Source organism: Protopterus annectens, chromosome 4.part1, assembly GCF_019279795.1.
Source record: "Protopterus annectens isolate FY-2018-M chromosome 4.part1, PAN1.0, whole genome shotgun sequence".
NCBI lineage: Eukaryota > Metazoa > Chordata > Ceratodontiformes > Protopteridae > Protopterus > Protopterus annectens.
Window position 1 is genome coordinate 856,885,286 of NC_056734.1, and position 72,089 is coordinate 856,957,374.

Genomic DNA, 72,089 nt, shown 5'->3' on the forward strand with positions numbered 1-72,089 from the left:
TCATTGGTGTACACACTAAGGGGAATTTTAACCAACAAAATGTTAGGGATGCTGTCACTTTGATACATCAGTATGTGGTACAGGCTAAGGGGGGTGAGCAGGATAATGCTGACAACTGTCCCAGACTGAGAAGGAGGAGAAGAATGTTCAGACGGAGGGTAACCTACCAGAGGCTACATGATCTGGAGATAGTAGAGCACTACAGAGTGGACAGGGACATACTTCAGCAACTCATCAAGCTGTGCCGGCCTCACCTCAGACCCAGAGCCAGCAGAGGGGAACCCATCTCAGTGGATACCAAGGTATGTGTAGCCCTAAGAATGCCAGCTACAGGTACTTTCCAAAGACCTACTGGGGACATAATGGGACTCTTACAGACATCTGCATCCAGGGTACTCCACCAGTTCCTGGATGCTTAGCTACCACATACCAGTGAGCACATTTACTTCCCCGGCACCCCTGAGGAGAGTACCAGCAATATGCACCTCTTCCACCATGTATCAGATTACCTGGAGGTACTGGGTGCCATAGACTGCATGCACATCCACATCAAAGCACCAAATGGTGAACAGAGTAGGGTCTACGTAAACCACAATGGCTTCCACTCCATCAACTGCCAGGTTGTGTGTAATGTTCAGGGCATGATATTTAATGTGTGTGCTGGCAGACGTGGAAACTATCACAACTCCCACATCTGGCATTCCTCACAGCTGTACCAGGGATTTGCCAGGGTTGACATCCTGAATGGCCATCTGGTGGGGGATGTTGGCTATGCACTTGAGCTGTGGATGATGACACCCATCAGAAATGCACACACATGCACTCAAGAATGCCATAATGAGGCACACACACAAACCAGGATCATTATAGAGCATGTGTTTGGGATGCTCACATCATGGTTCCTCTGCATTGACATATCTGGTAGACTCCTGTAGTACTCTCCAGCTACATGTGCACACATGTTCATAGTATGTGCCATGCTACATAATATGATCCTGCGGTAACAGCTGAGGCAGGAACAACATGGGGAAGGGCCACACAGCCCCCACTATTGCTTAGGTCCCCACAGGCACAGACGGACTCGGAGGAACCCCCTGTGCCGGTGCCTGTTGGCAGACGGAGATGTGCCCAGTATGCCCTGGCCTTGGCAAAGAGACAATGCATAGCACACACACTGACATTGTAGGGACACAGGGACCAACACCTCTCACTGACTCACACACACAGTAAAACTGATGCCATACATATCACACTACCTGTACCTTACCATGTATAGGCAGTGTACTGCATGCATCAGACATAGGCAGCCCTCAAGCACTGTCCTCACAACTGCTGCAGGAACAAGGTAAGTCAGTCTTCTTAACAATAAATGAATGGAGTAGCATGTTCTGGTAGCATATCTATGGTATCGCTGCATGCAAGCAAGAGAATGGGGTGGCCTACTGGGATAGCAGCAGATAACTGACAGCTGTGTAGGACACCAGGAAATGTTTCCCAATACTGGCTTCCCCACACTATGCAGTAGTACTCAAAATGACAAAAACCACTGCAGTATATGTGGGGGGCCAACTAACTGGGGAGTCATAGGTCACAGGCATGGATGTCAGTGTGGGGGTCCCATATCCACCCGTCAGCTTCACCCAGCAAGTCAGCCATAGAAAACCATAAAGAAATGTCTGGCAAAGACCCACAAATGACAGCTATGATGAAATGCCCCCTAAAGACTTACACGGTGATAATAGACCAGCTGTTGCAGTTACAGTAAGGATCTGAATGGTAAAAAGTCTGAAACTCAAATGAATGCCATTACAATCTGACCTATGGTCTTTAGTGATATGCCTGTAGTTTCCAAGACAGGGCACAATGCTATGTTAAATGAAACCAAAATGTAAAGCAAATATCAGCACAGTCTGTCCAAATGTGTTCAGTTGATGGGTCTATATTAAAAGACTGAAGACGCATTCTTTTGAATGTATCTTGATCAAACTTAAAAGGTTGAAAACGCAAAATATCAAAGTGGCTGTTAAGCGAATTCTTTTCCTGGGAAAGAATTTGCTTGGCCACTTCTGTACTTTGACATTTTTGGCACTGTAGTGCAGTCTCGGAGTTGGTATATTTAAGTAGGATGGTGTGGGGGGGTGAAGTCCCCACTTAATGTAATGTTTGAAATTGATTTTTATTTTATTTTTTTTTTGTTGGAACAGTGATTTTCTTCCCTTGGAAAAAAATAGATGTTCTGACACTTCGACATTGTAAGCTTTCACTTACATAGGGTCACTCAATCACCATTTGCTTTTTTAAGTGTTTGGTGATTTAATATAGACTCCAGTTGACAGGTGTACCCCCACCCATATCCCCATAAAAATGCAGTAACATGTATGTTTGTAGGGAAATAGCAGCAGAGCACACATTGCTAGGACTGTCCCAATCAACATGATAACTTGTTGCATGTCCACAATACACAGGGGTAAATGAGCTATGTATATGTGTGGTTAATACTGTCAGGATGTGGCCAGCACGTACTCCCGGCTGTCGTGTCATAGTGGCCTAGGTACAGTACTGTAGTTGACAGGGGCATGTTCCAAGAACTGCAGTGCCAACTATGCTGCATGTCAGCTACACCTACGGTAGGAGTTGTGCACACTGTACAGACATCAATATCTGTTATTACAGGAAAGCTGGACAGATCATGAACAGGGGGCTACACATATGGACAGTACACAGCTTGGAATAACCTACACAGTGCCTACCATACCTCTCAACTGTACAGACCTATTGCAGAATGTCCAGAGGTTTGCATCATATTTGTGGTCTGTATATCCTGAAATAGTGGTTCTCTGGCAATTCAGTGCAAACCACATAAGACTAAGGTCAGAAAATAATGACAGATTGTAGTGTCAGACATCATACCCTATAGAAAAATGCATGCTAATGCAAAACCTGTTATTGAATCACCTTTCAAGGTTAGTAAGGCCAATACTTAATGCTCCCTATATTTAGGCCTCTGTCCCCAAATTACTTATGGCTTTGTCCACATGTTTGGCTCTCAGAAGTTGAGAGGTATGATGCCTAGTGGGACAGCAGGTACCTGAAGGTCAGTGTACTGCCAGTTTATAAAAGGATGCCACCTTTCTGTGTCAGCACTGATGACATGTCACTGGCCAACAACCATACCTCTGGAATGACACCAGTTGTGACAGAAGAAGCACAAGTATGCCTTGTATATCTTTTCTGCTTATCCTAACATTGCATTTGCCTTTCAACTATTTGCAAAACAAGAAAGGGTCATGTCAAAACAGTAATGGCAGACAGTGTGGAAGCAGACGTCATACCCATAAAAGCAGAAAAGCAATTACCAAACCGGTCTCTGAACTGTCTATGTTTGGCAGAACATTATTAACACCCTGTCCCCATATGTGGGCCTTTATCTGACTGTCATATTTGGGCCTGTCCAGATGTCAGTGTGTGACGGTATGATAGCTAGGCCCACATGTAGCCTCATAACAATATTAACATATCGTAACACAAACCATCTAAGGACTACAGCAAATGGAGTGGTGCAATGATGGACAACCCGCTAAATAGGTAGACTCAGAGGTGTGACATCTACAACCTTGTGTGTGATGCAATGGCATTTACTACGCTCACATCAGAATTACAGGTATATAAGAGCAACCACTGTGGCCAAAGCCTGTTACTGGACTACAGAAGGACAAAGAGACACACATAAGGGGAACCACTGGCCAGACAAATGGAGAATGTACACACCAGAACAAATTGTGCAGTAACATAGGTGCCGTGCAGTGTATGGAGTTAGTAAACATCATCTGCAAATACACAACACACACTCATGTAAGTGGGGGTCTGCAACAAAACAAAAAACATGAACAATGGATGCCTCAGTGTCAAAATCACAGGAGAACTCCACAAACATACACACCATAGACCATGTAGACTCCACACACCATGGTCTTGCAAACACTAAGGCCTTACCCCAAACCCCAAACACCTACAATATACAGATATGTTAACAGCACTGTCCTTCTACCCTGTTCCATACAGACTCTGCTGAGGTGACCCCTGTCTGACATACAAAGCAATCCAGACCCTGCCTTGATGGGACTGTTGCACATCTGGAACTGAAGGCTCACTCCATCAACCTGTAGGCACAGTATCAACCTGGGCTGTAATATCAGTACAGCTTGTTGGTGCGACAGATATGCATATCACACACTTCCCCATCTATGGAATACACTCCCTGTCAACAGGAAACCAAGTGCCTCAATACCCCTAGTGATGTGCTCCCTGTATAAGTGCAAGGGAAACACAAAATATAGTCCTGTGAATCCACCTGTGTCCCTGCTGGACAGGGGCTCTGTGTGGTGACATGTTGTAACATGGGCTACACTCTCATCTGCATGGGTTATAACGGCTTCAGAGTCAATACCCTACTAATGTCATAGCAACCTATGAACTTATACACAACTGTCTGTCAGTGGTTCACCACATTACTCTGTACTCCTCTGCCACTGACATACCAGGAAGTCACAGTGCTATGTAGAATATACTACACATATAATGGATATTTCTGCCCAGCAAAATGCACTCTGCACCCATACCTCTCAACCTCTAACAACAAGACATCTGGATAAGGTCATAAATAAAAGTGGGACAAAGGCTGAATGATAAGCATGGGTTGTAAAGATTGCCCTTACATACAGAGAAAGTTGTTACAATAATGAGTTTTGCAGTAGCAGGAATTGTCTGAACATTATGAAGTCTGAAACACTAATGTCTGTCATTATTTTTGTAATGTCACATCACCTGCCTTTGTGTGTGTGTGTGTGTGTGTGTGTGTGTGTGTGTGTGTGTGTGTGTGTGTGTGTGTGTGTGTTTGTGTCTGTAGTTTATGTATTAGGAGGCTGTTCCCACTCAGTACACTTCCCATTGCCCTACTTCACAATTCTGCTGCTGTCATTCACATTAGAACTACCATTGGACACCTGACAGCCCTATAAGCTTTGTAGCACATGTGATAACTGTGTAAAACTGTAGTACAAATAACTAGATATGCAGGGGGTTCTAGTCTCAGGTCTGGCAAAATTGTAAGTGTATATGTTTGTATGACAAAGTATTTTGAGGACTTTCCCACCCACATCACTTCCCAGTGCCCTACTTTAAGAATATCAAACAAAAGCTGCATAGACTGTCTCATAACTTGTGTAACAAGACACAAAATAAAAACAAAAACACAAGGAGAAGTGGAGCCACTATGTCCTTCTGGAAAAACTTTAATACCTCTGGCTAAGCGCTTTCAACCAAATAGATAAGCCTTCATCACAACAAAAAATTAGGTTAATGTTACCATAATATAGGGTAATGAAAAAAATCTAAGCCAATAAAATCTTGATTCTAATTAACCAAATTCAGAAAAGAAAGAAAAAAAGAAAAAAACACACAAGCAATAAGTAAAAACATTAGTGAATGGTACACAAGGAAAACACATTTTTACAAACATTCAAACCATAAAATACTATTTGCATTTAGTGTCTATGTCAAATAAATGAACGCTTTAAATGTCGATCGTCATATGGTCGAGACCATATGATCGACATTTCAAGTGCTCGAAGGTTGACTTTAATGGCGCCGTATGGGGCAGAATGGGAGAATTTCTCTTTTCTGCACTGAAGTGCGTTCTCGGAGTTGGTATAATTAAGTAGGGAGTGTGGGGGGTGCAGGTGTGCTTGTCCCCCTGCTCGCACTGTTAAGATATGTTTTTCTTGCTTTCTTTTTTTTCAATTATATATTCAAACTTTCAAATATCGACCATATGATCTCGAACATATGGTATTCGACATTTTGACAGTTCGAATATATAGCATAGACCCTGCATTTATTGTAATAAGTTTTTCTTCTTAAAACTGCTTTGTAATTAATTCCATTATTAACACCTGGTGCCCTACAAGCATCCAAAAGAATTTGCCATTTAAACTCCATATAATCAAGTTCCCCATCCCTATCTCCATTAAAATCTTGGGGAACAAGGTCAATAACTCCAAAATAAAATTTAATGCTATTCTTATTACCTACACATGTTAAAGTGTGCTTGTAAAGGGCGTTGTCCAAATTATTCTTTTTAATAGCATAATAATGCTCATAAATTCTGTTTTTTAACTGTCTGTTAGTCTTTCCAATATAAAAAGAAGAACAGACCGAACATTTTGTCATGTATACCACAGAAGTGGATTTACAATTGAATGTGCCTGGAACCTGCCACACCCTTTCATGGGTGCAAACTTCAAAGAATGGTCCCTCTGAAATATATTTACAAAAATTACAACTTTTACACTTAAAAGTACCTCCACCTTTCTTGACCTTTGTGTTATGTCCACTTTCTAACATTTCTTTGAAATTTCTTGCTCTTTTGTTGACAAAAAGGGGTGCTTCACCTAAAATTGTCTTTAAATATCTATTTGATACTAAAATTCTCCAATTATTAAACACTATGTCCTTTATTTCATTGCTGTCTAGAGTAAAAGTTAACAGCATAGAGGTGACCCAGTCCTTACCATCTTGGATGTTCTTTCTTATTTCCTCCTTATTATTAATCATACTTAAAACATCATTAACAACTTTAAGGGGATGTCTTCTAATTGTAAACCTAAGATGTAATTCTTCCACCAAAGAATCTAGCTTTGTCTGATCACTCATAAGCCGTTTTAATCTTATTAACTGCCCTTTAATAATGTTGTATTTAACATAGGTGAGATGCATACAAGAATAATACAAAAGACCATTACTGGCTACATTTTTATAACTGATAACTGAACCTAAAACATCCTCCCCTTCTTCTTTTAAAACCTCTAAGTCTAAAAAACAAACTTTGGAGGTATCCCAACTACCAGTGAATTGCAAAAAGGAGGTACTTTTCTTCATGTCTTCTAAAAATTTGGAGAGCTCTGATTCTGTTCTTTCCATACAAAAATGAAATCATCAATAAAGCAGTAATAGGTTACAGTCTTGTTCCTATCAGTAAACTTGGACATAATGTTAGTGTCCCAATACACCATAACTAAGTTGGTGTAATTGGGAGCCATTCTTGCACCCATTGCCACACCCTTGGTTTGTAAAAAATATTGATTTTCAAACATAAAAAAATTGTATGAAAGAATGTTGTCAAAACATTCCAACATGAACCTACATTCTTCTAATTCATACTCCCCACTGTTAATGAACAAGTTGCCCACCCATTCTAAACTCACTTCATGGGGAATGCAAGTGTATTATGTCACATCTACTGTAACTAAAAATGTCTAGTTTCCACTTTCATGTTTTTGATTTTACTTAAAAAAATCAAAGGAATCCCTAATAAAAAACGTTGTTTTCTGCACAAACTTGAGGAAAGTTCTGTCAATGAATTTGGAACAAGCCTCTAACTTGGATGTCGGTGAAGAAACTATGGGCCTGTAGGGGGGAGAATGTTCATCTTTATGTATCTTTGGGATATCAAAAAGATATCCTATTCTAGGTCTGTCCACTGTAAAAAAACTCAAACATAGTTTTAGAAATCACCCCTTCTGCAAAAACATCTTGAAGCCATAAATCTGTTCTCTTATAAGCCTTGAAAATATCTACTTTGGGCACTTTTTTGTATGCAGATTCATCTGCTAACAGATCATGCATACCCTTCACATAATCTTCCATATTAACTATAACCATAGTCTCCCCTTTATCTGCATGCATAAGCCTGATAGAACAATCATTACTAATGGAGTTAAAAATCCTTTATTCATGTGTGGTCATGTTAAAGAATTTCCTTTTACTTTTTTGTTTAATAAAGCTCTAATTTCCACCTTACACAAATCTTCAAAAGCTTTGAGCATTGGGTGCAGAGGTAGATTAAACATACTAGGTACAACAAAATCACCTTTTGGTTTGCCCTCTTGATTTCCCATAAATAACTTTAAATTCAATTTACGAGTGTAGGCTTTTGAGTCAATAACAGTGTCTACACATTTGAAGTACCATTGGACACCTGTCAGCCCTATAAGCTTTGTAGCACATATAATAACTGTGTAACACTGTAGTCCAAAGAGCTAGATATATAGGGGTTCTAATCCCAGTCTTGACAATTGTAAGTGTGTGTGTGTGTTTCTTTGTAGGTGAAACAGTTTTAGGCCATTCCCAACCACTACACTTCCCAGTGCCCTACTTTAGCAGTCCTGTTGATGTCATTACCCTCAGAAATACCTTTGGACAACCCTCAGCCATATAAGCTCCATGTTACATGCAATAACTATGTAACAGTATAGTACAAATAACTAGATATGCAGGGGGTTCTATTCTCAGGTCTGGCAAAATTGTAAGTGTATATGTTTGTAGGATGAAGCATTTTGAGGACTTTCCCACCCACATCACTTCACAGTGCCCTACTTTAAGAATGTGCTTGTCAGAACTTTCCAACAATAGAGAATACAGGTGGTGGGGTGATCATTATGAAACAATTTTATTATGCATTCAAGATTTTTGAAAAGTTAAATGATGAGACAACTTACAAAAGAGCTTCTATCAATGAGGTAAATAGAGCTTACCTCAAGATTGATTTAATGCTGCTGGATGCTTTGAATCAAGGCTCTTTGAATTTAGGTGAATACAAATATCTTAAGATAGAATTTCCTATTATTCCTGGATTTTTTGAATACCTAAGATACACAAGAAAACATATTGATCCTCCATTTAGGCCAATAGTTGCGGCCCAAGGATCAAAGACAGAGCCACTTGCTTTTGTTGACCACCATTCCAAACCTGTATTGCAGACTATTACACACATTCTTAGAGATTCTTGGCATTGTCTAGAACAATTGAGAACTCTTGAAATGCATCAAGAATACATTTTTGTAACTGTGGATGTTATAAACCTCTTCTCAGTGATACCACATGATGTAGGTTTGGAATTCCATGAGCATAGTCTAGTGCAAAGTGATAAACTGGAGCAAACCAAAATTAATTTGTTAATGGACATGTTAGAAACAGTGCTGGTCAACAATTTCTTACACTTTGATGGATAATACTTTAGACAAAAATTGGGGGGGTGGCAATGGAAGCAATATGTGCCTCAGTATTTGCCAACTTAGTATTGGCAGATTGGGAAGAAAAATAAGTCTTCCCCTCAGCTTTCATGAACAATATCACAGCTTACTATAGATTTTTGGATGACATCCTAATTCTTTGGAAAGATAGGCAGGAAGATGTGAAGGTATTCATGGATTTTCTCAATGGGTCAAAAAACTTTTTAAAGTTTACGTACAAGGTGCATGACAAAGAAATTGATTATCTGGATATAAAGTTAACTAAAGATCCAAACACTGGGGCACTATTCTCCACTATTTATAGAAAGGAGACATATGCCAATATGCTCCTGCATTACAACAGCTGCCACCCCTTCCATCAAAATAGAAGTGTGCCAAATGGTCAGACTGTCCAGATTAGTAAGCAATGAAGACAGGTTTAAAGAAGAAATGCATATACTTGTAGGAATGTTCAAAGAAAGAAGTTATCTACTGCAGTTACTATTATTGGTTAAGAGAGAAGTTATGAGAAACAGAAATTCCAGGTTTTTCCCTATTTTGATGGGAGAAATAAACAGTGGAACAGCTAAAGATTGTGGGGTACCTAAAATGATGACATGGTTATTCCTTACCATTATGATGCCCACAAGTTAGCAATGACACTACGCAATGTGTGGAATACTGTCTTTGATCAAGCATTAAAAGAAAAGTTGAGATCATCCCCTAGGGTGGTATTTAGTCGAGGAAGAAATATTAGAAAGGGCAAAAGAACCACACATTAAGACCTATGTGTCAAAAATGTGTAAATGTGGCTTTTGTAGTACATATACATATATTAATGATGGACCCTATGTAGAAGGGTTTATATCATAAGTTCAAAGTTTGAAAACTTCGAATCTCATATGATCGACATCATATGAGTGAAGTTTTCAAATATTGAACGTTTCAACGGAGATCGCCATAGGGAATATTTCCTTTCACTTCAATGTAGTGCGATCTCGGAGTTGGTATATTTAAGTAGTGGGGGAGGGGGCTGCAGGGGGGTTTGCCCCCCTGCATAGAGCATTCAGGTAGGTGTTTTTGTTTTTAGTTTGTTTATATTTTAAGTTCGATGTTTGAAAACTTCGCTCATATGGAGTTGAGCATATGAAAGTTAAAGTTTTTAGACTTCTAACTTATAATATAGACCCCATAGAAAAAGTGACATACAGCAGAAGTTTGCAATTTCCAGGAAGATGTAACTGCAAAATGAGAAATGTGGTATACATTGCAATGTGTATTTCATGTCCAGCATTTTATGTAGGGAAAACCATGAGAACCCTACATGAAAGAATTTTAGAGAATACTAAGGACATTAGAAAATGTAAAATAAGTAGTGCCCTTTATATGCACAGTAGAGAATGCACCAACTTTAACAAGTTTATATTTTTTATAATTGATAAAGTGGTGAAAAACCATAGAGGGGGTGATAGTGACTTAGAACTTCTGACAAAAGAAACAGAATGGCAACTGATTAAATGCTAAAGAAAAAACAGGTATAAATGATATCCTGTCCATTATTAACATTTTAAAAAGAAGAGCTAACCAGATATAGGCTTTACTCAAACAGTTTTACCATGACAAACAGCTTGTGCTATTTATCATACTGTTATATTAGTTAAATTGAATTGTGTATAAACAACAAAACAATATTTTAGGAAATAATTATGGAGGTGCTGATTCTAAATAATTTCTATGTAGTGTCTGTTTTGCATTTTGTATTTTAAATATGATGTTATGTGAAAAAAATTAACTAATTTTAACTGGAAAACAGAAGGTTAACACTGGCAATCAAGGAAGTTATGTCATAATTATGTCACCACCTACATTTTTAAACAGGGTGCCTTGCACTACTACATTTGACTCTGAAGATGCCTTTTAGCAGTAATGCTAGGGAAAAGCACTTAGTCAACTGTGTATATGTTTGTTTCAACTAAAAGTGTGAATTCAGTAGAATAAAATACCATCTTTTCATTTTGAGCTTTGGGCTGCAGCTTTATTTTATCTGTAAGTGTATATGTTTGTAGGACGAAGTTTTTTGAGGACTTTCCCACCCACACCACTTCCCAGTGCCCCACGTTAGCAGCCCTGCTGATGTCATTGCCCTTAGAAATACCTTTGGACAGACCTCAGACCTATAAGCTCTGTGGCATGTGAAATAACTAAGTAACAGTATAGTACAGAAAACTAGATAGGCAGGGGCTCTACACTCAGTTGTGGCAAGTGTGTGTGTGTGTGTGTGTGTGTGTGTGTGTGTGTGTGTGTGTGTGTGTGTGTGTGTGCGTGTGTGTGTGTGTGTGTGAGAGTGTGTGTGTGTGTGTGTGTGTGTGTGTGTGTGTGTGTGTGTGTGTGTGTGTGTGTGTGTGTGTGTGTGTGTGTGTGTGTGTGTGTGTGTGTGTGTGAAGGTATTTGGAAGTGTGTGTGTTTGTAGCATAAATCAATTTGATGCCCTTCCCACCCAGTACATTTCCCATTGCCATACTTTATAAGGGCTCTTGATGTGATTCACCTTAGGCATACTTTGTGACAGTGTTAAATCCTGGTGCATGTGATAGTTACATAACACTGTAGTACACATAACTAGATAGGTAGGGGTTCTAAACTTTATACTGCGTGTGTGTTTTGTTCATAGATTCATAGGTTCATACTAGGCTAACTGCCCTTGCGAGCCATTTTAAGCCTAGCCAATCATCCCTTATAAGACCCTAACACTGCACCTTGTGTTTGTAAGGTAAACACCTTAACCATTAGGCCACCCTCCCAACAGTGTGTGTGTGTGTGTGTGTGTGTGTGTGTGTGTGTGTGTGTGTGTGTGTGTGTGTGTGTGTGTGTGTGTGTGTGTGTGTGTGAGAGAGAGAGAGAGAGAGAGAGAGAGAATCACATCATCCTTGTGTGTGTGTGTGTGTGTGTGTGTGTGTGTGTGTGTGTGTGTGTGTGTGTGTGTGTGTGTGTGTGTGTGTGTGTGTGAGAATCATATCCTCTGGGTGTGTGGGTTATACAATTTTGAGGCATGTATCACCCAGTACACATCCCATTGCCCTACTTTACAAGGCCTGCTGATGCCATTCACCATAGATGTACCTGTATACACTTGTCAGCCCTCTAAGTTCTGTGGCATGTGCAATAACTGCATAATACTATAGTGGAAATAATTAGGTAGGGTTTCTAATCTCAGTACTGACAACTATAGTAGTGTGTGTGAAGCATATCCCCTCTGGCTGTTGTGTGTGTAGGTTATACTATTTTAAGGCCTGTTGACTCCCTACCCATGACATTACTTTAAAGACCCTGTTAATGGCATATGCCTCACATGCACCATGTAACACTATACAGCCCATAGCAGTCATCTGTACAGATGTACATGGAATATCCACATGTTTGTAACCTATATGTGGTCTGTGCCCCCTAACAATGAGAATTCCTGTGATATCATTGCCAAATATGTCATAGTTACTGTAGTGACACACATGCCAGCTTCAGACATTGTACCTGACTGACACATCATGCTGATAAAAAGTCTGTCACTCTATCATTTGTGCAGGCTTGTAGGAGCAGTACACAATACCAATCACTATCGTTGGTGGGTTATCCAACCATCCATGAAGGCATTCACAAGTTTACCTGTTGTAAGAGGTTGTGTGTTATGTCCCAGGCATACAATTTTTGTGGAGAATGTCATGTGTACATAGCACTATAGTACATGCAAGTAGATACATATGGGTACTAATATGCCTATTGGCAACTGTGTATGTGTGTCCATATGCTCAGCCCCTGTGGCTGTATTTAGTGTGTGTATGTGATGGCTATACCATTCTGTGTGCCTCTTTCACCCTGTGAACTCCTCCATTGCCAACCTAGTGTCAGCCCATACAGATGTCATCCAACGTACAAGCACAGTTACACAGCTTCCAACACCAAGCCACTGTGGTGCATGCAATGGTTGTATCACTGTGTATTGTACATTAATAGATGGGTAGGTCATTTACTCTGAGGAGAGTCACCTCCATGTGCATGTGCGTTTCAATGCATGTCCCCATGCAGCAGTGTGTGTGTGTGTGTGTGTGTGTGTGTGTGTGTGTGTGTGTGTGTGTGTGTGTGTGTGTGTGTGTGTGTGTGTGTGTTAGATGGATCTAACATGTTAAGGGCCTCTGAACCCACCATTGGTAATCCTAACAGCCCCTGCAATTGTAATTCTCTTGAATAGTAGTAGTAGACACTGCCACACTACAATGCCACTGTGCTATTTGTGTCATGTATCTAGAGCTATCATTCATAAGACTATGCAGGCAGGGGCTGTGCTCAGCCCTTTGTCAACTGCCTCATGTATAGGACTGCGAATCTGTGTGTACTACCAGCATGAGAAGCCAGACATGCATATGAGATAGCAGATACACATGCTGGTGATTGTCAGGTTAGACTTACACAGGCTGACCTGTGTCACTAATACATACCCCAAACCTTCCATACACAGTACCAGGTACACTCTGCATGATGGTTGTGTGGATGGGACAGAAATGGCAGGGGTAACAGGTGCTGATAGCTGAATCTGTTGTGGTTAAAGTAATGCCTATGCTTGTGAGGGACCTAGTGGCAGTACACAAGTAACCTCCTCTGTATTTGTGAGCCTGCTGTCCTCCAGAGCACCCATGTGACATGTTTGAAGGCTAGGTGGCTGTGTCAAGGGCATGTATGCAAGGTCACACTGTCTGCCACAATTGCCCTTCAGACACTGTTGCATGTAAACACACCTGGTAAACATGTACATATACAGCTGTACCTTGGCTCCACTCCACCTTACTCATCATTGATACTGTCAGGAGGGCCACAGCCTGCAGACACACAGACACCTGGAACACAAACAGAATACAGTACGTGACACAACAGTCAGCTGTACTTACAGCAATAATGCATCATGCCTAACAAGGTACATACACCTCAATGTGTATCCGTAACTATTGCCAGCAGACAGCACCTTACACAGCATTACATTGCTACACTGTACTGTAGTCACCCTGTGCATCAGACCCATATGAGCATGTCCCTGCATTGATGGTATGGATAACAGGGTTGTGACACAAATATCATCACATGTACAGGGTGTGGCTTGGCCATATGGCTGACATTATGTGTGTGTGTGTGTGTGTGTGTGTGTGTGTGTGTGTGTGTGTGTGTGTGTGTGTGTGTGTGTGTGTGTGTGTGTGTGTGTGTGTGTGTGTGTGTGCATGTGTCTGGAGGGGTGGTGTTCAAGGGGGCCATGCAGAGGAGCTGTGCATGTCTGTTGTTGACCGGCTTATAATAGGGATGTGTGAGTGTTTGCACACCATCAAGCCATATGGATGCCCGACACAGGGCTATGTTGGACAGCCATGGATTGTACATGGCAGGATGTACGGTTCAATGTCCCCCGTCGGTGATGCAGGAACTGGTTCTGCAAGGACTCTCATTGGCACCAACAGGCTCAAGGACAGATGCAGTACTACTCCCTGATGGTGACTTTTGTCTGTTGGATCCACGTCCCTGATGGGACTGGCCAGGACAATGTGCCTATGGCCTGCTCTGGTGTGGTGTGGACAGCACCTTCCCTTTGGTAGTGCTGGTGATACTGCCACTATGGGACTGTGAATGTGCATGGCCACGTGGGCTCTCAGCTGATCATGTTGCTGACCTATGTCCACCTGGCCGATGACCTACTCCCACCACATGCTCAAGCAAAGACATTGTCTCACCCTACTGTCTATCCACGACATTGGACAAATGATGTATGGCATCACAAATGCAGTGAATGTCATCATGCATGTCAGGAAGCGCTGCAGTCATGATCCTGAGCATCTGTTTTGTGTTGCAGTCAGTACACACCTGTGCCTTCATGATGGACCATAACATGCGTCTGGTGACATCTGCTGTGGAACTTGTGACAAGGGCTTGATAGGCAGCAGTGCTCCGTTGAGAAGCCCTGTCCATCTGCCTGTGTGTAACCTCACCTGCTCTTTGGCTATGGCTGGTGTCTAAACTCACACTTGCAGTCAATACACTAGCCTATTCCATGCCATCACCCTCCAACTGTCCATTATCTGTGGCTGCTGGGGACTGGGTATGTGTGGGCATAATGACTGTGTGTGGAGACATGGTGGGTAAAAGTGGGATACCAAATAATGGGACTGATTCAGGCTCAAATAACCCCATTTGTGCCTCACTATGACCACCATCATCATGGGAGTCCACTAAGATGCTGACATCAGGTTGTGAGGGGGAGAGACACCATCCCCCATGTTCACCTGTGAGGGGAAGACAACAAATGTAAAATAATACCCTGCAGTATTATGTTTGCTGATAAACACACACACACACACACACACACACACACACACACACACACACACACACACACACACACACACACACACACACACACACACACACACACACTCCTGGTAAGGTCTGGCACAGCCTTGGCACCTATGGGCCCTTCAGGCCAGACCTTACAGTAGTTCTGCCTGCCACAATCCATCTGGATGACAAATCCTACTGTGTGATGGGCCTAGCAGAATGGTAATTGTTACCAAGGCTAAGGCTATTGGAGTGAGCTATACAATGTCACCAAGTGCATATGAAAGTACTCTAAGAGCTGACTTACTGGTATACAGGCCACACGCAATGACAAGGTGTAACTATATGTGATGATAACTGATGAAGGAATAAGAGTATACACAATCACTGCAGTACCTACACAGTTCAGACTCACAGGGATTCATTTCAGACAATATTGCAAGGCAGTCTGCAATACATTCAGGAAACGTGACGTACTAGGTGCATGGCCTCATAAGATAATACCAGGCTATTGGCCCTGATGCCCTCATAAGCCAAGCTCAGACATTTGCCCATGTCCCTACAAAGCCAGCACCTGTTTCCCCTGTCCAGCTGGGACACACATGGGATTCCAGTGGTATCTTATATGTTTCCCATGCAGTCATCCAGCTTCTTCTTCAAGAAGACTTTACACATACTTTGCTAGACATGGAGAGATAGTGTACTTTACAAACAGTGTATTTTGTGGGACACTACACTATCCCGCCAACAAGTACTATACATGTGACAGACCAGATGAGGGCCTTGAATGCTTATTGCGTGAGTGGGGTTTGTCTTACAGATATGCAGAAATGCCATAAAGGCTGATTTGAAAATGGCCTTCTATGCCAGACACAGGTCGCCTATGATCAGTCTGTATGAGACTGCATACAGGGACAGGACTTTCAGCCTATCTGTATATGATAGGTGTTGCAGACCCTGGATTTGCCTGGTCAGGAACCTTTGTGGTCTCTGCAACTGCTGTATTTACTTGCAAAGTACATGTCAAAGGAGCCATTGTACTTGGTAATGCATCTGATAAGGGTGGAGTACAGGGATGTTGTAGCCTCCTGGTTCCTGGATGGCATACCCATATTTGTGATGTCGGCCATGTAGACAGCCATCCATAGAATGATGCCCACAGGGTGGGAAACTGTCAGGTTGCTACCAACTTGGTGTACAACTCACCTCACACCTGATTGCATGCTCTGTACATTATTACTGTCATAATTAGTGTGGATGATAACTACCACAGCAGGGAAGATGATGCATCTCCTGGCATTAAGTTTGAGGCAATGCTTCTTGCACCAGTCATTAATTTGGATGAGGGCCTTTTGGAGGATGCTCACATCAGTACGGGAATGTAAGACAGAGGCCAGCTTGCAAGCATGTGTAAACCTGGTCAGCCACAGACCACAGCTTTTACCTTGTACATCTAAAACGTATATCTCAAACAGTAGAGGCCCCCAGACCGATCATTGGAGTACACCCGATCTTGAAGAGTCTACTACTAGAGGTGGCCTCCACTACTTTGACTGAGTGGGTACTATCATTGAGCCAGTTAGCTACCCATCTGTTAACATACAGGTTAATGCCTAGCTGTGTAGGCTTATGTATCCTGACCACCTGGGGATTATTGTGACAGAATTAGGCTAGGTGAAGGTAGGCATTGTTCACCATTTTCCCCTCATCCTTCTGTTTATTGACCACTCTAGAGAAGTCGATCAGGTTTGATAGACCTGATCTCCCACTGACAATGCCACACTGTGTGGACTCAATCATTTTGAGGTTGCTGATGTCCCTGTTCATAATTTCCTTCCTTCCTTCCATACCCTTGCATATCAGGCTAGTCAGACTGATGTGCATATGATTGGCTGGGTCAGTAGATTGCTTTGCCTTTGTGTATAGGGATGACAGTGGCTGTCCTCTGTGTGCAGATGGGGTAACACTGGTGCTCAGGCTTTGGTTGACTACAATGTGTAATGCAGCTGAGAGCTCATGCTTGATTTCATGTAGGATGCAGCCAGGGATGGTATCAGGCCTATGGAGACTTCTGTGTGTTGCCTTTGAGAGAGCATTAGAGACCTGCTTCCTGATGATGAGGGGAGGGGGGGCAGGTGCTGTGCATGCACATGTGTACTGATGTGGGGACAGGGCGGAGATGTTTACACTTCACCTGTCTGCAGAAGGTTGGCTATATCTATGCCATATGTGTATGTGGTGTTATTAACCACCACAACAGAGCAGATTTGGGGGTTGCATCTGGCATTGCAGACATATGTGTGCAAGGCCTAGTGACTGACCTTGGTAGATGTGCCCAATTTATACACAAAGATACCCTTAGGGTAATTCACCTGTGACCTTATCTGCTTGTTCCGACCAAGGTGAAATTGCTTCCAATTAGGCACCTGCTCCATCTTGGCCCTGTCCAGCAATTATTTATTGCTGCTGTCCACCGCAGACATTTACCCTACCTTGAGGAAGATGATGTTGTCCTGTCAGGTACTGGTGAGTCCATACAGCTATGTAGGTGCTCACATAGTATGGTGGTGTGGGCTTGGATACTAGTGCTAGTTCCAATTAATAGGACAGTGGCTGTAAAGCTACTTCTACCTGATCTGAGGAGATTTATAGTCATTTTTGTAAAGTTTATTTTGTTTGACTCTGACAAGGGGGGTGTGGGAGCAGGGGAGATGGTGACCTGAACAGGGATGGCTATGTGGTCAGATCTTACCAAGGAGAATGACACCTTAAGGAGTGCTACAGTGGCTACTCATGTTGGTTAGGACTAGGTACAGGATATTTCCAACTGTCGTAGGAGTGTTGACCAGCTGATCCACTGCATTGCCATTGACAAAGTCAAGGAATCTCTGTGCATTCATGTTCAGGTAGCATAGGTCATGCTTACTACGGTTGGGTAGTTAAAGTCACCCAGGAGCAGGGTAGATGTCTGAATCTCTACAGATTCCAGCAAGTCCAGATAGGTGTGGTGGGTGTCCAGAGTCATGGCTGGAGGTCTGTAGCTAGCTATGATTTGAGTAGGTGTTTTGTCAACAGTTAAATGGACTCAGGATGTCTCCCATGCGTCATACTGTTTGGGCAGCCTGGAGGTGTGTATGTGTATCTTTGCAACCCTCCATTTGGGGTCTAAATGTGTGATGGGATGAGTAACCTGTCAGGGTTAGTGTGCTCTCCATAGCTGCAAAGCAGGTGTCAGTGACTGCACAAATGTCAGCATCATACAGGGCAAGGTAAGCTTGCATTGACATGGGTTTCATGCTAAGACACCTAGCTCCTGTTAGAGCAAGACATCTTCACAAAGGCACACATCACTGGTGGGCAAAGGCCAGAAAATAGTGAGATTTTTTACATCTAGCTGTAACACACTTAGTTGCTCACAAAGATGGTCTCGCAATCACAGGACTACTCCACAGGATATGACATTTGACATACAAATGTATGCTATTATGTTATGACTTCAGTCTTTAATAGGTTGCCAGTGATTTGCCAGACAATACACAACTGTATGAGGCTTTGACTACAAATATAAGGCAAACATGTGGTTAGTCTGCAAAACTCTGGACAGTTGACAGGTATGTGCTCAGTATATCACTTACAGTTCAACACACACTTCTGTGCCTGTTGTTTACTATGCACATACCCTATATAAGTCTCTTACATTTGTAAGACAAGTATATGTATCATAGTAGCATTTACAGGTGACATATGGATATTTACAACATCCCAGGTAGCTGGCCTAACAGTGTCACAGTCAGTGTTGGACAACAGACACTCCAGTAGTAGTCATACATGAGATGACCTTTGCCGGGGTGACTCAGTAGCAAGAGCTGTGATCTATGTCAATGCAGACAAGGCCAGCAGGAATGGCCATAGGTGCCAGACAGCAGCATATGAGTGCATCAGGGTTTGTTGTGACCTAGTGTTTTCACATTATTGCATCCCCCTTCTGCATTCTATTACAAGCTTTTGTGATTGACATACCTATTATAGTGCTGGAGGGTTACCTCAGAATTATGCAAATGTTTATGTTTGTGTACTCGCAGTCTGTCCTTGTGTAGATGTGGTCAGACCTGTGTTGCATAGGCAGCAGCTTGCCTTTTGTAGGTGATGCTCATGAGCAGGTGATGGCCTGTGCACCAATTGCTGTCTCCCACTTGCGCCATAGCATCATCACACTAGGCTATGGGGGAACTGCTGTTTTTTTCTTACTGGTTTCTGCCTAATACTCTCTTGGTTAGACAGCCTGACCTTGTAATCCTGAGATGCATGCATGACAGATAGTTAGTGTACTGTGCATTCATCCTTTGAAATAATACAATCTGTTCAGCAAAAGTTAACACACGGCAAGGCTGCATGGGACACACTGTGATGCATTACACATTACTATTCGGGGTTCAGAGCTTAGTGCAGTATATACTTCATATTTCATTTATATCTTGTTTTACAGCTCCACAATCTACAGTTTTTCTTAACAGCTGGCTCTCAGAACAACCTCAGTTAATGCATACTGTCAAACCTATATTTGCTGCAGAGAACCTGTATACATTCTATTTCTACAACAACATACTGGAGTAAACACAACAGTTTTTGGTATTGATCTTTATTACAGTGGCATGATACAGTGCTCTAGTACTACATATCCTGTAGATCAATATTAGCCATTCAATCTATCAAGGTCCAACCCAACACTGTCATACTAGGAAACTTCAACTATTCCTCCATCAACTGGGAAAACTTCTCAAGCACCAATACACTGGCCCAGCGCTTCCTGGAATTCATCAATGCCAATGCCCTGGACCAGCTCATTCTGACCCCCACTAGAGGAAGCAACAACCTTGACCTGATTATTACTAACATGGGTGACAGTTGCTCTACACCAATAGTCAATCCCTCCCTGGTCAGATCCGACCATAAACTAATCACCATGGAAATCCACATCTCATGCATACCCCCCGCAAAGGTAACTACCTTGAAAACTCTCCAAAGCTAAATTTGGACTCCTAGAAACAGAGGTAGCTAACTTCATGGCACCCATGCCAATGGAAAATAGCTGCATCACTGCCAAATCACACACCAGTGCACTGTACAAACATGTACATAAATACATGGAACTAGCCATACCCAACAGAACCAAGAAGCTCTCCTCCAAAAAAAGGTTATCCCCTGCCCTTAATAAACTCTACAAAAGAAGGAAGAAACTGTTGCAGAAAAATGTGAAGTCCCAAAACTAAAAAACCTCCCTTATTAGCCCCAACAAAAAGCTGAGATCCCTTATCAAATCCTCTAAAGCCAGCTTTGAAGGCAGAATTGTGGCAGACACTAAAAACAAGCACAAAGCCTTCTATAGTTATATCAAGAACTTCCACGGCAATACCCAGATTTGCTCTGAGTTACTGCACAATGGTACCTGTTATACAGAGCCAACAGATATTGCCAACATACTGGCTGACAGATTCAGTGCCTACTTTACCCATTTCTCACCCGCATAGGACCTATCACAATACCGGAAGAATGCCCAGCACCTAGCATTACTGCAGCACATGTTAAAGCTGCATTGTCCAAGGCCAAGAATACAGCTTCCATGGGAACCAATAATATCCCTGACTGCATACTACATGAACTACAAAGTGAACTGGCACCACATCTGTGTGCCCTGTTCAGTTACAACCTCACCTCAGACTTTGTCCCTACCAAATGATGCACTGCTAAACAAAGATATAGGAAATCCCCAAACTCTGGACCCCATGCAGTTTGGCTTTGTGATAGGGAGATCATGCCTGCTCAACCTGGTTGACTTCTTTGAATCAGTCACCAGGACTGTGGATGAAGGTAAGGCAGTGCATATAGCCCACCTCGATCTGGCCAAGGCCTTTCATACTATTCCACACTCAGGAATTATTGATAAACTCACCAAACTAGGCATCAACCTCTATATCACTTGGTGGGTTGCAAAGTGGCTCACAGATAGAACACACGGTGTGAAAGTAGCGAACTCCAAGTCAGACTGCCGGCCAGTCAGGAGTGGAGTCCCACAGGGATCAGTCCTGGGTCCACTCCTGTTCGGCATATACTTCTCAGAAGTCCAGGCCAACACAAAGATACTCTGGGTGACCAAGTTCACAGACGACTGCAAGCTGGCAGTCATTATTAACTCCCCAAGTGATGCAGACATCCTGCAGAAAGGCATCACTGAGACTAATGACTGGTGTCGAAACCATGGCCTTAAGTGTAACACTGAAAAATGCGTCATCATCCCCTTTGGTAAAAACTCAGTTCCCACTAATTATCACATTGATGGGAGCTCACTGAATACTGAAGGCATTATAAGAGATCTGGTGATGCAGGTTGACAGCAACCTCTCCTGCGACCACCACATTGCCACTATGGTCAGAAAGTCCTTCTATGTGGCACATCTCATTACCAAGGGCTTTGCATACAGGAAGAAAGAGGTCATCGTCTTTCATTACTCTTCCCTCATTAGACCAATCATCGAGTATAATGCCCCACTTGGCAAGTACCTCATTAGATACCTGCAACAGATAGAGAGGCCACAGAAGTACCACATGAAGAGGATCCTAGGCATTAAACACATGTCCTACATGGACAGACTCAAAAGACTCCAGCTATTCTCTGTCTCATATCACCTACTTAGAGGAGATCTCTGCTTGACTTACAAAGCCATGTCTGACCCTGCTCTGTTAGAAATGCTACATCTAAAGAAATCCCAATCCCTCCACACCACATTCTCCAGAGATCTCAACCTCATTACCACAATCAACAGAACATGCTGGAGGGACAAGTTTCTCACCCAGAGACTGCCCATGCTGTGGAATACACTTCCCATATGTGTCAAGCAGAGCACCTCACTGTCCCTCTTCAAGAGAAATCTTGATGAGTAGATGTGTAATAGAAAGGTCACCCCAGGGATCACTCCAGTGGCTTTTCTTGATAGAGACACTGGGAACTAACTTCGAGCAGCATGATGCCAGGGCACTTCTATGGGCTAGGATTGTAAAGACTCCACACCATTAGCCCAGTACACACCTATGAACCTATGAACAAACTTTATTTATTCAGTTAACACAGTAAAAGTATACCTACTGGCAGCAATGTTCTTCTTCTTACTTATTTGCACTATGTACTGCAAGATAGATTTGTACTCACCAGCCTGTCAGTGCAGCCTTAACAGTCTGTTGGCATAGGCTTCGATGTTGCTAGCCCTCTCTGCTGCAGCTGTAGGGGAGAAAAACAAACATTATGCATACCTGTCTATCACATACTCAAGCTAGACTTTGCTACAAACTACTTGATACTGATACACACTAATGGAGCATTCTGCGCTCATGCATCTTGGATTCACTGGGCCAAGAGCACCCTCTTCCTTCCCTTTATGTAGGCATAATGGTTCCATACCTGCTCACCAGTTCGGGGGATGCCAGTACCACTGGTGAGATCACATGTGAGGTGGTCCCAGGCCTCCACTTTGTTTTGTGAGCCCTGGTACTGGCCCTGCAGCAGTCTCTCATCATGGTTTTCTACAAGGAGTCCAGTCATGACCCTGGACTCCTGAATGCCCCAGTGCTGCATCCAAAAGCTCACTTCTTCACCAACGCCCGACATAGTAGCTGCACAGATCAACTACAACAGGTTCTGGCTGTATTCCCACCTGTGTGGTTTAAATAAGGCCATATTCCCACCTTTTGCTGTCATTGGACCATTTTGAAAATGATAAGCTCATCTAAGGGGTGCGCTAATTTGCTAAGCTGAGCTGAACAGTGTTTAAAGGGGTAAATGCTGAGCTTTGCTTATTAATGTGCAAATTCACTTAGCTGAGCTAAATGCTGCTTAGCATTCACATTTAAGCAATGCTAAACCAGCTAAGCATAGCTGAGTACTACTTAGCATTGCTCAGTTTTCATTTTAAAAGAATGTCAGAATTGTAGATTAATTCATCATTACTGACATATTACTAAGTGTATATGATTTATTGTACGTGACATCCCCCTATGTGCTTTCATTACATTACATTACCTTGGGGTGTGACTATACTGTATGGGACTCTTATGTATGCATGGGTGATTTTACATGTTATATGCACTCACACTTCCATTTTGGACCTGCTACACTACCCTGGGTAACAAATATCAATTACTACATAATTTAACATAAAAAATAATTTTAAAATGCTTTCCAATGTAAAATTGAAGTGCCTCTCTTGATACTTGAACTGTGAACGCCTGTATGCAAAGCTGGGACTCTAACCACTACGCTATCTCAGAGATTTCAGCCCTAAAGCACAAACCCACTCAGCTATGCTTAAACATACCTTAGAATGGAAAAAAATAGATATTAATGAAACCTCTTTATAATTTATATTTTTTAATTTATTCAGCTGTACAGATATTTGCAGAAAGTCCAGATTATTGCCTCATATTTATGGTCCATTTCTCATATGACTGTGGTTTTCTAGCAAATCTTTGGAAAATCACTCAAGGTTTAAGTCAGAAGATAATGGCAGACATTTGAGTTTCAGACTTCAAAAAATCCCTTGAGAAAATCCGTGCAAATGCAAAACCTGTTATTCTCTTTTATCAACTTTCTAAGTTTGTAAGAGCAATATTTAAAAAATGTCCCTATATTTGTGCCTTTGTCCCCAAATTATTTACGGCTTTGTACAGATTTTTTGCTCTAGGAGGTTGAGAGGTATGTGAGGCAGGTATCTCAGCATTCTGCAAAAACCTGTACAGTTTAGGGGTATGGCCGTATGGCTTTTTTTTGCAATGCAGGGGGTGTGTGGCAGTACCTGTCACATATAGCCTGCATTGCTTCCTATTGGAATAGATGCATTCAATGTCCACAGACACTGAAAACACTTCCAAAGAGCCATATGACACTTTGACAATGTAGGGGTTGTGTGACAGTACCTGTCACACCCCCCCTACATTGCTTCCTATCCAGACTTCCTGCTTTCATTGTCTGCAGACACTGAAAGCACTTGGAACATGCCATATGGCACTTTGACAATGCAGGGAGTGTGTGACAGTACCTGTCATACAATCTCTGAATTTCTTTCAGGATCTCCTGTTTACTTCAGTGTCCACGGACACTTTTTTCTATCATATTTTTTACACTGTTTGTGGACACTGAAATGCATTGAAAAAGTGCCGTACGACACTTTCATAGTGCAGAGGGCATGTTAGATGTGCGTGCACTACTTAAACATGACCCATGCACTCAGTAGCATTCATGTCTGCTTAGCCTTAGCAGTAGAGCACCTTCATGAATATGCAAGGTGTGCTGCTGTTAAAACTATGCAGAAACAGACATGGTTCACTCTGTGCAGGAATAGCACTATTCCTGCATGGAGGTTATTGAATTGTGGGGTCTGTGTTTGTTGTGCAGGTTTCCAGGACTGATCCCATTCTCATGTACATGCTAAGGAGACATTGCTACAAATTGGGCATCTGGCCCTACTTTATCTTGGACATCAGTATGTCATCCCTGTTATGGACAGTATGTATTGCAGATGCCCACCAGACAGATGTACATATGCTAGCAGAGGATGATGTAGGCCTGTTCGGTATACCTGACTACATGCATCTATACAAATGCACATATACCACTTGTGTGTATGTGTCGATATTGGTGCCAGTCCTTAATGGGGGGTTGGGGGCTGTGAGGCTGTATATACCCCCTCAGGAGGATGTTTTCCATGCTGGAGGTGTATGTATGGCTGACCCTAACTAGATGGGTATTGTGGGAGATGGTGACTGCAAACATGACTGCATTGTGGTTGCTTTGCCCCAGAGGATGACATTGTAGGTATGTTGCAGTGGTAACCCATTTTGTGTAATGTCAAGTGCAATACACCTTCACATCATGTGGGGGTAGCCTCTGGCTGCACCAAGGTGTTTATACATCCACTGTTGATGGCTCCCTGGCCATTTGTGTGCTGGCATGAGTACATATTACAATGTATGTTAGGGTCATTCAACTGACCCAGGATAAGGGTACAGACCCTAATATAGATGTTGATGTCCATATAGGCCGAATGGGCTTCCTGGTCACATGTGGTGGCTGGTAGCTACCTGTTATTTGAATAGGTGTTTGCTGGCAATGATGAACTGCCCTGCAGTGTCCCCTGTGCATCTTACTACCTGTACAGCATGGAGGTGTGTATGTGTCTCATATATACAGAAACCCCATGTCCCATGGCCTTACCGGCTACACTTTGGCATCTGAAAGTATGATAGGGTGGTTAACCAGGTAGGCTGGGGTGCTCTCTGCAGCTTTGAACCATGGTCTGTGTGACTGCACAGGTGTCTGCAGTTCCCAGGATTAGGACTGCTTGCAATGAGAGCAAAGTCATATATATACCTCTAGCATTTAGCAGCATGGCCTTCAATGTGTGCTGCACTGACACTTGTATGTTGGTAGTGATAACTTCACCACTTTTAGTAATGGAGTCACTATGGTGCTGGCAAGAACCAATGTCAGATGCATGAAGACCAGTGAAGACAGATGGAGGCCATCTCTCACAGAGCATCATGGTCTGTTTACCATATCATTCCAGACTCACAGATACTGGAACCCCAGAATATCACAGGATAAATGTACGCATGTTAAGGGCAATCATTCCCTGATTCTATTGTGGCATTGGTCTGGGTGACAGCATAATGCAGAGTAAGGCTAGGGACATACCTGCCTGGGACACATAACCAGCGTGCTCACTCATGTCTCACTGCATATAGTCCAGGGATGTACATGTTAGGTCAGGCACACCAAGATGTACTGTGACAGACCCATGACAGTACCTGTTGGTGAGATACAGCACTGTGTGTGCAATATGGTGGAGTATGTCATGTGACACATAAGTAACTGTGACCATCCATATACACAGCCAGGTCAGAGGCACACCAATGTGTCTCCACTGGAATCCCCTATATGTAACATTTTGACATGGCCTGATGCCTGCATGGCTGTGGGACACAGGTGTGTGGCCATGTGTGGTATGTGCTGTGTATGGCTGTGGTGTTCATGTGTGGCTCTGCCTTGGATATCCACTTTGATTGTGGATGTGTATCTTGAGGACCACTGCAGATGCTTGTTTGTGTTGTGTAGGTGTGGGTAGTGAGTAAGGTGTACTGACTGTGCTGACAACCTGTTTGGGGACAGATATGCAGCCATGACAGGGACAGAGCATGGACTGCAGGTTCCTACTGTTATTACATTTCTTACACAGTGTGTCCCTTGTTGGTGTTTGTAGGTGGCTGTTCATATATGCACATGAGGCAGGTGCTACACAGTGCTAGGACACCCATGTCAACCACATTGGCTGGGGAAATTGTAGGACACTGTCAGCCATATAGTCCAGAATCTGAGGGAGGAAGGCAATGGAGACTTGAGGTGAGGTTCTACAGAATTGTGATTACTAATACAGTTGGAGGCTGACACTACAGCTGACCATGTAGACAGGCTATGAACAAGCAGTAATAGATGCAACAGGTACATGCATTGCAACACCTCAGCACATGCAGCAAGTAGCAAGAAACAGCAAGATCAGGAAGCAACGCATGCTGTATTGCCACTATGTTGTCGATACCCACAGACATACTGTGCTGATAGATGGCAGGGTTATGATGTGGGGGTTAGCCATGGATAGTGCTGGCAAAAATGGATGTGCAGGGTAGGTACATTAGTGACCAATGTATACAGTCCTGTGATGTATTCCCCTGTTCATGTCTGTCAGGTGGGATGTACAGACATTGTAACCCACCCTTCTCAGAAGCTGAGACCACTGCAATTCTTGATACCCTGAGACTCCATCTCCGGGTGCTGTTGTCAAGGATTCATCACAACCAGCAACAATCTACTGCAGTGTTGGCATACCTGGTAGCAATAGTGAATGATGTAGGGCACTGAGACAGGAGCTACATACAGGTCCGATACCATGCTACTGATCTCATACACCATGCATGGCAAAGGGCTGCAGCTGTGGTCAGGCTTTGTGCTGGCACAGGGGAGGGCCTGCTACACAATGACCACTATCAGACACAGAGGAATTCCTGGCACACCTGGGTTCAGCTCACAGGAAGCCAGCAGTACATATATCATGGAGATGGGTGGCACAGATTCCACAGCTGAGGTGCATCCAGGTAAGCCTCCAGTGGTCATGTTAATACTGTAGAATTCATAGTGGCAGCCTCTGCATACCTGTATGCATGTGTGATGTCACTCTACATTTGTGGGCGGGGATTTGTAATGCACACATGTGCACACATATTGTGAATGTCAGCAATTTGAGTAGTATAACAGCTTGTACTGTACATGTTGATAAATGCACTTATTATCCTGTACCAATGCCACATATGTGTGTGCTGACAAAACCTCTCCCCAACAAATCCATAGATACCTCTGGTGTGGCTGGGGGAAATCAACCTGCAGCTGGTGAACCTATAGCCTAGGCATGTTAAGGGCTGCCAGTTTGCCATGTACATGACTGTTAAGCTTATCCATGCTGCAATACATAGATATTCACTTGTAGTGGGATTCACTGCAGTGAATCATATTGGTAACCACAGTTGCATATCTGCAGGAGCTGTAACATAATAGCGCGCAGTTTTGTATATGTGTAGCCAGTCTGCTATACAGGGGTGTATTACTATTGTGTAAATAGGTGCACTGTGTGTTAGGTGAACTCCTTCCCATACTCCAAATAGTCATATATCTCACAGGTGTATAGCACTAGCAGCATTAACTGCATGTAGCTGCACTGCATGTTGTTCAGAGCCTGTCCAGAATGTGTCTGTTGTGGTCTGATTGTGTGTTGTGCATGGCATTAGTCAGAATGTGTGGTGTGTATAATGCCTTTGTGGCACCTCACCTGTATGTGTATGTGTGTGTGTATGTGTGTGCGTGTGCGTGTGCGTGTGTGTGTGTGTATGTGTGTGTGTGTGTGTGTGTGTGTGTGTGTGGATCAGCAAACATTATAGTGCAGGTATTCATGTAGTCATGTTGTCTTCCCCTCACAGGTGACCATGGAGGTTGGAGTGTGTCATCCTCACTTCCTGATGTCAGTGTATCATCAGCCTCTGATGATGATGATGGTCATTGTAAGGCACAGGCGGGGTAGTTGGGGGCTGAATCTGTCCCATTAGTTGACATCCCACTTCCACCCCCATTGTCCTCTTACACAGTCAGTATGCACACACATACCCAATCCCCAGCAGCCACAGATATTGGGCAGCCAGAGGGTGGTAGCATCAAACAGAGTAATGTGGGGATTATGGCATCTGTGACTATAGACACTAGCCATAGCCAGAGGTCTGGCAAGGTCCCACTCAGGCAGATTGACAGGGATGCTCAAAGGAGGACTGCTGCCCATCCAGCTCCTGTCAGAGGTGTCAGATCACGTGTCACCCGACACAGATTTTGGTCCATCATGGAGGCACAGGCATGTTGTGAATGGTACACCAGACGGATGCTCAGGGTCATGAATGCCACACTCCCTGGCATGCATGATACCATCCACAGCATTGGTGAAGCCTTACATCATTTCACTGATGGAGTGGATAGATGGTGGAGTGAGACATTGTCAGCTTTTAACCATGCAATGTCTGTGTTTGAACATGTGGTGGGAGTAGTGTGTTGGACACGTGGACATAGGTCATTAACATCAGCTGAGAGCCCACATGGACATGCACAGTCACACTCCCATAGTGGCACACTACTGACGGCAGGGTGCTGTCCACACCACAACTTGGCAGGTCATGGGTTATGTCATCCTGAGTGGCCCAGTGAGGAACACAAACCCAACAGGCAGACACCAGTCACCATCAGGATGTAGTACCACATCTGGTCTTGGGCATGGTGCTGCCAGTACCACTTCTGGCAGAACCAGTTCCAATGTTCATGGCTGGAGAAGGTGAACTGTACATTCTGCCATGTATGGTCCATGGCTGTACAACATACCCTCATGGGCTAACACATGGCTTAACTCATACTTCACTGTCACATGCAGGTCAGGGACAGACACACACAGCTTATCTCTTTGGCCAACCTGACCAGCACCCTTACACACACACACACACACACACACACACACACACACACACACACACACACACACACACAGTAAGCACAGCCTAGGCCTTTGCCAACCCCACAGCATGCTCTGTGCATGTGATGATACCTGTGCCACATCCCTGTTATCCATACCATTGATGCAGGGAGATGCTAATATGTGTCTGATGCATAGGGAGAATATAGTACAGGTAATGGTAGTTTGTAGTGCAGTAGTGTTATGGCCTGTAAGGTGCTGTTTACTGGCAACTGTCCTGTGTACACATCAAAGTGTATGTACCTTTGTGCCGTGATGCTTTATTGCTGTTAATACTGCTGACTGACTGTTGTCTCACAGACCTTATTCTGCTTCTATTCCAGTTGTCTGTGTATCTAAGTCATGGTGGGCTGCTGCCATTACAGGAGCTGAGGAAGGTGGAGTGGCAACACAGAGACCTTTTCATCTCCAAGGTATGACTGTATATTTCCATGTTTACCTATGTGCATACGAGTGGAACAATGTATGAGGGACAATGGGGGCAGGCAGCGTACCTTGCATGCATACCCCTTGACACAGCATGCTACTCTTGATACATGTCACCTGGGAGTTCCATAGGATCACAGGTTCATAGGTAGAGAGGAGGTTACTACAGTATTGGCCCTGGGTCCCTTTCAAGCCTATCCGGTACTCCATCCCCAACAGGATCATCTATCAGCACCTGTTGTCCCTGCCATTGCTTGACACACTTTCCTTTTTGACATCCACTCAACCTTGATGCAGTTGATGAAGGTCTGGATGGTACTCTGACATTTTGGGGGAGAGCATTCCTGAGACAGGGTAGCCTCTGGGAGACAAACCTGTCTCTCCAGCTGTTTTTTTTTTTTTTTTTTTTGCTGTGTCATATGTGATTCAAGAAGCCTGTCATGCCGGTAATGTGCACAGAGTTATACTGACATATATGGGGCAGCTGTTGAAGGGTTGAGCACAATATTGCCATCTGGGCATGTCACAGCTCACCTGTGGACAACCTGTCCAATACTGACTGTGTCAGTACTGATTCGAGGCTGTCTGCATGGAACAGGTGTTGAAGGCCATGGATAACCTTTGTGAGTATTAACATAGCCTTTACATTTGGTGCAAACATCTGCATAGGTACATACCAGACCAGCCATGGTGCTAATGTATTGTAGTACTGACTGAGAATTATACAGAGGTAATATCCACCTTTTGTCTGGATGCAGTCCCTTTTCCTATGTGGTTTATGACGTCCAAGCCTTTTCTGACCACTGCCACTACTTGATGGGTGACTGCAACAGTGTTATAAACCTGAGTAGCAAGGTTTGTCAATGCAGTTTGTGCATTTAGGGGGTTGCCATTGATGTGGGAAATAGTGGGTCCATGTCCTTGCCATGTGGTATGATGGTACTATTTTCTACATTCAGCTGGAGGCCAGGGACTGGCCACCATTCCATACTCACTGTATGACCTCATTGCAATGTGTTAACATTAGTTTGTGGGTCAATGACAGACAGCACACTACTCACAGTTTCCACAGCTTTAGGCGGTACCGACATATGTGGGAGGTGGCAGTTAGCATTCATGCCTTCATACATGTGGGTCATTATGGCCGGAAGCTACTTACAGTGTGTACACATTTCTACATATTGCACACACATAGGCAACACAAGGTAGGGTTGCACCTTATCAAATGTGAAATGTGGGACACGTCATGTAGTATTGTGACACTTGGCAGGACATACCCTAACCAATGGTGAGTGCACCTGTCAGAACGTCCCTTTGTTTGCCAATATGACTGCTTCTTTGTGTCACATCACCATAGATTATGCTATTTCTCATACCAGTAAGGTGCTTCTGATGTGAAATAACTGCTTTATGCAGGTAGTAGACAACCTTAGAAGATGTTTGTTGTCCTACACTCTGGGGACCTCTGTATTGTTTGTATCATTGTCACAGGTCACACCTGGTTAAACATGGACTGCAACCTGCAGGGTGGGGCAGGTGGTGGCCATAACTCTCATCTCTACAGATGTCTTCAGAATGTTTTGATATTTGCCATACATTTTTGTTCTGTTTGGCATAACATTGTGTTTTTTTGGCAAAGTAGTGTGAAATCATTAAAGACTGACATTACACAATAATGACAGATATTTTCCTTTCAGACTTCGTACCCTTCAGAAAATGTAGGTGAATGCACAACCTGTTATGCTCTCTACTGTGTATGCTTGTCAGAGCAATATTTAAAGATTTACCCTGATATGTGGACTTTGCCTCACTTTTCTGCATGGCTTTCTCCAGATGTCTTTCTGTAATGGGTCAAGAGGTATGTTTGTGGCCCTAACACAGGTACACTGCTGCAAGGGGATATACATATGCACACACACACTCACTCATGAACTGCCCTTATTGATAGTAGTTCCCCTACCTGGCTAGTTATACATAAGAGCAATATACATAGTGCATGAACCACAGAGCTTATACACTTTTGCAGTATCTGCCACTAATATTCAGGTGGTTGACATCTGCAAGTGCTGTAAGGATGGCCACTGGGGGGGTTAACCGACACTTAAAATTGTATAACCGTGTCACTCACACACTACTGCAGAGCGACATGCATTCCAACAGTCATGCAGAGAGAGTTGCCAGTTTTGTACTTATAACACCTATCTTTCTAGTTATGTACAGTATAGCCCACCATACATATTGTATGCACCACAGTGCTATTGTGTTTGAAATGTGTAACTCTGCATCTATGGTGTATAACATCTGTAGGCCATGAATAGGTTGGTGATGATGGAGTTAACAGGGTGGCACAGGCACACAAAATAGTATAGGCATTGCACACACACAGGCAAGGCAGGCACATTGGTACAGAGGATATTCATACAAAGACACATGCACTCACACAGTCACCAGTATTGAGATTACAACCCCTACCTATCTAGTTTAATATAGTATAGTGCTATGTCCTTATTGCATATGTCATGGAGCTTATATACCTGGGGCATACCTCCCAACCTGTTAGAACAATACGTGTGGACAAAGCCTTCAATAATGGGGGAGATACAGGCCCAAAGTAGGGACAGTTTTTACATATTATTCTTACAGATGTAGATAACTGATAGACTTCAGGTTTCATATTACCATTACTTTTTTGAAGGGTATGAAGTCTGACACATGGATGTCTTTCATTATTGTCTGACTTCAGCTGTTATTGCTATGGCCTGCAGAGTGTGAAACAGTGTATCTGAGGTTGATGACATCAACAGGCCTGTCAAATAATGCAATGGGAGAGTCAGCAGGGCAGAATAGGCCTCAAAATGGCATAACACCCACAGTTGACAGCTTTAAGATTATAACACCTACCTATCTAGTTATATGTACTACAGTACTACCTACTTATCACATGCCCCACAGAGCTTATATGCCTGAAATGTGTCCAATGCTGTATCTAAGGTGGATGACATCAGTAGGCCCTGTAAATTGGGGAAATGGGGGGTTACCAGGCCTCAAAACATATGGGCATTGCACACACATAGGCAGGAAACACACAAAGCTACAAGCAAATATACTTACACACACTCAGTTGGCATTGCTGGGAATTGAACCGCTAACTATCTAATTGTTTACACTATAGCAGTATGCACTTATTCCATGTGCTATGATAGTCACACGTAGAGAGTGTCTAGCAGTGCTGTTGGGGTGGATGACATCAGTAGCTGCTGAGAGGGAGACTACTGTTGGGGAGGACAGTAGTCACAGGGCAAGAATATGGGTGACCATTACACAGACATAGGCCTGTTGGGTGTGTGTAGTCTGTTGTACGTGTAATACATACAAAAACACACACATACGGAGACTGATGTGAGAGTACAACCCCTCGCTGCCTACTATTACACAATGGGCCTCACCATTGTATTTGCACATGCCACTGGTTCAAATTGGTTGTATGTGTGGCTGTTGCAGTACATCACTGTATGCCTTTCAGGGTCTCTGTCTGTCTGTGTCTCCCCCCCATCTCTGCCTCTCTGCAAATGATATATTTGTACATACTACCTGTATATATCTGTATGTATATCACAGTCATCAGAACCAGATAAATCTTATATGTAACACATATGGATAGATGGGGGGTAAACATGTCTGATGGGGGTGGGGATAGACAGTTATGGTATAAATAGCTGTCTGTATGCAGAAGGGATATATGTACATCTCAGTTCTGTAGTCAGATGTGTGTTCAGACATGGGCTCACAGAAGCTAAGTGTAGTAGCATGCCAGGTATGACCATCAATAGTAAGAGCGGGACTCTAGTCCAGACCTACCTGTACTCCCGGATGTTGTGTGCTACAGCCGATTAGTTGATGGGCCCTGGAAACATTCCAGGATCTCACTGATAGACTGGCTGAGGGATCACGTGGATGAGTGCTATGCTATCCTTATTAACTGAGTCATATCTAGGGTGGGTAGAGACTGTAATGGACTGAGCAGAGTTTTGCATAATATGTGAGATACATTTTGCACAACACTGTGATGTCCTGGTATGTCAATGGCAGATCAGTTTTGATTAATGTGAGGAACCCCTGACAGACATTTGTCTACTGACTGCATACACTGCAGGGAACCCCTGCTACTGCAGAACGTGTTGTAGTCTGCACATTCTACATTTGTGTGGCCAGTGGTTCCTCCTTCCAATTACATGTGGCCCTTTGACCTGCTCTGCTCCAGTCATAGTCCTTGTCCACAGTTGCTGCTCTTATGTAGTAGTTCTGGTGTGACTGGGGTCGAAGTCATAACCTCACCCACAGGGTTATGGACTGCACACCTCTGTCTGTACCTGTTTAGCAGGTTGGCCATCATTGTGGCCCATACATATGCTGTGGTGCTCAGTTTGTGTTGTTCTGTTCTTCTAAGTCTACATGGCTATACCTGTCTAACTGTTACAGGCACACATCTTGGCAGAACAATATATTACAGTCAGACACAGGCCCAGACATGAGAACAGCAGGTTAATATCGTTCTTCCAAATGTAGACAATTGGTAGAATGGTTTTGTATTAGCTTGCATTTTCTTACGGGTATAAAGTTTGCATCTTAACCGTCTGTCATTGATGTTTTCACATCAACCTGTATTGTTTAGCCAATAGGTTGCCAGACAAATGCTTGTTGTGACAAACAGAACAGATATATGAGGCATGCATGTGGACATTCTGAGAAACCCTGACATTCGCCGGGTATGGATGGTGCCCACTGACTTGTTGTGAGTACTGACACAGTTATGTGACAGCCTTTGTATCTTGATGCTACACTGACTTGTCACAACTAGCTGTTCTAGTAGGCACAATGTAGATTATTTAGAACTGTGTACTATCCACATCTGTGGCCTAGTGTCCCTCCATTGTTCAGCTTTCCTGCAGTAACAAATATTGATGTCTGGACAGCCGGTAGAACTCCTACTGTAGGTATAGCTGACATACAAAATAGTAGGCACAGACAGTATCAAACCATGGACCTGGTCACCTACTGTAATGTACTTAGCCCAGTGAGCCACAACAGCCGCCAGTAAGTGTTGGATACTTCCTGACACTATTAACTACACACATACCTAGTACATTGACCCCGCATATTGTGGAAATGGAACATGTTAGCAAGTTGATTGGGACAGCCCTGGGAATGTGGGGTCAATTGTTATTACCTTACAAATATAACTGTTACTGCAGTTCTATGGGAACACGGGTGTGTCAGAGGTAGGGAACCATACCTGTGAACTGTACAGTTTTTCACTGAATGTCCAGATGTTTCCCTCAATTTTTTGGGTCCATTTTTCATAAAATTGTGGTTGTCTGGAAAATTACTGTGAAATCATTAACAACTGAAGTTAGAAAGTAATGACAGATGTTTGAGTTTCAGACTTCTTACTCTTCAGAGAATTCATGCTACTACAACACCTGTTATTCTATCCACTTTCTATGTTTGTAAGAACAATATTTAATACTTGTCCCTTTCTTGGGTCTTTGCCCCACATTTCTTTATAGCTTTGTACAGATTCTTTTGCTGTAAGAGATTTAGAGTTATGTATGGGACTCCAACATTGACATCCATGCATCTGTCCCATGACCTCGCTGTTTGTAAGTCCCTCACATAGTGCAGTGGATTTTGTTGGCTTGGGCCTTACTGCATATTGTGGGGCAGTCAGTATTTGGCAGAGAATTACTGTTGTCCCACATAGCTGGCTGTTGTCTGCTGTTATCCTAGTAGCCCACTCCATTCCCTTGCATACATGTAGCGATACCATGCATATACTACCACAGTATACTACCCCATTCATTTGTAGTTAAGAAGAGTGTCTTGCCTTGTACTAGCAGCAGTTGAGAGGACATTGCTTCAGGGATGACTCTTTCAGATGCATGCACTACACAGTCTACACATGGTAAGGTATAGGTAGTGTGATGTGATTAGCATCCATTTTACTGTGTGTATGTGAGTCGGAATGAAGTGTCAGTCCCTGGGTCCCTAGGTTGTCAGTGTATGTGCTATGTGTTGCCTCTTTGTCAAGGCCAGGGCATACTGGGCATACCTACATCTGCCTATAGGGACAGGCTCAGGGGGTGCATATGTGGCTAGAGAGTACCGCAGGGCTCCACCTGATATGTCAAGGCAGTGGAATCGTGACTTGAACAGCCCAAGCACATGCTCTATGATGTTCCTAGTTTGTGCATGTGCCTCATTATGGCATTCTTCAGTTGGTGTGTGTACATTTCTGATGGGAGCCATCATCCATGTTTCCAGCATGATACCAGCATCCCCCACTAGATGGCCATATGGGATGCCCCCCCCTCCCAGCAAACACCTGGTACAGCTGTGATACATGCCAGATGTGGGAGTTGTGACAACTGACAGAGCTGCCAGCACACAAATTGATGATAATGCCCTGGGCATTGCACATGACCTGGCAGTTGATGGAGTGATACCCTTGCGGTTGATGTATACTCTACCTTCCTCACTGGGTGGTGCTTTGATGTGCACATGAGTACAATCTATGGCACCCAGTACCTCTGGGTAGTGTGCTACATGGTGTAAGAGACACATATTGCTTGTCCTCTCCTCAGGGGTATTGGGGAAATAAATGTGCTCACTGGCATATGTTAGCATGACATCCAGGAACTGGTGGAGTTCCCTAGATGCAAATGCCTGTGAGAGCCCCATAATGTCCCCAGTAGGTCTTTGGAATGTACCTGTAGTTAGTATTCTTAAGGCTACACATACCTGTGTTTCCACTTGTTGGGTCTGCATCTGAGGTGAAGGCGGCAGAGCTTGGTGAGTTCCTGTAGTATGTCCCTGTCCACCCTGTAGCACTCTACTATCTCTAGTTCATGTAGCCCTGAAAGGTTACCCTGGGCCTGAGCACACTTCTCCTCCTCAGTCTGGGCCTATTGTCAGCATCACCATCATCAGTGACCTCAGCCTGTAGTGCATACAGATGTAGCAGAGCAGCAGCAGCCCCTATCATTTTGTCTGTTAAAATTTCAAAATGTGTACTCCAATGGTGAAGAGTATGTGGGAAAAATCAAATTGAAGGGTGTATGCATATTTTATACTGGTGTGCTGCAGATGTAGCTTATGTGATTGGCTGACTGTGATACATTCCACCTGTCAGACATATTTTTGAGGGGTTTGAATGGGCCAGTGCTGTATAACAGGGCTTATTAGTCATTTATGCTTGATTGGCTTTCCCAGGCTATTTCCCCTTTTTAATTTCTTCCACTGCTAATCCCATCAGTGCTCCATGCAAACCCACTGAGCTAGTGTAAACATTGCAAAGCAGAAAGGGCCCTCCCCTGTACACAGTTCAACTTAGCTTTTCTTTAACCAGCTAAAGCATGTGCCATGGGACTAAACACAGCTAAGCATCCTTAGATACACACCCCTGCTTAGCTATGCTTAGCTGAGCACAAACAGATGCCATTAAGCTCCAATACACTTTAACATACAGTGGCACACCCCTTTAGTGTTAGGTATCTGTTATGTCTACACCAACATAGTTCTAGCCTTACCACGGTTAGTACCTACAGAACACACTGGCCATTTTTGCTGCTATTCAATAAATATGTCTCATTTGCATACCCCTAATTGTGTATACCCTGAATACAGCACTACACCAAGTCTATCTCCTTAGCTACCACTATAACCAGCCAAAGTATGACTCTGTATGCTGGAAACTATAATGCAATTACTTTGCCTACCTTAAATTTCATATTTTACACATTTTTTTTTGCTAATAACATTTTTTTACTCAAATGATTTTTATTTTGATGAAATAACACAATAATTTTATACATTCATAATATTGAATAACTATTTACAGCATTTACATTCAGCCTGACAAAAAGGATTCAGATAAAAATTTTTTAGTTAAATAATAAGTTTATATATAAACTATGATAGTTAGGAAGAGTTTGGTTCCATCTGTAGGGTATCAATCAGATTCAAAACTTTCTTCCACAGACTATTAACCAATGGCTTAGGAAAAGTTCTTAACTCTTTAGTTATTTTCTTCATTAGTATGCATTTCTTCAGTGATGATAGGAATTCCTCCATTGTGGGTGCTACATTAAAGTTCCATCTTTTAGTTATACGTTTTCTGGCTATTGCTAACATTGTCCACAACAAATACAGGTCATCTTTGTTCATATTATTACTATTAAGAACATTCAATAAAATTAAAGACTTTGTCAATACAAATATATCAGTATAGATAGCTTGAAGAAATTTGTTAATCTCATTCAAATATGGTTTAATATTAGTACAGTCATAAAAAGTATGAGACCAGTCAGCATTAGTGGGCAGACGACTTCTCCAACATAACTTGCTGTTTGAAGGGTTCATTTCTGAGAGTTTCTCAGGTGTGAAAAAGGTTTTGTGTAGAAATGTCCAATGAGAAATCCTCCATAATTGTGATAATGATACTTGAAACCTTTTAGTTAGGTATTGCCAATAAGAATCTTTAGGAGCTGTCTTATAGACAAAGTGTTATATAGATATGATAATTCATTCTTAGTATTGATATTACTATATAGAATTCCAAAAATCCAGTTTATAATTTTTGGTACAGTTTTGAAGGATGAGTTATGTATTATTCTACACAGATCTGTAGTGTATGCTGTGATACTGAAGAACCAACCAGTCCTTAGGGGATAGGCCATAGGCTGACAATATACTTTGTGTGTTCAAAGCTTGTTGGTTGTCAATACATTGCAACCAACAAAATAGGTTACTGTTTTCCCATAAATCAAACATCTCTCTATGTGTTTTATCAGGGAAATCCCTTGTAATAGAAAATGATATTAAAAATCTATGCCACAGTTTTATATCTAGATTTGTGTTAATTAATTTTCTAAACACATCAAAAATATTGTTTATTAGTGTTAGTTTAGTTAATTTTGTTGTACTATACTGTAAACATAAACTTAAATAGTGCCATATCTTGTTATCTTTGTCAGTTACCAAAGCATTTTTTGATAAATAATTTTCATTCATTAGTATAATGGAGTGCAACTATTTCCAATTGGAAGAGTATCTAGGATTTATCAAATTCATCACTATGTTAACTATAGTTGCCTTTATATGAGTTTCAATCTCTGGGAATTTTAACCCCCCTTGTTCCCATTTTCTGATATGATGAGAATATGCCACTATTTCTTTTGGGGTACCAGAGGAATTCTAAAAGAGTAGAAGCGATTTCTTTCAGGATGTTCTTTCCTGGGTTGTGCTATATATAATATTTTAGGTAACAAAACCATTTTTATCCATTGTGACCTATCATCAAATGTTATAAACAAATTATTCCATTTGCTTATTAATGTCTTGATTAAGTCTATGGCTTTAGCTTAGTTAAGCTGTAAGGTTTCCTCTATATTCTTACCTAGGACTATTCCTAAATAGTCTAGAGTTGAAACTTGGTTTCCAATAATATGATTAACTGGAGTGTGTATGCTCTTTTTTTTATTTAATAATAAATATTTTGATTTACATTTGTTGAAGGAGAGTCCTGAGATTTTTTTTGAAATTTGTTGTTACTATATCCACTTCACCTAACACTTCCTTAGAGTTGGGTAAGGTAAGTAAGACATCATCAGCAAACATCATTATTTTAGAAATATATTGGTCATATATAGTTATACCTCTTATCTTTGGGTTATTACGTATTAAAATGGCAAGTATTGCTATTGCCAGAACAACTAGTATAATGGGGACATGGGACAACCTTGTCTAGTACTTATAGTGATTTGGATTGCTTTGGAAGTAAAGGGACTTAATTTGAAATATGCTAGATTATTTTCATAGACTTGCTTTATCATTGCTTTAAAAAAAGGGGGAAAATCAAATAACAGTAAGACTTTAAATAAGTAACCCCAATATATGGTGTCAAAGGCCTTTTGAATATCTAGACCTATTATCAGTGCTTCATAGTTTCCTCTGTTGAGGTAATCTATCAGTGTTAATGCTATTTTAATATTATCCTGTATATGCCTGTTATGTATAAAACCAGTTTGGTCTTAATTTATTATTTTAGATATGGGTATTTTCAATCTATTGACCATAATTGACATAAATAGTTTATAATCATTATTCAACAAAGAAATAGGTCTATAAGAGTTGCAATGATTAGGGTCCTTATTCTCTTTTAATATAGGGGAAATTAGAGAATTTCTCCAAGAAAGAGGAATATTTGCTAATGTATGAACTTCATGAAAGGTTTATGTAGGAGAGGGATTATAGAAGAAGGGAACAATCTATAAATTTCGATAATTAAGCCATCTATTCCAGGTGCTTTATTAGACTTACTTCCTTTAATTCCATCTATAATTTCCTTTTGAGAAATAGGTTTTTGTAGATCTAACTTAAGTTCCTCAGGAATTCTTGTTATGTTGGGAACTATATTTTCTAACTTCTCACATTCATTTATACTTATTTTATCTTTATGATGCTCTGCATAATGATAATTAAAAGCCTCCAGAATGTTTCATATGTCCAACACTTTTTTCCTTTTCCCTTCATGAAAGATACTATCGATGTTATTAATTTTTGATTGTATCTTAACTTTCATAGATATGTTATGAAGATGCTTAGGAGAGGTAGCATAAGAATTTAATTTCAGTTTTTCCATAGCTAAATTAGTTTTATGGGATAATATTTAACTGTATTTCTTATTTGCTTCTTCTATTTTCTTATTATTATCTGAAGCAATTAAGTTCTTATTAGATTTAAGAGATAATAATTGATTTTGGAGATGCTGTAACTCTGAGTCCCATTCTTAAATTTTATTTTTGTACCAGCTAATGGTTTTACCATATAGATAGGCCTTAAGAGAATCCCAAGCCATATTTGTGTTTTCTTCAGGTTTATAATTAATCTCAAAGTAAAGCTGAAGTTCAGAAGTTATCCAAGATTTAAAATCTTAAATTTTTTGATATATAAAGGAATCCTTAAAGTAATAACTAATTAATTGAATTCCGAGTGTATTGTAACAACAGGGAATTATGATCTGAAAAGGGACAAGGTTGTATTGAAAAATTCAAAATTTTAGAATAAAGATGTTGTGAGATATAAATTTTATCTATTCTAGTTTGGGTACCATGTCTGTAGTCTTGGTGTGAGAATAGTAAAGAATGTTGTCCCAAAGCATTAGAGGTGTCTTTTAATTTAAACATTTATGTCCATTTTGTTAACTATATGGCTGAGGACGATTGTCTATGAGATTTCCTATTGGTAGTTTCTGTAATATCTGTGATACAGATGAAATCACCTCCTAGTATAATATTACCTTTAGAAGTAGTTGTAATAAAGTCTAAGTGTTTCTTAGCTAGTCCAACCCCCATACACGGGAACCAGTATAAATTAGCCAGGGTCCAAATTCTATTGTTAAACTTAAGTATAACTAAGGCCATGAGTCCATCATTATCTACATGTTTGTAAATAATTTGGGGATTTAAGAAAGTCTTTTTCCTCAGAAATGTTACTCCTCTTGGCTTATTTTTATAAGAAGATTGAACAGGTATTGTGTATTCCTTAGGGTCCCACATAAATGTGTCATTTATTTTAAAGTGTGTCTCTTGGAGAAAAACTACTTAAGCCTTGTTTAGTTTAAGATACCTTAGTAGGTTAGCTCTCTTATATGGGTTGTTTAAGCCATTAGTATTTAAAGATATCAAAGTTAAATCCATATCAGAATTCTTTAAAGATAAATAATAAAGGAACTTGTATTAATAGAATCCTGTATACATAATACTCTTCCTGAATAGACAACGTAATATCAATTGTTATATTTCTGATTATCTCAATCCAAATAACTTTCCCCGTGAAAGATAAAAGTCTGGCATTTCAAAACTAGAAAAACAGTTAAATAACAAAATATTAGCATATTTCACTCTGATATAAACTTTAATGCATCTTATACATGGAAGGAGATACATTCCTAGTCTAGCAAAGAAAACTAAATCTGCTAGACTACCTATCCCTACCATAAACCTTTGTTGTTTCGAGCCCATGAAAACAAAGTAAAAAATGGAGAATATATTATAAATTAAGAGAAAATAGTAGTGATAAACAACTAATCAGATACTGATCCCAGTTAGGTTTTAGAGATAAGTTACATACACTATTATTAGAAGCATTAAACATTTATACAGTAATTATTCACTAAGGAAGCAAGAGACATATTAGGATATATATAATCTGAATTTAGTTCTTAATAGACTAAGGAAACATTAGCTTTATTTACAATCTAAATGATTACCCAAAATGCCTAAGCATGTCATCTGTATTAGTTCTAATAAAAACTTCAAAATGGCAGAACAAATCAAAGAATCATTTAGCATTTGTATTTATTTGCTCTCTGAATAAATCTTTAGCATGACAATCTCCCACTAAATAAAAACTTTGCAAGAACTGGGTGTTAGCACATAGTGTGTGTGTTTCATTCCCAAAAGATGTTAACATAGATTCTTAGAACTACTCCATAAGACATATTTGTCCTTAATTAACTCCTAAACTTTTGGAATAGCAGATGTTTAAATGACTGACTAAAATCAATAATAATTAACTGGCATCAGTTCGACTCTCAGCTAGAGTGTCTTCTGCGTGGAGACATGCGTGAATGGGCGTACCTTCATTGAAGATTGTGCATTAGGGCTGGCAACTTAGCACGTAAAAATCAACTGCCAATTATTAGCAAATGGGAGTTCCGCTGTGGCGTCCCCTAAACGGGAAAAGCCGAAAGACACAACAACAAGATCATATGACAAAAACTAGTAAAAAACTTTATTTATATAAAACTTACTATGTATAACAGGTATTAAAAGTGAATGACTCAAAGATAGAATTAAGATAGAAATAGCTGTAAATATCGACCATAGTAATAGGGTAATACTGAAACTCATAACTTGTTTTTTGTGTTATCACAAGTCATAGATATTACTTAACTCGTTCCCTGTCATAAAGTGCTAATATGCTAAAAAAAACATGACTTTATAATAACTGAAAATATGACATCTGAAACATAAATAATATCTAAGATACAATAAGAAAATTAACATATTAGATACAAAGTAATTATAGTTCATTCAAAATTATTCACACATATATTTGCTAGGATCCTTACAGTTATTACCATTAGTCATAAGCATTTCCTGTTATAAGCCTATACTAAACACTTGCTAACTGCATAGGAAAGTTATTTGTAAAGATCTATTTATAAAATAGTCAAGTATATTCACTAGAAATAGTGGCTATAATTAACTGTTTAGAAGACAAAATAATATTTCTGTATATATTTGATCATAAAATATAGCCACGATTATAAAAGGGAACCATGAATATGTTTGCAGACGGTGTAGCTCATTATTCTTGTAAAAGATGCCTACTATACTATATTAACCAATCAGAGACTTGACATTCACAATTAGGCTTGCATATACACATTAGATGTAATGTAATCTGATCTGCATGCATAGAATGCATGATGTCATGAGCTAAGTAAGAAAGCTTCACTTCTTAAATTTCAAACTGACATTTTCCTGCCCAGCACACTACACAGTACAGTTTCCTGACCTCACTTTAACTGTATCACAAAGTCTGCTTATTTACAGTAACAAATTTAACGTTTAACTGTCAGATACTTCCAATCAGTAAATTAACATTCAATACACAAGAAATCACCTCCGGACATCACAGACCATACAACACACATAAAAAAAAACAGTTTCATACAGCCTATATTTATGTACTGCTGTGCGCCTTTTAAACATGGCATATGTAGTAAAAAAAAAAAAAAAAAAAAAAGATTAATTTTGATATGTTGCATTACTTTTTAGTATTGATGGCTATATATTTGTCCATTTGCATGGCTACTGTCACATATACAAGCTTTTTTTGGGCTGCTACAGGCCCTGTTTTATTTTTTAATTCTGGTACATGGTTACTAACTGTGTACATTTGTCCTACAGACACAGCACCTACATGGGTGCCTTTCTGTTTCCTGGATCACAAAATCATCTCATTTGCATGGTTTTCAACAGCAGATGAGGTGATTTACATTCTGCGGACACCTCTGTGTTCGCACAGTGTCTGCACACTCGTGCATGCCCCCAGCCCTGTTTCCTGGATCTCTCGGCAGTCATATTCCATGTTCGGGCCACAATACCATTCCTACATGGAGAATCGCTCCGTGCAGGGTTTACTGAATTAACCCCATATTCTTCACATTCATCCTGATCCAACATACTAACATTTTGGATTCCCTCAATGTGATGTATGCATGACTTTATGGCCTCCATAATTGCATGCAGTAATGAAAGCATGGCCTTACTTGTGTCTGACAGAGTAAAAGTATTATTTTTTGCTTGTGGAATATACCTCAGCATTTTGTTTGTTGCCAGCTGTTGTACTAATTGAAGGCCTTGGCCTGGACAGCATAGTATGGTGTATATCCATATTGCTTGCATCTACTGTTTTGTGTGGGCCTTGCATTCATCACTGATTACATATTTCAAACTTTATGTGGTGTAAGTACTGGCATACATTATTGTATAGTACACACATAAAGGATATCTGTGTATGCATACCTGTGTGTCGTGTCATGTCCTTTGAATTGTGGGTGGGTATATGTTTAATGTCAATATTCTCATTTGTGGGAATGGTTGCCACACTACACATTTCACAGGTGGCAGTTAAAGGGCTTGTGGCTGAGGAATATACTTTGTACCCAGTACTTCCACACTACTTCTACATATGCATGGCTACTAATACCTTTTGTGTATGTACCTATATGTATCTCATATAGCTATATCTATATATATCTATCTATATATATCTATCTATCTAAATATATATATATATATATATATATTATATATATATATATATATATATATGTATATATATATATATATATATATATATATATATACATATATATATATATATATATATATATATGAACATATGTATGTATCTATATACAACTGATGTTATATGATTATTTGTGAGTCATACATAAATATTTATATCTACATATAGCTGTCTATCTTTCTACATTGACAGATATATATCTGTCCATATGTCCATGCATGTTCAGCTCATATTTTGGCCTGTACCTCATTCTCTTGGCAATTGACATGGATGATCGCAGCATTGAAGTCAGTAATTAGTGTCGACACTTTTGTGTTTCAGACTTCATCTCCTTCTACATATGTGTTCTAATACATATAACTGTGTAACTAGCAACATTTTAAGTGTATTAGAGCATTAGTTGACATATATCCCTATTTGGACCCACAGTGTGGCATACTTTGTCCAGACTTCTTGCATTAACAGGTTGTGTGCTATTATATTAATACAGTTCCTGTACTGTTGACTGATAGTGCTGGATGATATGTTTGTGAAAACATCCGGTTATGTATCTCTGCCATGGTTTAGTGGTAAATCACTTTGTGTATGGAGTGTCAGGTCCTGGGTTCGAGCCTTGGAGATGCAGTTTATTTTATTGCTGGGCAGAACAAGGGACATTGGATACAGAGTGATTAAGGCACTTGGCAGTTGTAAGTGGATTTGTGTGGCTTTTCGTGACGGTAAGCACTGCCAGCCTCCGCTTATGTTGTCTTACAGTCAGTTAGCTTCAGAACTAAAATCTTCATGCAAAGATGTTAATACTTTTAGCCAGACATTAGGTACTGCATCTGAGCCTGGAGTTTTCCAGTTAGGAGCTTTTCTTAACTTTGTTTCAATCTCTCTGGCCGTTAATTCATCCCATTTCATACCCTGTATATTTCAATGCCTTAGTGTTTCTTTTACGTCTTCTGTCCATTTAGCATCCTTGTTATGTTCCACAGGATCTTCCTAGATATTTCTCCAAAATGTATCTATTTCTTTTTCTATTTTTAGTTTTCTATTTGTGATAGTGCACAATAGATCCTGATCTGTTCTGATATTTCATATTGATTTTATCACATCTATTTTTCTGAGTATTTTTGTTGAGCTGTTTCCTCTTCTATACTCTTCTAATAGTGACTTTTTGTCTTAATTGCTTTATGGTTTTCTCTTTTCAATATTTCCATAATGGCATTCGATTTCTCCCTTTCCTTTTGCTTATTACCCTTTGTTTTTGTGGCAAAACTTTCACTCTTATTAATTTAGCTGCACAGTTATATATCCTATTTACTTCTGTTGTATCACATGCATCTCAGTCTTAATTACTGTGTTCATTTATCAAACTTTTAACTTTTTGGATTTTATTGACTTTCTGTAGTCTATTTCTGTCATTGATCTTAATATGTCGGTCCAATTTTATTAAATCAAGCAAGTCTTCTCTTAGATTATTTTCTTCTAATCTGAGGGCACATTCTCTGTTTTTTATTTCCTGTGGGCATTCTATAGAAAGTTCCATATCATCTTTGTGTACCACATTCTATTTAGGTTCATCCTGCGTCATCTGTTGCTCTTTCATATGGGAGTACACTGACCTATCACTTCATCATATTGACTGCGTCAGAGTTGCCGAAGTTTCCTGTTCCTTCTCTTGCTCTGCAACTCCAACTGAACTTTTGTACTGGTTTCCTACTGAAGGCTCCAAAGTATCTTCATATGGCAAATGATTAGATGTTTCCCGCTCCACTGGTTTCTCCTTAATTTGGGTATCCATTGCTCTATTCTGCTGTGATGTTATCTGAGTTAGATTTTCTACACTAGATCCTTCACTTCACAGGTAGTCCATATCCTCAGTTTCTGTTTCTTTAACTTCTCCAGTACTAATCCTCCTTTCTACATTTCTTCTCTGTTTTCTTATTTTTTGTATTGTAAAATTTTCCATGTCTGGATGCCTTTGCCTGTATTTCTCTTCATATATCTCTGGTGCTGCTCTTTTCGTATTAATTAGTTTTGCTTTCTCATTTGCATAAATATTGCACCATAATAAATCTCTTTTTCTTTCCCATGTCCATATTTTTTCTTCAGTAGTTTCCTGCTTGTCCTCTTTCTCCTTACTTTAGGGACTTGTTTCTCTGTTAGACTTTCTGCACTAAATCCTTCACTTCAAAAGTGTTCCATAACTTCATCTTCTATTTGTTTTTAACTTCTACTTTACTCATATTCTGTTCTATTATTCCTCTTTGTGATCTTATTTTTAATTGTGATTTTTTTTACATATCTGGATGCCTGCATTTCTCTTTGAATGTCTTTGGGGCTGCCTTTTTTGTCTTGATTAATTTAGCTTTCTCCTTTGCATGAATATTGTTCCATATCAGATCTGTCTTTCTTTCGCATGTTCATATTTCTTTTTTATGCCTTTCAAAAGCCTCTAGATTTTGTTCTTTATATTTTTGCACTTCTTCGGTAGCTTCTATTTCCAAACGAACCAAGGTATCTTGGTCTATGTACGTTTTTTCATAAATCTGTTGTATTAATGAACACAACTTTTCCTTTGAAGCTTCTGACACTTTTTCTTGTGGAAATACTTTTATTCCCCTAATTTCTCTCTTAATCTTTTTGTATTTCTTCTGTCTGGAAATTTTGGGCTTCTTGCATAATAGTAACAGTACATAATTTATTTATTATCCTTAATAGTCCACTCTATTGTCTTTATGGCTCTTTTTTAGTCTGTCAGTTTTTGTGATTTTTGTGGCTGTGATTTTGTAGCTTTCAGGTCCATAATGATTCTTTCCATGGCCTTGCAGATGGGGCTAGTTAAGCTTACAGCCTATAATTCTCTGGGTTGGTTGATGGACCTCCTTTGTGCAGAGGGATTACTATTGCTATTCTCCATTTCACTAGAACATAGCTAGTTCGCAGGCTGTGGTTAAACATGGATCCAAGTGGATCTGCTAGGTCATGTTTTAAGTGGTTTAAAAGGCAACCTGGGATGTTGTCTGGTCTCATTGATACTGTATTTTTAGCCTTGGAGAGCACCAAGAATACCTGCTTTCTTGAGATAATAGGCTGAGGAATGGTGGCAGGCATACTCTGAGGGATGACTGGAGGGGACAGGGGGTGATGTTTGCTTCAAGTCTGTCAGCTAGCAGGTTGGCTGTTACCTCCTGCTGAGTATGGGTAGTGACATCTACAACCAGTTCAGTGAATAGCTGTGTATTCCCTTTTATATTTTGGACATAGTTAAAGAATGCCTTATGATTATCCTTAGCTAGGGAGGCTATTTTTGCTTCATAATTAGCTTTGGAGGACTTGACAAGATCTCTAATTTGTTTTTTTTAAGCTAGAGAGGGATTTCTTCCTCTGCTGAGCCAGTTCCCTCTTGTTCTCGGGCATCAATTTCTTTCTATTATTGTATAGCCAATTTATAGTGGGGATCCAATAGGTTGGCTTATTTTTTCAGCAAGACCTGATTTTAATCCAGTCAGTTACAGCCGATTCTATACAACTGCTTAAGTGGTTATACAGGGCATTGGTGTACACCTCTGCATAGAAATGCATGTTATCTGCATTTAAGGAGGCTTTGAAATTTCTTATACCATCACTTAGTAGGAGGTAATTTGTGTTTGAAAATTTTTTTAGCATTTTTGAGCTTGATGGGGTATCTGGTCTTATAGTTATATGGTCTGATCTTATCAGGGAGCACATCACATGCAATGCTCTCCCATGTTAGTGAGTACTATGTCCAGGACATTTGAGCCTTCTGTGGGACTTCTGACTAGCTGTTCCAGGGCATTTGCATTATCAAAGTCCAAGAAACTCTGAGCCAGCATGTTTTTGGTCATGTATGTTTCTTACTCAATGATAGGAAAATTAACATCACCCATTAGTAAGGTGCTGGACTCCAGTAAGTCCAGGTGTGCAGTATGCTTTTCCTGTTTCATGAAGGGGGAACTGTAATAGCTATGATGTGGTATGGGCCTTTGTCTGTAGTTAATTGGAGATGGAGTAGCTCAGTAGAGTCATACTGTCTGACCAGTTTCAAGGTGTACTTATACTTAATGAAGATGAATACACCTCCTCCTTTGGTCCTTTCATGTTTAGTTTATGGTCTAAAAGTATGCAATACATTGTAGCCCTGCATGGCCAGTGTGCTTTCCAGGCCTTTGAACCATGTCTTGGTGACTGCATAGATGTCAGCATCTTCTAAAGTGAGAAGTGCTTCCAAGGAGTGCAGTTTCTTGTTTAAACTGCTAGGATTAAGTAATAGTACTTTGAGTTTATCCAGAAAGGATTTTGTTATATTGCAAGGTTGGTTATTTTGACACTGTATAAAAAAAGGCACAATAGGGTTGGCTTATAGGTTCATAGATTAGTACTAAGCTAACAGCCCTTGCGAGCCATTTTAAGCCTAGCCAATTATCTCTTGTGAGACTCAAACCCTGCACCTTGTGTTTGTAAGGCAAACACTTTAACCATTAGGCCACCCTCCCACCCTTTGCAAGTATCTGAAATCCTAAAGGATGCAACTGCCGACCATCTCTGGCAAATCAGTGTGGTTCATGTCTTCCCAGGACAGATACTGGATCCCCTTGGACTGACATCAGAAGCTAAGACAATTGTTAAAGTCAATAATTTTTTGTTTGCATTGTGGTATCATCTTGGAGAAGGTAGAATGCTGCTAAAGGCTAGGCTTATACCTGCCGATGACACATAATCTGAGAGCACATTCAAGTCTCTCTTCATATAGTCCAGCAAGGCATATCTCAAGTCAATACCCCTACCTGGACTATGACAGAGTCATACCATTACTTGTGGTTGAGTGACTTGAGTACTTGAGTGGCTTGACAGATCCTGGTTCTTGACAGCCAGTTAACAGTAACCTGCTCCTTATCCAGCCTGGTGAGAGGAGCATTTGCGTGTCTCACAATGGAGTCACATGACCAGTACATTTGATTTTGTGGTGTTACACCTTATGGGCTTATTTGTTGAGACACTGGTGTGTGTGTGTGTGTGTGTGTGTGTGTGTGTGTGTGTGTGTGTGTGTGTGTGTGTGTGTGTGTGTGTGTGTGTGTGTGTGTGTTATTATGTGTTGAGGTTGTTTTTTGTATTTTTATGTGTGTGTTTTCCATTTGGGATGCCTTGGATCTTTTGGTAAGTTACTAGTGAGTACCTCTGCATATGTGGATTTATTCATTGTGTCCTTATTTCGTGTTGGAAGTGTGTGTGTCTGCTGACAAACTGTTTGGCATTTAATTTGTCCTTATGTGAGAGCCTCACCTCCAGTTTCATAGTACAACTACATCTCTCACATAAAGTATTTGTGTGTTTGTTTCAGGAGTAAGTGGTTGTCAGTATACATGAGACTATTGCAACATTACCTCAGGATGCCTATATCTATCAGGTGGGCCAGAGAGATGATGGGAAATAGGCCATCCATGAGAGCAGGCTCTGAATGTATGTTTTATTAAGAAAGAGAATGGGTTAATTTGAGAGGACTGTGCTGATAGCACCAAGACTACAAGAGGGATCTATACTTTGTGTAGGCTAAGTTTGATCAATAAGGCAACTCTGCTCAGTGTGCAACTGAGATGCTCCTAGAGCAATAGAAAAGCTTGGAAGTGTTTCACTGACAACTATTTAGGGAAAAAACTGAGTCTCTAGGCTTTTGTGGCAATGCAGGGCACTGCTAACCACCCTTGAGCAAAGAGCAGCGCCATGCAAATGCGAGGCTTAAATATAAGCAAAGAGAAACAAGTTTTAATCTAACTACCAATCAGGAAAGCAAACAATACGCCTTCCACCAGCAATCTCCAATTCACACAGATTAGATCAACACGCTTATGCTACAAGGGTGTGGAAAACACCTTCTTAATGTACAATAGCAGGTTTGGAGCCCAAGTGTAACCAGACCACACAAACTACCTACAACAGCCCTACAACTAGCAAATACAATGTAATGCAGTGGAATTAATTACTTGAAGCAGCAGTAGATATTACAGTTTTGTTATTTTATTTATTTATTGTTTATTGCTATAAAGTGCAAAAAACAGCAAATAGCTTAATAAACTGATAAAGTACAGGCATAGTATATAAGAGAAGTGCAATAAAAACTTATTTTTGTCTTTTCAGTAGTGGATTGAGTGTGTGCATGTGTGTGCCTTCCATGGAAGGTTGGGCACCGGGCTAGCAACTCGACACCATAAAACTCCACTGCCAATCATGAGTGGACAGGTGATCTGCTGTGGCGACCCCTAACCAGGAAAAGCCGAAAGAAGAAGAAGTAGATTGCTCCAGGTGAAAGCAATTTCTCAGCAATCAGTAGCAAAGTTGCCAAATGATGAGCAGTCCTGAGTATCTATGTCAAGGATGAAGCAAATGGGTCTATATTATAACATCAAAGTCTTACAACTTCGAATGTTATAATATTAAACCCAGTAGAGCGAAACATCAGAAAACCAAACAGTCAGAATAGCGATTTTTTTCCCAGGGAAAAAATTTGTTGTTCCGATAACCATACACACAACACAAGCACACCAAAACAAATAATCCACACACACACTTCACAAAACTCTACACTAAATCATACATACACCACTAGCTATCCTCTTACCTTAACCCAACCCTAACCCTAAGGTCCGTCACTATCGCACACTCACCTTACCTGCTCCCTAACCCTAACTCATCTACCCCACCCTAACCCTCACATCCACACAATCGTACACTTACCTGACCCGCGCCCTAACCCTAACTCACATAACCCGCACCCAATCACACACTCACCTTCATCCGCACACTTACCTTAACCTGGTCTGTAACCTTCACTCCACAGTTGAGGAAATAGCGAAGCTGCAGAAACGGCCCACCGAATACTTTCCCTAGGAAAGTATTCTGTGTTCTGCAGCTTCGCTATTTCCAGCCTTCGCTCTACTGGGTTTGATATTATAACATTCGAAGATGTAAGACTTCCATGTTATAATATAGATATAAAGACAAAATCCACTGCAACTGAGAGGCCGTAGTTAAAAAGGAAATAACTTATTGTAAAATATAAACTTCGGACTCAACACGACTTTGTATAGTTTTAAAGAACAAAAAGGTTTATTTGGTGGTAGCTACCTTCCTGTACGCTTCTTCAGACCATGAAAACTTTCTACAAAATGAACAACTTTATATACTAAACTCATCAACACTTAATTATCTAAACAATCAATCATGCACACTCAATAATTCAATAAAGCAATTAAGAAAATTAGAAACTACAACAGTTAAAAAGCAGCATTATAAAGACATATTCTGAAGGCACTTCCACTAAAAAGTTAAAAATCATGCAGACAAAATCAATACTTAAACATTCACTATGAATGAATAATAAGGGCAATTTTCAGGATTGAGTTATTATGTTACAACATATATATATTTTAAAAATAAATACTAAGGTAAACAAATATATGCAGTCTGCACAAAGATCTTCAGTATAAAGGCATGTGCAATACTTTTAAACTGATAAATATAAACATCAAAAACACAAATATTAAAATGATAATATATCATAATGAAACATGCTAAATGAGCTCTAATCATAGTTATATAGAGGTATGACTTTTTTATTGTTTATGTTATTTCATACTTCCTTTATAAGGCTTACTAATTTATATAATTTATGTATTCATACTATACATCAGGGGAGGAGATTACATTAATTTATTAGAACTCAAAGAATTAAAATGGATTTTTAGATTAAAAGGGCATTATCATCCAGGTTTGAATCTTTATGTTTCAATCAAACCATACTTAAATGCACGTAGGTAATTGGTTTGAATCTGAAAATGTTTTTAACATGTTCTTTAATATGTTTCTACATGTATTTATGAGATAGTATTTATTTATATATTTATTCGTTTAATGCATTTATCTTATTATTGACACCTTTTGACAAATTTGACATATGCGATTTGCCTCAGAAAAAGTGAAAACATTTTTATCTATTTATTATTACATGCAATCTAGTCTGTGCTAAACATAATTATTTTACAGATTATAAATATTAGTTAACATCCTCCACTCATGCTCTACTATTTATATACCCTTCCCCTTTTCCCTTTCCTTTCTTTTCCCCCTCCCCCCCTTGATTCTTTTCATTTCTCTAACCTTTCTCATAGTTTTTACTTTCCTTTTTTCTTTTATTTTTATTTTTATTTCCTTTCTTACTTTCTTTCCTATCTGATTTTTCATGGCTATATATCTTTGTATATATACATATATATTAATTTTAATATTTACACATAGTATGAATACATAAATTATATAAATTAGTAAGCCTTATAAAGGAAGTATGAAATAACATAAACAATAAAAAAGTCATACCTCTATATAACTATGATTAGGGCTCATTTAGCATGTTTCATTATGATATATTATCATTTTAATATTTGTGTTTTTGATGTTTATATTTATCAGTTTAAAAGTATTGCACATGCCTTTATACTGAAGATCTTTGTGCAGACTGCATATATTTGTTTACCTTAGTATTTATTTTTAAAATATATATATGTTGTAACATAATAACTCAATCCTGAAAATTGCCCTTATTATTCATTCATAGTGAATGTTTAAGTATTGATTTTGTCTGCATGATTTTTAACTTTTTAGTGGAAGTGCCTTCAGAATATGTCTTTATGATGCTGCTTTTTAACTGTTGCAGTTTCTAATTTTCTCAATTGTTTTATTGAATTATTGAGTGTGCATGATTGATTGTTTAGATAATTAAGTGTTGATGAGTTTAGTATATAAAGTTGTTCATTTTGTAGAAAGTTTTCATGGTCTGAAGAAGCGTACAGGAAGGTACGCGAAAGCACTTACCACCAAATAAACCTTTTTGTTCTTTAAAATTATACAAAGTCGTGTTGAGTCCGAAGTTTATATTTTACAATATGTTATAATATAGACCCGAAGCAAATGTGAAGCTTAAATATGAGCAATGAGAAACAACTACCAATCAGGAAAGCATGCAATAAGCCTTCCACCAGGAATTACCAACTCAGATCGGTTAGAGCAGCGCACAATGGTACAGAAAAGCATCTTCTTAATGTGAAATAGTTGGTTTGGAGCCCAAGTGAAACAAGACAAACAAACCACCTAAATAGCCCTACAACTAACGGATATAATGGCATACAGTGCAATTAACTACTTAAAGCTGCAGCAGGCAGTACAGTTTTTTATTTAACTGCTAAAGTACAGTCACACTATAAGTGCTTTGCTTTGTATAAATGAGCCAAGAGCCACTCAATTGTACAGATTTTATAAAGGCACTAAAAACAAGTTATGCTGATTACTAAACCCTCCAGCCAATAAAACTACATGCAGAAATCTCAAGTATTTCCCCAGTCTAAACAGACCAGGTTACCTCCCAGTGCATGAGATGGAAAATCCACTGACATCGTGATACAAGCAAGTGCTTGCTAGAGTATAAAAATACACTACCTTGTTCAACAGTTAGTTAGATAATTATTTCAGAGTAAGTAAATTAGTAGAATAGACAATGACAGGCAAAGTACACTTTTTCAATATAAGCAAAAGAAAAGGCAAATAAATAATTCAAGATATTAACAGCAGTCTAGAAAGGGATGAGCTTATTAATCTCAATTTACAGTGGGGGTGGTCATCTTAAAATCATCAGGTTTAAAAAGCAGATAACAAAGGAGAGAGCGGGTGGTAAAATCTACCAGGGAATCACCAGGAGTGCTTTTAGTTTGTGCAGGCTTGAAAACGTTCCAGACAAAGACAATAACTAGAAAATCACTATGCATTTAAGTATCACTCAAGAAGCAATTTAACCAATGAAAAAAACATGAAATATCCAGCCTAGATAACTGGAGTGTCTATGTCTCACATAGAAAAAAAAAAACACCAGGCCAAGTAGATTTCTTAAAACAGAAAACAAAATGAAACAAGAAAAAAATATCACTCACAGGCAATACGTCTCTTTCTCTCTCTCTCTCTCTCTCTATATATATATATATATATATATATATATATATATATATATATATATATATATATATATATATAGATATATATATAGACATATAGGTTTTCTTTCCTCACCCAGCAAAATTCACTAGCAACCTTTAGTTTATTATTTTTTATTTTTTTTCAGGAAAAAAGTGAATATAAATCCTCTCCTATGCTTCCTTATTCTTTCCAGTTGATGTGTATAGGAGTTAGCACATTATAGAGATCCACCAAAACTCATTCTCCTACTTACTCTTCCTGAACTACAATGGATATTGTTATAGCAGATGAGTTTCACCCTACTTTGCCTTAACTCTAGTGGTGTTGCCCTATATTCTAACTCTCACAACTTCCTCATTTACTTAGTGATGTGATATCTCTCTTCCTATCTAACCTCACAGATTAGATTAGATATTCCCTGTCTTAGGTTATCACTTCTCCATCCATCCCCTCTCTTTCATTCCTAAAATATATGACTCCTCCATGCCTCACCCCTAACCCACTAACAGATGTGTCAGCAAGGTCTACCCAATCTTTGCACGTCACTAATTGTAGTTCCTGTTCTTGCTACCCAGATCCATTGCATCATATAGCAATACCATGTCATATTCTGTGGCAATTTTATTTGTTCTGCTGTGATATTCTGTGTCTACTTTTCTCCTGCTTAACGTTTAACTACATACCCATCTTTTCTGCTTTCATGACACTACTTCCTTTTTACCATCTTGGTCTAAAGGTACCCTTGCAAAAGTATACTATTCTAGCCTGGCTTTAAGAATTATTATCCCTTCAAGGTCAGGATGAAGCCTGTTTTGTGGCAAAGAATTAATTTCTCTATCAGGCCTGCTCATTGCCTCTTTCATTTCCAAGCTCTTTTTCCTTGCCTAGTGAAACTCCAGTTATTACACTTCTTAACTGTCTCCTTTCTTGATGTCATAGAATCTGGGACAGGTAACTCTTCTGAGAATGATATTTCCAATTCACTACCCAGTCATCTTTCTCCATCCTCTCTGACGCTATCTGCTAGCACCTCACTTGTCTGCTCTGGAAAGCCAGTATAGTCTATGTGCATCAGAACATAGTCTGTTGCTCCTTCTTGGATCAACCTTGCTCAGTGAATGAAATCTCTAATTACATTTAATCCCCAAGTCTATTTTTACTATATCCTTTTCTCTAAATTCTCTGATGATAAAGTTCTTAATTCTGTTGTGATGGAGTCCATAGTTATCAGTGCTCACTATTCTGTTTTCACATGGCTGCCTTCTCCTGTCTAAATTCCTGTACCTGTCACTACATCTATATGTAATCTTTTCTGTCCATGTGTACCACTCCCAGCCTTCTCCATTGTCCCTGCGTGTTACCTCCTTACTTATGCATTTCCATGTCCCTTTCCTATCAATGCAGCACTCTTCACACAAGCCCTTCTTACTGCTGTCTACACATGGCTTCCTCTCCTCTGACTCACTTCATTCGTCTCCTTCTCCTCTCCTAACTGGTCTTCCTCCATGTTCTGCACCTAATCTACCTCTTGTGATTAATCTTTCATCTGCTCTGCCCACACAGTCTACATCACTTGCCTACATTCTACCCTGTCCTCCCCATCTTGATTTATTTCTGTTATATTCTCTAACTCCTCTAGAGAGTTCTTCCTGCCTCATGTCTCATCTGCCTTTTTCTATTCACCCCTCACCTGTTGCTTTCTTGACTTTTTCATGCCTTGTCTTCCCCACCTGTTCCCCTTTCCTGCCACCCCATGCCCATGCTGCTAATGTCTCCTATTCACCATGCTGCTCCACTGACTACCTTTGGTGAATACTTTCTACATACTTCCTGACTTCTGTAATTTCCCCCTACAACTCTACAATGCACTTCATTTCCTATATTACTGATATTATTCACATCCTGCTCATTCTCATCCACCTTTGTGACCCAGTTAAAGGGTGCCCACAAATCGCTGAAAATATCATCATATTTAATTTAGCCACCTCTCCTCCCTTCCATCATTGTGAAAATCTCATCCCGTAGTCTCCTCTGCTGTTGAATTTATATCCTGTTTCTCTGATGGATGCAATTTGACTTTTATTCTCAGTAAAATACTTCAAACAACAGCAGCAGATTTCCTTTCAGTGTAATAGCGGCATAGCATTTTTCTTCACTACTAAACATGTATCTGATCATAACTTTTAATGCTTCTTTTAACAACAAACTCTGCTTCAGAATAACAATTAGTGTGTAAAAAGAAGCAATTTGAATGATGAGCCCATAAATGGTCAGCAAAGTTAATATGAGCATAAGCAGTCAGGGATGGGATAGTTATTTAAATTTAAATAGGTTATAGAGCAGATTAACCAAGAGTCAGTGAATTTAGGAGTAGATTGGATGGCTGGGGAAAATCAGCAATTGGTCAGTCTTCAAAAGGAAAATTAAGTTAAGTTTAAGGCAAAGTCATGCAACTCACCTCCACAATCTTCTCCTCTGGTGTCATGATGTAGCTTTTCAACTGATGCAGTGGTTCAGTCTTCCTGTAGATTGTGCCAATGACATCAGTTATTTCAAAAGAAGAAAAAAATATTTGTTTTTTAAGGGTAAAGTCAGATAAGAAAACCAACTGATCACTCACATCAAAGTATCAGAAATGACTAAAATGTAAATGGTCAATGTGCAATTCTCTTTCAACACCATGCCATCAAAATTAACAGTTGTATTTTAGAAGCATTAAGCAAAAACTTGTAACTGCCAAGCCACCTTCTAGCTCACTTAACCCTTTCTGGAGCTCCTCCTGAATACTTAGGAGGAACCTACAGATCTCCACAAGCTCTCTTTCTGATACCTGGTTTATTATTCTTATGGTTGTGAGGGTGCTGCAGCTTGGTTTACAATGCAGTCATCTTAGTGCAAAGACCAGTCCTAGATTTGGTGACAGCGCACTACAGAATGCATGAATACGCTCACTCACACAATGTATATAACTTGTGAAAAATTTTGATGTGGTACACTTTTGCAATCAGAGCAGCCAGTGAATGTAAATGCAGACACAAGCAGGGCAGGGATGACATGAAACTCAACAAAGAAGACACCATAACAAAAACCTGAACTGAACTGGAAAAATCAAGATCTATGAGACAACAAAACCAGCTCAAGTATCATTAAAGCACCCCTTCTGCAGATCTTATGAAATGAAGGATATATCCAAACTGTACTTCCCTAGTATTGCAAAACACTATAGCTGACAAGAGGCATTGTAAAAAGGAATTCGATATATTAATGAACATTGATTAAACTCCAGCAAGGCAAATGCAGGGCCCTGGCTTGGAATCTGGCCACTTCAGTCTGCAATTTGTTTTTAAATTAGTTACTGAACCAATTTAGTGCAGAGATAATTATACCAAAAGATGCTGAACTGCAAGAGTCGAAACTGGTTACAGACTCTACCAATGACTTTATATCAGTCTAGCAATGTGAAACTTGATAAGTGCACTTTATTTAAGCAGATTAGGATTTGGTTCAGTATTTAGAATAGATGGATGTCCCTTCTTTGTCCACTTCTATAGTTATATTATATACAGGATAAGGGTCCATACAAATCTAGGATGGAGAACGTTTTTTTGTGGGCTGTTTCTAAAGGACCTTGCTAAGGAGTCTAATGAAGGCAGTCTCTAGCTGTTAGTTGGTGTCACTGAATTTCCCTTGCATATAATTTCTCATAATCTGTGCATATTTTCACACGTGTAGCAAGACATTTCCCAGAGTGATCCACAATCCGGTGCCCTCATCAAGCAAAGGTGAGGGGAAAACGTTATTCAGAGAAGTCAAGGACAAACAAACAAAAATCTTTCAGCTCAATGAAAGAGAAATGTAATAGCTCTTTCTTAGAGCTGAAAGAGTTTGCCACAGTTGCTACCAGGCAGGCAATGTTTTATTTCACTTAAGCAGCTGCAATGTTATCTGTGACTGCATTAATGATCATCACCATTCATACTCACATTGGCACATTCACTATTCACACCAGTGACTTGCAGGGACCAGTCAGGACTTGATCTGCAGTGCTTAACACCTTATACCTGGGGCAGTCATCCTATGCACATTAACACCTTGCACCTGGGGCCCATTCTCATCACTCCACCTCAGCTATGTTTTTGTGTCTTTGCACAAAGATAATCAGTTGCAGGGGAGCCACGTTTTTCACTTTTTACAAGGAACTCATAAAACTAACTTTCTCTCATTTTCCTTAAGATCATTTGTATTTTAAACACCATGCACTTTAGCATGAAAACAGTCTACAATTTTTAATAAAGACTAGCATACTTTTATATATTTTGTAAACTATTTTAACTGTAATATGAAGTGATAATAGGATGCTATGAGTATCAAAATTGTTCATCATAAAACATTTCTATAAAATTAATATTATTTTATTCATAAACATTATCAACTTTTTGTTAGAAATAGAAAATGGCACAAAACATCAATTTAGGCATATAGCTTTTGTATAAGTTCAACCCTGACATTTCTAGAACAAATATCAAGGAGTCATGCATCAGATTCATGGAAATTTAAATATATTCAATAAAGATAATTTGTCACCTGTGAAAAGGAATTGTTTTCATTTATTACAGTTCTGAATCAGATCTCTTTTTATTTATATGCATTCTAATATGGTGTGCCAGGTGTGATAGTGCAGGGACAAATAATAAGAGGGACAGTGGGCACTATTGCTTTGTATCTATACTTTTGTGAACAATGTCTCAAAAATCATGGCAAGCTGTGAAGTTATTATACTGGGTGTATAGTAGGGCTGGTCAGTCTTCTTGGAACCCTCATTATGACATGACTGTGTTTCAATATGATCAATGCTTTTATGCTTTTCACATTATTGATGTATGTGACTTTATTTTACAAATCAATAATGCAATGAATAGGCCAGGAGGTTCCAAAAATATGATTAATTGTGTTGAACCAAATGCAAATTTAGACTGATTGGATGATCTCACTGTAACATTTAATGAGGTCACTCTTTTGGTGTTGCCTTGCTTGTTGTCTGTCAGAAATAAAGCAAATTTATTTGAGCATACTATAGAATAGAGGCATTCGGTCCTAAAGTATGAATCTGCATGAATAACCTGTAATCCACATTACAGAAGAATACTGTTCTATACGAAAGAAATTACAGTTAGGTCCTGTGCTGGTTTGGTAATTAATATGTCAGTTTATTAATTTTTTTTATTTCACTTTAGTTTTGTTAACCAGGATAGTGAATTGGTTCATGGATTCTTTTCAGACATGACACTGACCATAGGTAATTACATGCTTAAGACAAATACATAAATCACTTAAAAAACATAAATTACAACTTGATTCCAAAAAAACAAACATGGAGTTAAAGTGGTTGACTTTTATAATGTTGTTATAATGAAAATATGTATTTAGGCAAGACTATAAAGGCTTACATTTATAGGTAAGATAGTAAAATAATGATGGACTGAACATTCTGGGGATATATTTTTTTCTTAAAGCATTCTTGTTTACATAAGTGATGTTAGGGGTGATTATTCCTGTATGTTTAATCTTTGTACACGTGCAGTTCTATGTTTCATTCAAGCTTAAGAAAATAACTGATATTTGCCCTAAACAGATGTATTTGTCCATTAAACACCTGCTCAGATTATATGGTAGGGTGTCTGGTTAATAATGCAGTTAAGGCAGTAGGTCAGGAGGGGCAAAGCTTAATCAGACTTGAGTATTTTAAGTAATAATTGGAAGCTATATAGACAAGATGTCACATTGTCATGAAGATGGGGAAATGGTGAGTATGATATTTAAAGCTTTGAAGATGGAATTTTCAGTTTCTTCCCATGGGCATTTGTAAGCCCACTCACCCTTCCCATTTTTAGTTTGGGAGATTGTTGTAAAAATAGGATTGGAGAGATTGCTCTTCCCCCCATTCCTTTCCACGTTTGAAGTGATATATTATGAATGAGCCATATCTTATCACTGCCCTGGAGGGCTTGCTTGTATGAGTAAGCAGTATTTCTGTTGCACTGCTTATGAAGTTTTAAAGAGTTTTACAAGTGAGCAGTCATGAATGCTCCTATCCTTGTTTTGGTTGCCGATGAGTGATGGAAAACACACCTGCCATGACAACAGAGTGTAATATTGGATGATATATTTATGATATGTTATGTTGATCCATTAAATGTGCATAGACAGTATGTAATAGTGTACTAATTATTACAACAATGTTGGTTGCACTGCATTTGGTGTTTCCTTGGCGTTTTTTGTGGGGGATTTATGGAGACTTCTGAATATAATCTGCTGCTAGGGCCTGCTGTTTTCCTGGCTGAAACTCTTTGATACCGCATTTTAATCTTGTTACTGTGATTGGTTTATGCAGCATTTCTACTTGTTTCAGTAACAAAATTTCAATTTTTAACCCTTGTAAAAATTCCTTCTCCTTTAAACTAGGGCCTTCCACATTCTAAAATTGAACCACATGATTGGGACATCTGCTACATGGTAGAAAGGCACTGTGAACACATGGTGCAATACCAGGCCAGTAGCTCCTTAAAATAAACTGTCTCAGGACATGAAGAATAAGTCTATAGTTGACACTTAATCATTTGTTTCAGATAATCGAGAAATCATAACACTTGCCCGGTGAATGATAAAACTCTGCATTAGCTTTAGTTTTCTGTTTGGTAGAGCAAACAGAATGCTAAAGTTTGTAAAAACACTGCATTGGAATGATTGTTTTTCCCAAAAACGTGATGCAATCAAGTCTGAAAGTGGCTAAAATAGAAGACAAAAATAGACATTCTACCTTCCACTGGTGTGGCCATTTATGTCACAAATGGGAATGGAGGTGGACAAAATAAGTGCGACAAAGGTGGGGAAGCAGTGCTAGGAATGTGTAAGGGCTGTGGCTCTGGTCTAATTTAGCCACAGTGAAACCTGGTGATCCTTGATAAGGCAGGACCAGGAATTTGCCAGCTGAGACACTGCAGTCTTGGAATTCAATGGTGTTTTTTCAGATTTTTCATTCAGTAGACAAACTGCAATGTTCTGCACCAGCTGCAGATGACCCAGCTCTGAATCTGAAGACTGCAAGTACAGGACTAATCTAATCTTTAGAAAACCTAAGCATGCACCACTACCGGAAAAGCTGCATGTATATAGTGTGCTCAGCAATGGTGAAACTCTTCTGATATAAACAAGAAGATTTGGTAAAAGCAGACATGTGGTCATAAGGGTGAGGTGGTTGTCAGGAATTACTATTCTGTATCTTCAACATAAATTCAAAGCTATCACCATGGTATTTAATACTATGTGGCAACAATGGAGCAGATGAGTTGCAGAATGTGGCATGAATAGCCATGTCAGAGATATTGACTCTAAGCAGATTATTAAAAGTCCACTTATTGATGTCTTCCAAGTCGGCAGCTAACCTGTGTAAGGATGACATAGATTCTGTTGGGAAAACAGAGGCACAGCTGTTTGTTTTCAGCATTATAAGAGTAATGAAGCCTCTCCTTTGAAACATAACTTAATGGAAACACATACATGACAAACAATAGTGGAATCAGATCTACACCTTGTGGCATGCCACATATGAGAGAAAAGAGAGAGTAGGAATTAACTCCTGCCTTAACTCTCTGAGTATGTCTCGACAGGTCAGAAGTAAACTTTTTCACTATGATGCCACAGTAATAACGCCAACTAGTCCAACTGATTTTTATGATCTACTGTATCACATGCCACAGAAAGATCAAAATAGATCATGACAAAAAACAATTCTTCTTTCACAGCGCAGTGACATCACTAAGCACTTCAGTAAGGGCTGTAACTGTGCAATGTATGGACCAGAAAACAGACTGGGATAGCTTATAGATGCTACTATAATTCAAACGGGCATAATAGCATGCATCTATGGCCTTCTCAAGAGCAATTCCAATAAATAGAAGGTTTCATATGGCTTTGTAATTATCTAGATCAACTATGTCCAAACTGACTTTTCAAGTACAGGAATAATAAATGACTCCCTTAAGTTTGATGGAAAGTCTCCAAGAAAATTTTAATCTGGCAGATAATTGGACCCAGCAACTCACAGCAGGATGCAGCAATCCTGGCATGGTATGGATCCAGTCTACATACTATTGTAGACATTCTGGAAACTAGAACATCAAAGTATTTGTTACTGGAAATAATATATAAAGTTTAGGGGCTAAAAGAAAGAGATGCTATGTTTGGTCTAAATCAATTCTGTCCTAATTGTTTGCATTACAGGCCTTGGGGCTATATGAAGGGATATATGGGATGAGTCTGATGATATGGGGAGTAAGTGTATACTAACTTAAGAATTTAAATTGTAGATATCCTAATAGGATGCAATCTCTTTGTTTAGTGGAAAGCCAGGAAGTGTCCTTGATAGGAATGCAGTATTCCTGGCTACATAAGTTTGATATGAATCAGCAGATTTTATTTGGAACTGATTGCAGGGCTGTAGTGTTTATTTTGTATGCAAGTACTAAAGGTAGGCCATATTCAAACTGGGAAAGGAGGGTAGCATTGCTGAAGGCTACCCTTATTGGGGGGGGGGCAGACAAAGTGGGAAATTTTGTGTGGCCAGAATAGCAGACATCTTCTGTAGCATTCCCAATGTAAAGCTGAACATTAATTTTGATTGAGACAGATGCCAAGATATTTAATAAGGAGATTATTCTGGCCCTTAATTTCCAATATGAGAGACACCTAGAGAGTATCTGGTGTGTTCCAAATATTATAGACATGCTTTTCAATGGGTTTAGTAGGAGTTTATAGTTAAAAAATACTCCACTCTTCCTTTTTTCTTTAAAGACAGATCTACATGGACTAAACTCACCAAAAGTAGGAATATGTACAGAAACAGAACACTTTATGAGGCATTAGCTAATATTAATGGCATTTGTACATTAGTGTTGTAACAGAAAAGAGCAACTTGCTCTTGTAATAGTTTGCAAACAATGCCAATTTTCTACTGCTTAGCATGATATACAAAAGTCTTATTTTAGCATCATTGCAATCATAGATTTGGAAATGTCATATTTTTCTAAGTCAGTTAACCCCAGTCGCTGGAGATTATGGGAGCCTATGTGCTATCCAACTTCAAATGTTCCTCAAAGTCATTACTTGTCATGCGATGAAGCATGTTGATAAGAGGAATAACCATGGCTTCCTAATCCTGTCTGGGATCAACACACATTTTCTAATGGTTAGTAGCTTTTGTTAAAAAATGCAGTCATAGCAAAAAGGTTACTTTAGGTAACAGATGATATGATGTTACTTGCTGTATACCTTGCTCTTATATCCCTGTAATAGGTAGAGTATTGTCATATGAAGTCTTTACATTACTGGTTCATTCTCTGTGATCTCACACTTATTCCCCGAGTGATTATTTATATAATATTTTCTATGGTAATTTGTGAATTGAATGTCCTCATACCATCTTTCTGTTTAAAGCTTAGCCCTCTGTTATCATCATCAAACAGTAACGTAGGAAGTACATGGTCATGGTGATCCCCGTGTGCTTTATAATATGTCATTATTTGATGTCATTCCATACTCTTATGCATGTTACAGTACATGTTGTTATTTTTTGACATTCCACACCATACCAATTAGTATTTTTTTATTTTTATGAGATACACTTGTGAGTTTTTACAAATCAGATTTGCTTCTATATAAACTAATAAACGAAGGATACAACATTAATAAAGGAAAGAAAAAGAGGGAGAAACTGTACGAAAAAAGAGACAGGGGGACAAGGAAGAGGGAAATGGATATGAATAGTGTATGTTTTACTCATATCAGTATTATTAACTTATTAGCACACTTCACAACCTACTCATAGCACTGATTTATAATAAATGGCCATAACAGTGAAAGTTAGCAAGTTTGGACGAGATAACATAGTTGCATTCATTTTTATTTATGTTTTTATGCAAATGTTTTTGGGAAGACTGAAAATCCATGATATTGGCCTTTTTTGGGCAGTCAGCATCCTCTATCACCCCTTCCTTCCTTCCCTTCCTTCCTTCCTTCCCTTCCCTTCCCTTCCTTCCCTTCCTCCCTTCCTTCCTTCCTTCTCTTCTTCTCTTCTCTTCTCTTCTCTTCTCTTCTCTTCTCTTCTCTTCTCTTCTCTTCTCTTCCTTCCCTTCCTTCCTTCCTTCCTTCCCTTCCCTTCCCTTCACTTCCCTTCTCTTCTCTTCTCTTCTCTTCTCTTCTCTTCTCTTCTCTTCTCTTCCCTTCTCTTCCCTTCTCTTCTCTTCCATTCCTTCTCTTCTCTTCCCTTCCCTTCCTTCTCTTCTCTTCTCTTCCCTTCTCTTCTCTTCTCTTCTCGTCCCTTCTCTTCTCTTCCCTTCTCTTCCCTTCTCTTCTCTTCTCTTCTCTTCCCTTCTCTTCTCTTCTCTTCTCTTCTCTTCTCTTCACTTCTCTTCTCTTCTCTTCCCTTCTCTTCTCTTCTCTTCTCTCCTGTTTTCTGTCAGCACTCCATGCAGCTGTATTGAATTCACATTCACTGATATCTACTTATATTATTTAAAGGAAATACCCCAGGGACCAGCACACCTTTGCATCCTGCTTTTGTGGAGACAGTCAATAGTATCATGATAATGCATATTCTTCAGTTCATATCCATTTTATATCCATTATGTGACTTTAGAGAATGGTCACGCCATAGTTTGTATCCTGATTGGAGAATGAAATTCTCCAGCAGGGTATTAATATAAAAGTAATGCCAACTGAAAAATGAGTTTGCAGCTGCTTCATGGCAGCACATCAAACTGCTGTGAAGCTCAGACTGAAAAACCTAACAGCCACCATTATTTTACACTCTCTAAGCAGCACTTTTGCTGTTTAGCAAGTATAAAATAATAAAGAAAAAAATTAAAATAAAAAAAAACGTGTATGTGTTTAAGTCTGTGTCTGAGAGTGTATGCGTGTATGAGAATGAGAGATCGACAGAGCCTTTATCTTACACTCGCTAAGCAGCACTTTTGCTGTTTAGCAAGTATAAAATAAATACAACCTAAGAACTGTGTGTGTGTGTGTGTGTGTGTGTGTGTGTGTGTGTGTGTGTGTGTGTGTGTGTGTGTGTGTGTGTGTGTGAGAGAGAAAGAGAGTAAAGAGTGAGAGTAATCCCTGGTAGCAACAGCATCAGTTAAGAGGTTTGTGTACCTCTTGGCCATACCTCTCAATCTCAAGAAATCTAGACAGAGCCACAAAAACGAGGGGCAAAATACCAAAAATAAGGACAGATTTTAAATATTAATCTTATAAACTTAGAAAGTTGCTTGAACAACAGGGTTTCCATTAGCATGTATTATCTAAAGGATATGAAGTCTGAAACTCAAATGTATGTCATTATTTCATGACTTCAATCCCCAGTGATTTGCCAGAAAACTACATATTTTATGAGGAAGGGACGAAACATATGAGGAAAAAATCTAGGCATTCTGCAAAAATCTGGACAGTTGAAAGGTATGCTCTTTAGACTTTTACCTCAAGATATCTGAATAAACCTAAAATAAACAGTGGACAAAGGCTCAAAATAGGAACATATTTTGCTTGATTATTAGGATTTGTGTTAGCATACATTTTCTAAAACAGAGCTGTGCATGAGAGATTGAGTGAGAGCAACAGTAAAGACATTTGCATACCTCTAGACCTTTCTGCTGATGAAATCTGGATAAAGCCTAAAATAAAGAGGGAACAAAGGCTCAGAAATAGGAACAGGTTTTAATACCAATGTTATAAAATTACAAACTTGCTTAATTAAAAGGATTTGTGTTAGTATGAACTTTCTGAAGAAAATAATAGTCTGAAACCCAAATTTATGTCATTACTTACTAACTTCGATTTCCAATGACTGACAATGTTTTAGGAGTAAGGGACCAACAAAAAAAGTAAATGCCTGGATATTTTTAAGTTTATATTTTGGGTGTAAAATGCTTCCTCCAACACCATTAACTCATACTACAGCAGATTTGAAACATTAGGTGGAGGAATTGTTTTGCATCAAAAATATATTAAAACAAATTTAGTACTTAAAAAATGAAAAAGTAAGTAAAATACAGCAATTTTACAGAGAGCCCATTCTCTAAGTGCAATCATGCCTTCCAGGGTGTGTTTTCATGCATGCAGCATCGGGCTTCATAACACCCCTGGGCGGGCATTAATAGCACATTAACACACACCCTGTCAGGCACTGTTGTTTGCATATTCTCCATGACTCATCAGAGGACATAGGAAGTGTTTAGCTTTCTCTCCCTCGCTGGTGAGGAAAACCTCATCCTGCTCCATGCTGGCTTAAATTTCCTGAACCCATTCCTTAGCTTGAATCATTGATACCATGGTCAGATATCAATATGCTTGCACCAGTGAGTTAAATGTCGCACACAGTTTCATGATCAGAAGATTCCCTTTACCTAGTTCCTTAAGTTAATTAATCTGAAAACATAGTTTAATATTAGATCAAGACACTTCGATTCCATTAAAGCAAAACTGATGCATAAGATCATAGTGTGTTTACAGTGTTTAGGCTGAGTGGCCAAGAAGGAACACTCATTATTTTATATATGGCTTATATACTTTATCCCCATTCAGTTCTCTTAAAAACTGCCTGATAAACTAATATTAATTGGGGTGTTCTTTCCATAGTATAGCCATCCTATTAGTGATAAGTAAGTGTGTGAATCTGGTTTTACATGATCTGATTCTGAAGCTCAGATTTATGTTTCAAATCTCTATTACTTGTAAAAATGTCTACATTAAATTCTACTTGAAAGATATTATATGGAATTATCAACCTACCATGAATATATCTGTGACAGCCAGAATATAAATTGCCTGCATCTACTCTCATAGTCTAGGTCCATGAATGAAATTATTCTTTTGGGGAATTTTCATTATCTTCAAGTTAATTAAATTGTCTTTGATTATACATGCACAACACATTATTATATTTTACAATTAGTCTTGTATAGGATTTCGAAACAGCAGCAAGACATGGTTCATTGTAAGCGCTCTTAAAATGTAACCAATTTTTCTCATTGCTTTAGTACAAATAAACATTGTATAATTACAATTTTTGTGCTGGCCCACTTCCACTAAGGGGATAAAATATGAATAAATATCATTTTTATGCAGTCTGCTTGTGAAGTGCATGATGTTGTATTTTTCAGAGCTAAACTGAAGACCTATGGATGCATGACAGTTGTCTAATGACTACATGTAAGCATCCATTTGTATTTTTCAAAATAAAACCAATCTTCCAGACAGTTATCAACATATTTTTGAAATCAAAGTCTTTATTTTTAGGGACTGTATAAAATAATTCAGTGTTTGAAAGTATAGGGCCCAAAACTGATACTTGTCGGACTCCAGAATACATTGGAAACAACTCAGATAATGTGTTTTTTAAATTTAATGCATTGAGTTCTGATGTTTTTAACCATTCCACAATCCACAAGCAAAATTTAAATCCTTGGCTCTATTGATTCTGATGATGGTCATTTGCAGATGTGCAAAAGACCCATCATAGCTGGATGTCTGGATGGCTTGTGTGCCAGCCATAGACTGCCTCTCAGTAACCTGTAGAAGCCAGAGTGTAGAGACATGGCTTTAATATGATCTGTATAGGACAATGTGTTTATTCCCTGGATTATCCTTGGTAAGGAACCTTTGTGGGTGCTCCAGCTGTTGCACATGTCTCACCAGGCACATATGGAAGGGGACATTATACTCAATGATAACACAATTTCAGAAAAGATACATAGTTTTATTATAGCTTGGATGTTAAAGCAAGCATCTTTCTGTAACCCTTTCCCATACTTTGTACTAAATAACAAGGGTCATATGTAATGGGGAATTAGAAGTATACCTTGAAAAGACACCATTTATTTTTAAAATTCTGTTCCATTAATATTGTTGAGTATGACTGTTGAAGGCTTTTTTTTAACTAGACTATGATAAACCTTTACAAGAAACTCAGATGGCTATTAAACCAGCCAAGTAAAAATCTTGAGTCTGCATAACCTCATTACTTCTTTTTTGAGGTCATTTGAAGTGCTAGGTAACAATATGTGCATATATTTGAAATGTTAATTAATGGTGGATAACTGAAACATATATCTACAAGAAGTAAATTATATTGCTCAGTTAAGTCATTTCATAGTTTAGAAAATATTTGAAATTGTTTGGAATGTTTTAACGCAAAAGTTCATTGAAGAGTTTTCAGCTAAGCAAAATGTGATTATAATCTAAGTGCTTTAAAAGTTCTCTGTAACAACAACTCACTGTGATGCTGTTTTAAAGGCCTTTAATGCCTTTGCAGTTTAATGCTACTGGCTTTATTTTATTGCTCTTTATAACAATAAAATGTGCATTTTCTTTTATTTTCAAAAGAGGGTGACATGATTATGTAGTTGTTGAATCACCTTATAATTTCCAATGTTAGATACAGGGCATGACTCAATAAATCCTATATGGCTTACTAAAACTGTGGGCATGTTGATGTGTACAGCCATGCAAACATGGTAAACATTGTGATGTGTTAATTACAACATAAGCAGTTGAACTGCTTGCTAATCAAGATCAAAGTACCGCCAGGGGAAGAGGGAAGGGTTTATATTAACAGAAAGGTGTTCTATTTCCTTAAATGCCAGATTGTGTGTAATGCTAAGGGGGATCATCCTGAATGTGTGTGCTGGCACCCTGGTAGTTACCAAAACTTTCCATCTCTGACATGACTCACAGCTCTTCCAGAGGTTTTCCAGGGGTTATATCACACAAGATAATTTACTAGGGGATGCAGGACATGCACTCTAACCATGGCTGAGGATGCCCATCAGAAATGTGCACACACCCATAGCGGATTGCTATAATGAGGCACATGCTCAAACAAGAAACATCATAGAAAGGGTGTTTGGGCTTCTGAAGTCACAGCTTTGGTGCCTAGATACATTGGGGGTGCTCTGCAGTATGATCCCAGTACTTGTGCTGAAATTATCACAGTCTGCGCTGTCCTACACAATATTATCCTGCAAAAACAGCTGTAGCAGGAATACCAGGGGCAAGGAGCAAACATTCCTCCACCACTGGCAAGGTAAGCACAGCCACACATAAATAAGGAGTCAGGGAGAACCACCAACCACTGTGGGTGTAGATAGATGAAGGTGTGCACAATATGCCCTTACTCTGGCCAAAAGGCAATGGTAGGCACACATACTGACCACCTAAGGGGTACACCTTTCATCCTATGCACATACATCCAGAAAAAATGTTGTCAGGCAATGCTCACAACCTTTACTTACTCATGCAATGGCTGTGTGCTGCTAACATCAGACAGCCATGAATGAAAAGAGTTGTAACTGCAGGACAATCAAGGGAAGTGTTGAACCTGTAAAAGAAAAAAAAAGTGCAAAAAAATGAATGAAAGGCAGATACCTGCATGCTGTTACTTGAAAATGTACCTAAGTAGAAATGTGTGAGTTGTCCAGCAATGACATCAATACGTGACATGACAGACTTATGTAATGTATATTTCTGTGATTTATCACTTATCATGACTCGTGCCTCTAAAATATCCAGTATGGAAGAATAAGTTCAAACTTATTTCTACATTGTCACACGTGAAGCAGTAAGCATGACTGCTGTATCAATGATTTCAAGTTCGGAATCACAACACTAAGATTCTGTAATAAATCAGAAAAAAAAATGCAAATAACATCACCAATACATATCCTAAGCACTCACTTAGGTTTCCAGGCTGTGCATCAGACAATATACATATGTAAATAGTAAACAACAGGGAAAAGGCCAGGATCCAAACACTGGTGCAAAAATTTATTAAAACTACTAGCGCCTCAGCAGTAGCCTTCAAAGGAGAATACAAATCAGAGCCCAATATTCACGTTTAAATAATAAGATCAATCAAATAATTAAGAATTAAATATCAAATAATTAAATTAAAACTTTCCAGTTGCAATCTATATCGATGCCGCCGAGAGTCAGTGTACTGTATTTTAATATAAACATTGTTTTCTTATAGAATAATATTTTCTTAATGTCAAAACCATTTTTAGTAATAGAGACATGCTCTAAAAACTGTACTTAATAGACCCCCTGGATCTCCACCGTGGCATTCCGTAAAATGCATAGCAAGAGGGCTTTCAGACTTTGCATTATTGATGTCCCTGATGTGTTCCTGGACCTGTAACTTGAAAGCCCTCTTGCTCTCACCAATATAAAACAGGCCATAAGGGCATTTAAGTGTATAAATAACACTTTCTGTATTACAAGAAAATGTGGCTTTAACCTGAAAATGCACTCCATTAATATATTCAAATGTTCTACAAATATACTGACATGTGATACATCGACCACAAGGGAAAGTACCTACTAAATTAGGGTTACTGTTAATTCTCAAATCAGGCATGGAAAATCCAGTATGTACTAGTATATCTTTTATGCTTCTGCCCTTACAATAAGAAAATATAGGAGTTCTATATAATGTATCTGCAAATTCTTTAAATTTAAACAGGAAATCCCAATAATATTTATTTTTTCACCTCATCTGATAAAAGATCATAAGTGATCACCACAAATATTTTTCTGAGGTTATTACTCAAATCAATACCAGATCTAGTGACCTCTCTGTTGCTGCCATCCAATGCCCAATTATGGTTGTCCTTTTTAACTTTATCCAATGAAGTATGAACCATGTTTTTATCATAGCCTCTTCTAATAAATGATTTAACTATTTTATAAAGCTCATTGTTCAACTCATTACTATTATGACATAACCATTTCACTCTAAGAAGTTCTCCATAAGGAACAGATTTTAAAAGGTGAGGGGGATTGCAACTACAGCCAAAAAATGGCTACCATCCTCAAATTTTCAATGTACCTTATACATAATTTTCCCATTTGAACCCCCTTCTAAACAAGTATCCCAAAAAGTTACTTTATTATCTAACTGAAAACCATCAAATTGTAACAAAAATCTATTATTCTTAAGATTGTTCAGAAAACATGTGGCTTGTGCCTGACCCATTTTACAAATGAATATTAGG